Below are 72,089 nucleotides of genomic sequence, written 5' to 3'. Positions count from 1 at the left end.
GCCCTCTCCTTCCCCACTGTGCCCACCGGTCTGTTCTCTATGTCCGCGTCCCGCCCTCTCCTTCCCCACTGTGCCCACCGGTCTGTTCTCTATGTCCGCGTCCCGCCCTCTCCTTCCCCACTGTGCCCATCGGTCTGTTCTCTATGTCCGCGTCCCCACTGCGGTCCTGCATATAGGATCATCAATACCATCTTTTTAGATTCTATCACATGTTCTTATCCTTACTTTCTGCTCATTGCCTTTCTTCCCCTCTCCAAGAACACAGCCTCTATGAAGGTAAAATTCTCATCTGTTTTGCACACTGATATATCCCAAACGTTGGACATAGAATCTGGCTCATAGTAAGAATTCAATATATATGTGTTTCATATTAAATAAAGATACATTATTAATAATGGGCATACGACAGAGAGGGCTTCTCTGGAGGTTCAAATTCCCTGGTGGCTCAGACAGTAAAGAATCCACTTGCAATGCAGGAGACCCAGGTTTGATCCCTGAGTCAGGAAGATCCTCTGGAAAAGGGAATAGCTACCCACTCCAGGATTCTTGCCTGGAGAATTTCATGGACAGAGGAGCATGGCAGGCTACTGTCCATGGCTACAGTGTCAAAGACTTGGATACGACTGAGCAACTACTTTTCACATAAGACAGGGATGTGGAACTTGACTAAGAATTAAAGGCAACGGTGAGGATAAAGTATATGGTTTTAATTCCACGAGGTTGGAGGGAGGCGGAAAAGGAGAAACAAATATTTAAATGAGTAGGTTAAGAGGTGGGACTATACAGGGAACTCTACTCCACGCTCTGGAGTGAGCTAAATGGGAAGGAAATCCAAGGAAGAGGGGATATGTATATACATGTGGCTGATTCACTTTGCTGTACAGCAGAAACTGACACATTATAAAGCAACTATACTCCAATTTAGAAAGAGGTGGGAATATAGCTATAATTACCAAAAAATTAGACAGGTATATAAATATCTTGAAAGACTAGAACAGCCTCAGCACAGGGAAAACGTGATCAAGAAATAGAAATAAGTAGGGTAAGAAAAAGTTTCCTTGGAGAAGGAAATGGCAACCCACTCCAGTATTCTTGCCTGGAGAATCCCAGGGATGGGGGAGCCTGGTGGGCTACCGTCTATGGGGTCGCACAGAGTCGGACATGACTGAAGCGACTTAGCAGCAAGAAAAAATGAAACCAACGATCAAAAGGAATCATTATAGGAAAATGCTTCATAATCCTGCTTATCAAGAAAAAAAAAACACAGTTCATAGAATTTTACAGCTGGAAAACTCCTTGGAGTCCGTTTAACCCAACACCTCATAGGACATGTATGGAAACCTGCCCACATAAGAGCTCCACTGTTTGCCTGAGGTCAATGGCTATATGGCAGATCCATAATTAGATTCCAGGTCTCCAGATGCCTAGGCTAGGGCTGAATTAGTGCATTATACATGTTCCGTGAGCTCAAGCTGAAAGGAATGTGTGTCTCTTCAGCAAGGCTCACCAGGATATTGTCTGGAATATAATATGAGTAAGTTCCCTGCTGGGTGTAGAAAAAGAATGAGAACACCCGTCTGGAATTCCCGGATAACGGCTGTTGATGGTGACCACGGAAAGGAGCTGCCAGCTAGTCTTGTTTAGTTGATCAACTCAGGAAGTTTTTCTCAAATATTTTCTCTGGCTGGCTTTAGTTGAGGGGAACCACGGGGGAAATTCCTCCTCTGTGGGGACTCATTAACTTTAAAGAGGTGTCATAGAGGACAAGTAACCTGACTGAATCCGGCGAGACTGGACCCTGCATTAAAGAGGAGCTGTAGGTCTTCCCACTCAGGACTTGGGATGATTCCATAGGATAATCCTCCCAAAGGATGTTCCTCTTATCCTGCTCCGTCCTTGCCACAAATCTCTGAGAGCTGTCTCTTCTTATGAGTATCAGCATGCAAAGGATGCTGTTCTCCATTCTCACCTAGACATTACGGAGGTGTCACCCAACGTCCACCTGTTCTCCCCAAGAGACGCTGCACAGCATGAGGGTCATGGATCCTCATTCCAAGTCATGCTTTGAGAAGAGGAAAAATAGGGTCGATGACTTTCCTGGAAGAGCTCCTCTATCCTCCACGCCAAGAACTTTTAACATCTCAGCAAGAAAAGTTAACCTGATGGATTGAAGCAAATTTCAAAGCGGTAAGGCAGCATCTCAAGAGACAATTTCTTTTATTTGATTTTGACTTTATTTCTAAAAATAGTAATAAAACACAAGCATCTATAGTGCTTTGCCATTGGAGAAGAATATCCATATACATAAAATTGTGCAAAACAAACAAGTTCCCAGAGTAGGTACTACTACGCACTTTTACAGATGCAAAAAGGGTTGAATTACCTCACATCCTATACCTAAAAAGTGTGAAGCTAAGATAAAACTTGCGTCTTTTGTCTCTTCTTTTAATATGCTGTCCATAGGACTTTTTTCAATGGTATGGCATGGACCTCAGTTTTTTTCAAGTAGAATTAAATCATAAATCCTTATTGGTGCTATGTGAAAAATATATATATATATATATATATTATATTCTGTGGTGAAACAGATTTGGAAAATGTTTGAGGTAAAATGAAACTGTTTGCTTTACACAGGGCCTCCCATAACTTCACTGTGCTAATATTCACTGTAACTCTTGAGAAAAATGCTTCCCAAGTTGACCGTGAACTTTTTCATTTCTGAGGTGTCAAGAAGAAGTCTATTCTAAGGAACACAATTTAGGAATTACTTCCTCAGAGGATGTTTAAATTCTTTTACACATCATGTTCTGTTATATGGCTGAAGCTAGCAATTGGCACCCCACTCCAGAACTCTTGCCTGGAAAATCCCATGGATGGAGGAGCCTGGTAGGCTGCAGTCCATGGGGTCACTAAGAGTTGGACACGACTGAGCGACTTCACCTTCACTTTTCACTTTCATGCATTGGAGAAGGAAATGGCAACCCACTCCAGTGTTCTTGCCTGGAGAATCCCAGGGACGGGGGAGCCTGGTGGGCTGCCGTCTCTGGGGTCGCACAGAGTCGGACACGACTGAAGCAGCAGTGATTATGTCTTATAATTTTCTTACACATCTGCACATAGCTGAGCCCAGGACTTGAGTTCTTTACGTACTCCACACATGCTGGTCTGCTTGATTTGTATACTGATAAGTTACAGTGGCCTCAGAGCTGAGGTGACGAGAAGGCTTTGGGGGAAGCTCAGAGAAGTACCTGTCATTACAGTTGGGGAAAGAAGAGAGTGAAGGAAAGCTTTACAGGAGAAATGGTGCCTGAACTGAGCTCTGAAGGAGAAGGTGAAGCTAGGGAGTGGAAGAGGAGTGTCCGAGGTGGAAGGAGCAGATAATGCCAAACCCCCAGAGCAAGTGGAGCCGTGGGAAGGAACTGAAGACGGTTCAGCAGAGCTGGGGCAGAAAGCACAAGGTCTTTCCAGGTGACACAGTGGGATACAATCCGCCTGCCAAGCCGGAGACCTGGGTTCAGTCCCCAGGCCAGGATCTCCCCCAGAGAAGGAAACGGCAACCCACTCCAGTATTCCTGCCTGGGATCCCATGGACGGAGGAGCCTGGCAGGCCACAGTCCCTGGGGTCACAGTCAGACAAGACTGAGCGAGAAGAACAACAACAAAGTCAGGCAGAGCACTTGATTCACTCACTGGTAGTTCCCCTTACTGCTAATTCTGTTAACTCACTGTGAGCGCTAATTCTTACGACCACTCTATAGGGTAACTATATATATCCTGTGTAGCTAAAAGTCTGAGATTCGTGGAGATTCAGTAACTTTGTCCCAGATTCTGAAACTATGAAACGGCAGATCCAGAACCCACACTCTTGTTGAGAGATCAAATGTCTCTTAATTATCTTGGTCTTGGTAATCATTTATATATATATCAAATCATCATATATACAATTACATTTGTCAGTTTTTCCTCAATAAAACTGGTGGTGGGAGAGATTGAAAAAAGGTATAATTAACTTGAGAACGGCTTAGTGGTCATCATTAGGGGAAACTGTGTGCAACAGAAGTTTTAAAGAGTTTTCAGATTGCTCTACGAAAGATGTTGCTCCGTTTAGCTGTGTTCACAGGAGCAGACCGAGTGTGGGCACGTTCCCAGCAGCTCTGCCAGGCCCGTCCCATTTGGGTATTTGCACTCTCTTAGCTTTTATATCATTTTGTTGTACATAAAACATGAAATATACTCAAGGCCTGAATGTACACTTTACACTCTGGTAACTAATCACATAGAAAATAGATTCAGGCCCCATGTATGCTCATCACTAGCGTTATGCCTCTGAACAAGGCTTAATCTCAGCAGACCTTGAGTTTTGCACAAAGGATATATGTGGGACCAGGTACCTCTTAAGTTCCCTTATAGTTACCAGACACAGAGATCCAACTTTACATACACTTTATAAATAAGCACACATTTGACCTATGGGCTTTGCTATGGTTTCCTGGCTCACTGATATTTCCACAAGTGTTTAGGTTTTATATGCACAGTGTTTACGGATTAGCAGGAAGCATATATTACACCGTGAAATACTGCTTCATCAGTCATTAAGGAATAACTGCTAACTAGATGAGCTTCACAACATTATCAAACTTATTCAATAAGCACATCAGTAGCTTAATTGCTGTGCTTCCCACTAGCCATTAATCAGGTGAATCCATCCCATCCAAACCTTCCTCTTTGCATGCAGCAGACACATATAAACAGAATCACCTTTGGACTAGGAAAGCCCCAGTCTATGTGGGGCTAAAGTAACTGCAGCCTAAGTGGGCTATAAAGGTGTCACTGGATATTGGCTTTGAAAGAAGTTTAAAGGACATGAGATTTAACTATAATTTAACTATAAACTATTTTACAACACAAAATAATTCAATCTAGTTCAAACCAAATTTATTGTAATGAGAAACTCTGATGAACAAGACAGACATTCTTGTCTTTGTGGAGCTTAAAGATAGCCCTGATTGAAATGTTTACCAAAATGGCATTGCCAGGAGTGGAGTGTTTCCCAAGGAAGGAATGTGGGCACCCAGAAAAAGAGTAAATTCTGCGAGTAGCAATGATAACAGGTCTGGGAGATACTCTGAGAATAGTTTTTGAAAGAGTAGTAGAAGACAGAATAATAAATGCAGCTTTATGGATTTGCATGGACTGTAATGTAATCAAGAGATGAAGTTTTGAACACCTCTTGAAATACAATAGGATGATAAAGACTTGGAACACAAAAATGTGTTGATATTTGCCCAGTACTCTTTTGGACATGAAAAAATAAAGAGCTGGCACAGGGATAATGTTATTAAGAACTTTTTTAGATACAATCAGCCTCTCATACATTGTGTGCATGCGTGCTAAATCGCTGCAGTCGTGTCCAACTCTTTGTGATGCTATGGACTCTAATCTGCCGGGCTCCTCTGTCCGTGGGATTCTCCAGGCAAGATACTGGAGTGGACTGCAGTGCCCTCCTCCAGGGGATCATCCTGACCCCAGGACTGAACCCATGTCTCTTACACCTCCTGCATTGGCAAGCAGGTTCTTTGACATTAGCACCGGCTCTCGTACATTAGCCAGATGAAAATGTTGACATGGCCAGATCTTTCATTTGGTCAGTGGCCAAAAGAGATGAATTTGAATGACAAAATCCATTACTCATAGTTGAAAACTTGAATTGAAAACATGAGGAAAATGTTCACAAAGATCGTGCCACACATCTCAAATGGTACACTTAACAGCAATGATAATATTTATTCTTACATTTCTTAAATAATTGAAGAAAAATGTATGTTTCTACTAAACAACAATATCAGCTTCACCAACTCTTATTTTGCTCAAACTCTATGGTACAAAATGGGGTCACCTAGCTTATTACTCTATTTTATTTCGCTGAACCTCAAATGCTTCGCTATTAAGAAAATAAGCAAATGTATCCTCCAAGTGTGAACGTATGTCACAACTGATGAGATAAGAGAAAATGTGCATTCTTTTAAAATAACCCTCAGCAGCACTCCAAAAATGGTTTGAAAGAAACATCATTAGAGTAAGTGCAAAACCCTTGAAAGTGGCCATTGAAAGGGAAAATGCTTAATTCATAAGTACAAAGTTTGATTTTTTTTTATGTTTTATAGACTCACTTTGAATATATGTGGTAGTTTTTTCCTTGAAATTGCCCTGACATAACTTGTCCTAGCAGACATCAAGCTCCAACACTATATGTCTTGCTTTATCCATAAAGTGTTTTGCAAATCTTGACAGTTCCCATCCAAGTAAAAGCTGCTTATTTGATTTTCATGTCTTAATAGGGGCTTCCCCGGTGCTTCAGCTGGTAAAGAATCCACCTGTAATGTTGGAGACCTAGGTTCAATCCCTTGGGTTGGGAAGATCCGCTGGAGAAGGGATAGGTGACCCACTCCAGTATTCTTGGGCTTCCCTGGTGGCTCAGCTGGTAAAGAATCTGCCTCCAGTGCGGGAGACCTGGATTTGATCCCTGGGTTGGGAAGACCCCCTGCAGAAGGGAAGGGCTACCCACTCCAGTATTCTGGCCTGGAGAATACACAGTCCATGGGGTCACAAAGAGTCGGACACGACTGAGCAACTCTCACTTTCAGGTGGTGCTAGGGAAAAGAACCCACCTGCCAATGCAAGAGGCACAAGAGACACGGGTTTGATCCCTGGTTTGGGAAGATCCCTTGGAGTAGGAAATGGCAACCCGCATCACTATTCTTACCGTGGAAAATTCCCTGGACAGAGGAGCCTGTTGAGCCACAGTCCATGGGTTCGCAAAGAGTTGAGTACTACTGAGCAACTGAACACACACACACACACACACACACACACATGTCTTAATAAGATAGATTCATTTTTAAATGTTTTCCTGAGTTAAGATCTATCTTATTTGCTTTTGGCGATAACTCTGGGAGTTGGTGATGGACAGGGAGGCCTGGCATGCTGCGACTCATGGGGTCGCAAAGAGTCGGACACGACTGAGCGACTGATCTGATCTGATCTGATCTGAATCACACTATTTTACTGAAATATCTCTTCCATTTTATTCTTCTTCCTTTTCTCTTACTCTTCTTTTTATTTTCAATGCTTAGTAGAGCAACTCAAGACCTGGGAGAATACAGCTCTAGAGGAACCTCACTGCCCACTGGGGAAAAGATAAGAACTGAAGGGTAACTAGCCAAGGGACACTCACCATCATGAGAAAAGAGAAGGGACGTCAGTGATGTTCGCTCGACACTTAGCATGCCCCAGGCACATTATACATTTGAAACACTCAATCTTCATAAATTTCCCACATTCACATCTCCAATCACACATTAGAGAATCAAGGCTCATCAAGTAATGTAACTAGTGTAAAAATTAAATTAGTAAATCAGGGCAGTTTTCACACTCAGATCTAATTTTTTAATGTTTATTTGTTTGGCTGTGCTGGGTCTTAGTTGCAGCATGTGGGACCTAGTTCCTTGACCAGGGATTGAACTCAAGTCCCTTGCATTGGGAGCTTGGAGTCCTAGCTACTGGACCCCCAGACAAGTCTCTGTACTCAGATCTGACTACAAAAATTCATGCGATCAACACTCTACCATTCTTCTCAACATTATGTTAAAATACCAAAAGATAAAGGAAAATTTTTAAATTTATTAAATGATTACAAAATTGGGTACACTTACTGTCAAATGTGTAAATATAGAAAAGCATAAGCCATAAACTAAAATCCCACCAACCTGGTAATGCTCATTGTTAATATTTTAAGATACATTCTTTTTTATGAATAGAAATCATTATCTGTTAAATGGAATCATGATTTAACAGTTTTTTATGATCTGTTTTTTCATGGGTTTCCTGATCTCATAAAGCATTTTTCCACAACATCATTTTCAAATGATTGCATTTTCCCATCACATGGCTAGACCCCAATAAATTTAAGCATTTTCTCATTAATGATATTTGGTTGGTACAATTTTCACTGTTATATCAGAAACTGTAATGAATATTCCTGTCAACAATTGTGTGCACATACACGATTAATTTATAAGAATAAATTCCATAATACATTATTGCTGAATCAAAGTGAATGCATTTCAAGTCTTTTATGACATACTACCAGATTGCACTCCACACATCTTTATAGCACTGTTATACTTCCAGTAACTAGAGCTTCCCAAATAGCTCAGATGGTAAAGAATCTGCCTGCAGTGCAGGAGCCCCAGGTTCAGTCCCTGGGTTGGAAAGAGCCCCTGGAGAAGGGAAAGGCTACCCACTCCAGTATTCTGGCCTGGAGAATTCCATGAACTGTATAGTCCATGGGGTCGCAAAGAGTCAGACATAACTAAGGGACTTTCAGCAATATTTGGGATTATATCCCTCTTTGCAACTTTCACAACACTAGATATTATTTTTCCAAAACAGTTTCTAAGCAGAAAATTTTATTTAAGTTTATATTTATTTGAATAATAATGAAATTGAATGTTTATATGTCTTTGAAGTTTTCTTTTTTGAATTGCTTGTTCTTCTGATTATAAACTATTTTGCTGGGGGGTAAATTTTCATTTTCTATTCAGTTTGCTTATTGTATTTTTGACACACAGAACTTTTAAATGTTTATTCTGTCCAAGTGTCAATATTTTTATGTACTCTGCTTATTTGGTTATAAGTCATTTGGTTGTACTCTGAGATCTGAAAAATATTTATCTACACTATCTTCTAGCTTTCTTCCACTTTTTAAAAATTTGAATCTTAATTTAATAAAATCACATCATTACAAAAATGAATCCAAATTGTCGAAGTAAGTTTGGGTGAAACCCAAATGAATTTTAAGCGTATAGTTCAGTGTGGTTGTAGGAATGCTCAAACATGTCAGAGAATAAGCCGCAGGTCTCTTGTGCTCAGTATATCATGGACTTCATACAGCACCTTGCACAGGGGGAAGGAGGAGCGCTGGTTAATCTGACACATCAGCTAAGCTCAGTTAGGAGATTCCCTATCACATTCATTTGGAACCAGCCACCGCGACGAACGTCCTACTCATCTCAGTCTTTCAGTTTGTTCTGTTGCGTCTTAAATCAAACAATCAAATATTCTGCGTCCTTTTTCTGTCTTCTTTCACAGGCTACATCCTAAGACACAGTGCTAGATAAAAGTGATGCTAGCCTTTTAATGTCACTATACGTAAACTTGGTTGAATTTTTTTCTCATGTAAGTGTGAGATACTCTTTAATAAAACATAAACCCCACTCCAGTGTCCTTGCCTGGAGAATCCCAGGGACGGAGAAGCCTGGTGGGCTGCCATCTATGGGGTCGCACAGAGCTGGACACAACTGAAGCGACTTAGCAGCAGCAGCAGCAACAAACCTCTCTTAAACTTATTTCCAGAGGCAAAATACTTTTCTCAGCTTACATTAAGCTATTTTTATCTCATATGTGTGCTCACACTTTCCTTTGTTTCCTTTGGCTCTCTGCACTATATTTTTACTTTTTAAAATCAGATTGTTTGGAGTGGATATGCTGTGTGTTTATTCTACTGATGATTATTACTCAGAATTTTATGTTTGAATAGGTAGTCCTCTAATTAGTCATATCTACATGAAATAGCTCTTGAATTCTTGCTTCCATTGTTTGAAAAAATTAGTATACTTACATTTCTCCCATCCTTCACTACCAATTTCCCAATTGTGCACTTTGTGGTTTTAAATATGCAGAGCTATTCTAACTTTTTGCATTTTATACTATGCATTCTTTCAATAATTATCTTTAGAATTTTTTGTTTTGTTTTGTTTTAACAGTATTTGCATTAACCACTTAGTGTTAAATACATATCTTATTCTTTGATTTTTCAAACCAAGTTTTTACATTGCAATTCCCTCAGTCTTGAATTTGGTTAATCACCCAGTTCAGTCAGTTCAGTCGCTCATTCATGTCGGACTCTTTGCAACCCCATGGACTTGCTTGGACTACTTTCTTCAATTTAACTCTGAATTTGGAGTTCATGATCTGAGCCACAGTCAGCTTCCTGTCTTGTTTTTGCTGACTGTATAGAGTTTCTCCATCTTTAGCTGCAAAGAATGTAATCAATCTGATTTTGGTGTTGACCATCTGGTGATGTTCATGTGTAGTCTTCCCTTGTGTTGTTGGAAGAGGGGGTTTGCTATGACCAGTGCATTCTCTTGGAAAAACTCTGTTAGCCTTTGACCTGCTTCATTTTGTACTCCAATGCCAAATCTGCCTGTTACTCCAGGGATCTCTTGACTTCCTACTTTTGCATTCCAGTCCCCTATAATGAAAAGGATATCTTTTTGGGGTGTTAGTTCTAGAAGGTCTTGTAGGTCTTCATAGAACCATTCAACTTCAGATTCTTCAGCGTTACTGGTTGGGGCATAGACTTGGATTACTGTAATATTGAATGGTTTGCCTTGTAAATGAACAGAGATCATTCTGTCGTTTTTGAGATTGCATCCAAGTACTACGTTTCAGGCTCTTTCGCTGACTATGATGGGTACTTCATTTCTTTTAAGGGATTCTTGCCCAGAGAAGTAGATACAATGGTCATCTGAGTTAAATTCACCCATTCCAGTCCATTTTAGTTCACTGATTCCTAAAATGTTGACATTCACCCTTGCCATCTCCTGTTTCAGTTCAGTTCAGTCGTTCAGTCATGTCCGACTCTTTGCAACCCCATAAATTGCAGCACACCAGGCCTCCCTGTCCATCACCAACTCCTGGAGTTACCCAAACTCATGTCCACTGAGTCGGTGATGCCATCCAACCATCTCATCCTCTGTCATCCCCTTCTCCTCCTATCTTTCATCCCCTCCTCCTCCAATCTTTCCCAGCATCAGGGTCCCTTGCAATGAGTCAGCTCTTTGCATCAAGTGGCCAAAGTAATGGAGTTTCAGCTTCAGCATCAGTCCTTCAATGAACACCCAGGACTGATCTCCTTTAGGATGGACTGGTTGGATCTCCTTGCAGTCCATGGGACTCTCAAGAGTCTTCTCCAACAACACAGTTCAAAAGCATCAATTCTTTGTCGCTCAGCCTTCACAGTCCAACTCTCACATCCATACATGACTACTGGAAAAACCATAGCCTTAACTAGATGGACCTTTGTTGACAAAGTAATGTCTCTACTTTTTGATGTACTGTCTAGGTTGGTCATAACTTTCCTTCCAAGGAGCAACCGTCTTTTAATTTCATGACTGCAGTCACCATCTGCAGTGATTTTGGAGCCCAAGAAAATAAAGGCTATCACTGTTTCCACTGTTTCCCCACCTATTTTTCCATGAAGTGATGGGACCAGATGCCATGATCTTAGTTTTCTGAATGTTGAGATTTAAGCTCTCCTTTTCACTCTCCTCTTTTTCACTCTCCTCTTTCACTTTCAAGAGGCTCTTTAGTTCTTTTTCACTTTCTTCCATAAGGGTGGTGTCATCTGCATATCTCAGGTTATTGATATTTCTTCTGGCAATCTTGATTCCAGCTTCTTCCAGCCCAGCGTTTCTCATGATGTACTCTGCAAATAAGTTAAATAAGCAGGGTGACAACATACAGCCTTGACGTACTCCTTTTCCTATTTGGAACCAGTCTGTTGTTTCATGTCCAGTTCTAACTGTTGCTTCCTGATCTGCATACAAGTTTCTCAGGAGGCAGGTCAGGTGGTCTGGTATTCCCATCTCTTGAAGAATTTTCCACAGTTTATTGTGATCCACATAGTCAAAGGCTTTGGTGTAGTCAATAAAGCAGAAATAGATGTTTTTCTGGAACTCTCTTGCTTTTTCGATGATCCAATGGATGTTAGCAATTTGATCTCTGGTTCCTCTGCCCTGACCACTTCCAATTTGCCTTGATTCATGGACCTAACATTCCAGGTTCCTATGCAATATTGCTCTTTACAGCATCAAATTTTACTTCCATCACCACTCACATCCACAACTGGGTGTTGTTTTTGCTTTGGCTCCATCCCTTCATTCTTTCTGGAGGTATTTCTCCACTGATCTCCAGTAGCATATTGGGCACCTACCAGCCTGGGGAGTTTATCTTTCAGTGTCTTATCTTTTTGTCTTTTCATACAGTTCATTGGGTTCTCAAGGCAAGAATACTGAAACGGTTTGCCATTCCCTTCTCCAGCAGACCACATTTTGTCAGAACTCTCCACCATGCCCCGCCTGTTTGGGGTGGCCCCACATGACATGGCTCATAGTTTCATTAAGTTAGACAAGGCTGTGGTCCATGTGATCAGTTTGGTTAGTTTTCTGTGATTGTGGTTTCCATTCTGTCTTCCCTCTGATGGAGAAGGATAAGAAGCTGATGAAAGCTTCCTGATGGGAGAGACTGACTGAGGGAGAAACTGGTCTTGTTCTGATGGGTGGGGCCATGCTCAGTAAATCTTTAATCCAATTTTCTGTTGATGGGCAGGGTTGTGTTCCCTCCCTATTATTTGACCTGCAGCCAAACTATGGTGGAGGTAATGAAGATAATGGTGACCTCCTTCAAAAGGACCCATGCATGCACTGCTACACTCAATGCCCCCAATCCTGCAGCAAGCCACCACTGACCCATGCCTCCACCAGTTATTCCTGGACACTCACAGGCAAGTCTGGGTCAGTCTCTTGTGGGGTTACTTCTCCTTTGTCCTGGATCCTGGTGCACACAAGGTTCTGTTTGTGCCCTTCAAGAGTCCATTTTTGGCAGTCTGTAAGTTCTGGCAGCTCTATGGTAGGGTTAATGGTGACCTCCTCCAAGAGGGCTTATGCTATCCCCAGGTCTGCTGCACTCGGAGCCCCTGCCCCTGGGGCAGTCCACTGCTGACCCGGACCTCCGCAGGAGACACTCAAACACAGTTTGGGCTCAGTCTCTGTGGTGTCTCTGGGTCCTGGCGAGCACAAGGTTTGTCTCTGGCCAGTATGCGGTTTGGTTCTAAACGCGATTTCACCCCTCCTACCATCCTGCTGGAGCTTCTCCTTTGAATGTGGATTATCTTTTTTTGGCAGGATCCAACATTCTCCTGTCTATGGTTGTTCAGCAGTGAGTTTTAATTTTGGAGTTCTGGCAGGAGATAATGAGCGCACGTCCTTCTACTCCACCATCTTGGAGTAATATTAATCACCCAACAACCCAGATTTTTTGTTGAGAAATTATTTTAATTGTATTTAAATTGAATGGCATGCAAATGTCAACTTAAAAAATATTCACAACATAAAAGTATGTTTTATTTGGTGGGAATTTTTAGGACTTCAAGACAGCACCTCAGGTGACCCTGAGAACTACTCCAAGGAGGCGAGGGGAGGAGCCAGGTTACATACAAGTTTTATAGCAAAGGGCAGGTAGTCTGAATGTCAAAAGTTAAAGGTTATTATTAATTAAAGAAAACCAGGTAACCCAAGCTAAGGAATTTAGCTCCTGTCTATGTAGGGGAAAATGCAAGAGTCTGGTTTCACTGAAATCATTCCTTTGACATGCACCTCATCTATCTGGGGCCAGTTTCCTGTGTTTTCACATCCTGAGCTTCCTTTCCTCGGGGCTTACCTTAGGGAGTGACCGTAGGTCTGCTGGCTGCTAGAAGGCAGACAGTCTCCTTCCTGCATCCCTCAGGGCTCACCAGCTCACACTGGAGGGCTGGAAACGCTGATGACTGTGACATCCTTATTTACTGATATCACAGGAAATTTTCCACTTCTCACAAGCTTACCTGATTTTATTGCTCTTCACTTTACTGTGTTCCCTGGTGGCTCAGAGGTTAAAGCATCTGCCTGGAATGCATGAGACCAGGGTTCGATCCCTGGATCGGGAAGATCCCCTGGAGAAGGAAATGGCAACCCACTCCAGTACTCTTGCCTGGAAAATTCCATGGAGGGAGGGAGAAGCCTGGTAGGCTACAGTCCGTGGGGTCGCAAAGAGTCGGACACAACTGAGCGACTTCACTTACTGTGCTTCACAGATATTTCCTCGTCTAATCAGTTGAAGGTTTGCCCTGCATCAAGCCGGTCTGTTGATGGCATTTTCCAATAGATTTGCTCACTTGTTTCACATTTTGGTAATTTCTTGTAATATTTCAAACATTTTCATGATTGTTCTATTTTTTATGGTGATCTGTTTCCTGTGATCTTTGTATTACTCTTGCAAAAAGATTATGACTGGCAGAAGCTCAAATGATCATTAGCACTTTCTAGCAATAAACCACTTTTAATTAAGGTGTCTATATTTTTATAGTCAATGGGGTCACCAAGAGTCGGACACGATTGAGTGACTAAGACTTTCACTTTCACTTTCATATTTTTAAACATAATGCTGTTATTGCACATTTAATAGACTATAGTACTGTGTAAACATAACTTTTAAACACACTGGAAACAAACAAAAAAAAATTGTGACTTGCTTTATCATGATAATTGCTTTATTTCTATGGTCTTGAACTGAACTCACAGTATCTCCAAGGTATGCCCATGTTTCCTAAGCCCTGGTAAATTTGAGAAAGTCTTTCTGTTGTTTTTGAACATAAAGCTCTAAAGCCTGAGTATAGCATTCTTTCACAAAAAAAAACTTTGCTTTTCTTTAAACTCTGTAGACATTGCTCTATTGTCTCTTGGGGTTTTGTATCAAAAATAAAAGTGCAGCCCAGTCTAATGTAAAAGCGCTTAGTTGACAGGTACTTTTCCCTATCCTCATAAAACTTATGCATCTGATGGTTTTAATGCCTATTTGAATTCTGCTATTGCATCTTTAGTTTTCTTATTTTCTTTTCTTACCTCAGGCAGCTCTGCTTCATTATTACCTGATTCCCTTTACATGTTCCTTTCATCTGAATTTGTCCAAGTCTTAAAAGTTTAGGTTCATGGTTGAAAAATTTTTTTAAATATTCAAATGAGAGGAAATACACAGAGTATATATCAGAAAGGGTTGTAATAAAAGATGTTTGCCTAGTTTCATATGGAGTCAAAACTGGATGAAAAGGGAAAAACTCATGAATAAATTATAGTGTAGCCATAAAAAAATGGGATACTATAACACAGTGGAAAGAACAAAGACCCGCTATACAAAACAGCAAGACGAACTTTGCAGACATAATGTTGAAGCCAGGTACGATAAAACACACACTTTACTATTACATATAGAAATTGAAACACAGTTTAACTAATCTTCAGTGATAAGGCCAAAAGAGTGGTTATCTTTGTGAAGCATAAAGACTGAGAGAAGACATAAAGAATGTTTGCAGGTTACTAGAATTTTTCTATTTCTTAATCTTGATAGAGTTTATGCTGGTACATTAACTGTGTAAAAAACAGATCAAACAGTACATTTAGAATGTGTGACATTCTTTCTGTGTATGCTATATTTCAAGAAGAATGTTTACCAAAAATGTAAACAATACATCGATTTACCTAATTTTGAAAATATCTACAATTATTAATAGAGTCAGTCCTCCCTATCCACATGTTCTGTACCCATCAGTTCAGTTCAGTTCAGTCACTCAGTCATGTCCGGCTCTTTGTGATCCCATGGACTGCAGCACACCAGGCTTCCCTGTTCATCACCAACTCACTCTCAGAGCCTACTCAATGTCCGTCGAGTCAGTGATGCCATCCAACCCTCTCATCCTCTGTCATTCCCTTCTCCTCCCACTTTCAATTTTTCCCAGCAACAGGGTCTTTTCAAATGAGTCAGTTCTTCTCATCAGGTGGACAAAGTATTGGAGTTTCAGCTTCAGCATCAGTCCTTTCAATAAATATTCAGGACTTATCTCCTTTAGGATGGACTGTTTGGATCTCCTTGCAGTCCAAGGGACTCTCAAGACTCTTCTCCAACACCACAGTTCAAAAGCATCAATTCTTCGGCTCTCAGCTTTCTTCACAGTCCAATTCTCACATCCATACATGACTACTGGAAAAACCATAGACTTGACCAGACAGATATTTGTTGGCAAAGTGATGTCTCTGCTTTTTAATATGCTGTCTAGGTTGGTCATAACTTTTATTCCAGGGAGTAAGAATCTTTTAATTTCATGACCGCAATCACCATCTGCAGTGATTTTGGAGCCCAAAATAATAAAGTCTGTCACAGTTTCCATTGTTTCCCCATCTATTTGCCATGAAGTGATGGGACCAGATGCCACGATCTTAGTTTTCTGAATGTTGAGTTTTAAGCCAACTTTTTCACTCTCCACTTTCACTTTCATCAAGAGGCTCTTTAGTTCCTTTGCTTTCTGCCATAAAGATGGTGTCATCTGCATATCTGAGGTTATTGATATTTCTCCCATCAATCTTGCTTCCAGTTTGTGCTTCATCCAGCCCAGCGTTTCTCATGATGTACTCTGCATATAAGTTAAATAAGCAGGGTGACAGTATACAGCCTCAACATACTTCTTTCCTGATTTGGAATCCGTCTGTTGTTTCATGTCCAGTTCTAACTGTTGCTTCTTTACCTGCAAACAAATTTTTCAGGATGCAGGTCAGGTGGTCTGGTATTCCCATCTCTTTAAGAATTGTCCACAGTTTGTTGCTATCCACACAGTTGAAGGCTTTGGCATACTCAATGAAGCAGAAGTAGATGTTTTTGTGGAACTCTGTTGCTTTTACAGTGATCCAATGGATGTTGGATCTGCACCCATGGGTTTGATCAGTCAGCAATAGAGAACTTTTTTAATTTCCAGAAAATTCCCCAAAGCAAAACTTGAATTTGCAGGGCACCAGCAACTATTTCGGAGAAGGCGATGGAACCCCACTCCAGTACTCTTGCCTGGCAAATCCCATGGATGGAGGAGCCTGGTAGGCTGCAGTCCATGGGGTCACTAAGGGTCGGACACAACTGAGCGACTTCACTTTCACTTTTCACTTGGATGCATTGGAGAAGGAAACGGCAACCCACTCCAGTGTTCTTGCCTGGAGAATCCCAGGGACAGGGGAGCCTGGTGGGCTGCCGTCTATGGGGTCACACAGAGTCAGACATGACTGAAGTGACTTAGCAGTAGCAGCAACTATTTACAAAGCATTTGCATTGTATTAGGTATTATAAGTAATCTAGAGAGGATAAAAAGTATATGGGAGGATGTGTGTAGGTTATAGGCAAATACTATCCTGTTTTATGAAAGGAACTTAAGCCTTCCTGGACTTTGGTATCAATCTCCCACAGATAACAAAGTACAACTGTACGCAACTCTTTAACTAAATACAAGGAAAGAATTAGCCCTTGTCAATTGGATTTTAAATAGCAGAGTTTAAAAACAAAAAAGACATCTCTGTCAGCAGAAACTTCTGTAGATTAGAATCTATCCCATTCCTGAAGATTTCCCAGGGGGAATATACCATGCCCTCTATTGTGAATTCATTTCCAAACACTGAGATTGGAAACTGGGTACTAAATAGGCAATTCCAAATCAAAAGCAAAATTTTAAGTCCTTGATTCTACTCACACAATTGAGTAATTCAGGAAAGGCAGTCTCAGCATCTTCTGGTCTTCTTCCGCAGGAGACATGTGTGCGAGGAGCCCTGTCCTCAACCAGTCTGGCCCCACGGAGTTTGTGTTTCGGGTCTTCACCACCGTCCCAGAACTCCAGGTCCTCCTCTTCGCCCTCTTCCTCGTCCTCTACTTGACGATCCTTTGCGGCAACACGGCCATCATCTGGGTGGTGTGCACACACAGCTCACTCCACACCCCCATGTACTTCTTCCTGTGCAATCTGTCCTTCTTGGAAATCTGCTACACCACCGTGGTGGTACCCTTGATGCTTTCCAACATTTTGGGGGCCCAGAAGCCCATCCCACTGGCTGGCTGTGGGGCCCAAATGTTCTTCTTCGTCACCTTGGGCAGCACTGACTGCTTCCTCTTGGCGGTCATGGCCTATGACCGCTATGTGGCCATCCGCCACCCGCTGCATTACACACTCATCGTGACCCAGAAGCTCTGCGTCCAGATGGTGGGCTGTGCCGGAGGCCTGGCCTCCCTCCTCTCCCTGCAGCTCACCGTCCTAATCTTCACCCTGCCCTTCTGTGGGCACCGCCCAGAAATCAACCACTTCCTGTGCGACGTGCCCCCGGTCCTGCGGCTGGCCTGCGCGGATATCTGCGTGCACCAGGCCGTGCTCTATGCCGTGGGCAGCCTCGTGCTGACCGTGCCCTTCCTCCTCATTTCCGTCTCGTACGTGCTCATCGGCTCGGCCATCGTGCGCATCCGCTCTGCGGAGGGCCGCCGCCGGGCCTTCTCCACCTGCTCCTCCCACCTCGCCGTGGTCCTGCTGCAGTACGGCTGCTGCAGCCTGGTCTACCTGCGCCCCCGATCCAGCACCTCGGAGGACGAGGACCGGCAAATCGCCCTGATCTACACCTTTGTCACCCCCTTACTCAACCCCCTGATTTACACTCTGCGCAACAAGGATGTCAAAGGCGCTCTGAAGAATGCCTTCGTCAGTAAAGCAGCCTCAGACAACACTTGAAGGCTTAGGGGGCTGGGGTGGGTGTCTGTCACTTGCCATCATGACAAAGATAGCACTTTCATGCTTTCCCACCCTTTGCCGTTGATTTGACTTTTTGCCTTGTTTGGCCCAGGTCCACAACCTGTACTCATCATAACAGTCCAAGAGGAGAGACTTCCTCTTCCTGCCTGATAATGAGATGTGCTGGGACCTGGGCCCCTTGCTTGCACTGCTGCAATGCTTGCTCCTGGCTCTTCAGAAGTGGCAGTGGCGGGGCGGGGGGGGGAGTGGGTCTGATAATGAGACTGCACATGCAGCATCACCCTCCAATTAAAAATTAATTAAAAAAAATAAATTGGTATAACCTTTTGTAACTGATAATTCAGCCCCTGCCCCCAGTGCTGAGTAAGAGTAATGAAGACAACCTGGATATGTTCCAGTGTCTCCTAGTTTATGGTCTATGGAAACTTGAATAGAATTTGTATCCTACTGTGTGTGAACATCATATGAATCTTTATTAGGTTGAATTGGTTCACAGTGCTTTTCATATCTACTATATTCTTCTACTGAAATGGCAACACACTCCAGTACACTTCCCTGGAGAATTCCTTGGACAGAGAGGCCTGGCAGGCTACAGTCCATGGGGTCGCAAAGAGTCGGACACAACTGAGCAACTACACATCAACAATACCCTTCTACTTTTCTGTGTACCCATTCTATTAATTTTTGATTGTTTGATATTGAAACTCCAACTAAAAATCTTAATTTATCTTCTTAAAAAGATAATTGTAATATATAGTGGAACTAAATGTAACTTTGTTCTGTATTTTCCAAGTCTCCTGTAAATATGCTATCAATACTTTCATAATTTAAAAAATAACAAAGAAAGAAAGAGTAATGAGATCAAGGTTGTGAGGACAAAGAAAGAGAAATTTATTAATTTGCTGGCAAACGAGGAGGGTAGCAGACTAGCATGTTGAAAACTGCCCTTCTGCTCTCTGAAAGAGGGTAGGTCAATTTAAGGAGAATTATGAGGGTCTGGGTGGCGGGACTATGTGACCAAGGCTTCGCTGAGCAGGTGCCACTGTTCTTGACTTTCCCACGATTCGTGGCCATTGTGGTTGTCTGCCTTTGGTCAAGATGTTCCGACAGTTTTTCTGCCGACCACAGGTCCTAAGCACCTGTGACTCAAGATAAGAACAACTAGCAAAACAGGAAAGAACTTATCAGCATAGTTAGCAGAAAAAACAGCATGTGTACATTATTTGATTTAATGCAAGAGTTAAAAGAGACGGTTATTGAATTTTTAACTCTGTAGTCAGCTACACCTTCTGAATGCTGTGACTAAGTACACCAAAGGCCTAGAAAACTTTCTCTTCTTTGATTCAATAATTCTTATTCTAAAAGTGTAACCTCAAATAACTGAGTCAAACAAAAATGAAAATACAAGGCTGTTTCTTAATTTATTTTAAAAAGCTATTAACATATAATTTCAAATATTGGATACAAAAATAGAGTTTACTTTGAATTACATTTAATATTTCATAATAAAGGCACTTATAAGTGATAAAAAGCAAGGTACAAATCTTTATTTACAATAGGAACCCAATTTTGTAAAAATACATATGCATAATAATGAATAGAAATATACCAAAAAGTGAACAGTTGTTATATGTGATTTATAGAATTATGGATAATGTTTTTCTTCTATACCCATTTAGGCATTTTTCATGATTTTAAATATAAGAATCTGTTACTCTTATAATTGGGAAAATAGTCACTTATAAGAGGAATCTGAAGCTCATATAAATTTATTTGACAAGTAAACTTTCCATCATCACAGTGATGATGTTTTTGTGTTTTTCCTAAATTTTTAATGTTTTCCCTAGATTAACGCTTTTTGCTTTGGTTACTTCCTCTCTTCAAAACTAGATTTAGTGCTTTAAAATGTTTTATATAATTTCACATGATAGGGAGAACTAAACATGTGTTACTTATTCCAGGAACAGCTATAGATTTAACAATATTAAAAATGCCTTTGCTTTCAACTAAACATTGAAGAAGAGAAAGAAAGTTCTCTGGTGGGCAGGTTGCTTAAGAACAAACCCAGGTCAAGTCACATCAGAACATAATGAATCAATTAAATGTATATAGTGAACTTGGCATTGTTGAGAATGCGAACAAAAGTTTGCAACTGCATTTTCTTGCCTCCTTTCATTTGTACTCATTGTCACAAATCATAGAGAAAACTAACTTGGAATTCCAAAGGAAGGGGCTTCCCTGGTGGCTCAGTGGTAAAGAATCCACATGTTAATGCAGGGGACACAAGAGACACAGGTTCGGTCTCTGAATCAGGAAGATCCTCTGGAGGAAGAAATGGCAACCCACTCCAGTATCCTTGCCTGGAAAATCCCATGGACAGAGGAGCCTGGTGGGCTACTGTCCATGGGGTTGTAAAAGAGTCAGACATGACTGAGCACCATGCAAAAGGAAGAGTGTTGAAATGTTACCCTGTTGGGAAGAAGGCTCTGAAGTGCTGATCAGTCCTTTCCATTGAATTACGGAGTTCCCCCAGTTACCTTCCTGAATATATTTTAGCTGAATGTAATGAGCTCCTCCTTCTTATTAATAAATTATTCCCTTAAAATAAGAGTCTTTGTGTGAAGAAATTAGAACACTGAGTGGAATATCAGTGCATCATGAGTCATATCATGGGACTGACCTGTCAATCAATGATGTTTCTTTGAGAAAATGATGGTTACCCCTCCCCCACATACCCCGCCCCCACCCCCCAGCCCCTGGTAACAAGGTAGACTCATGGTAGCATAAGTGGAAGTCAGAACTTGCAAAATTATTTTAGGTTTCCTCCACTTTTCCTCTCCTGCATCTTCACTGCTACTTTCAAATTTTCTACTTCTTTCAAAGCCCTGCTCATCCTTTTCATGTGCAGCCATTTGGGTTTGTGAGTCTGTTCTTGGTATCAAATGACTTACAGAGACGTATGCCCAGGAGGTACCCTGCCCTTCTGCTGGCATTCTCTAACTATGCCTGTCTCATTAGAACTTTATTAAAACGCAGTTTATCACGCAATATAATCAAGTAACCATGTGATTCCACTGTGAATCGATAAGCACATTGTGGCCAGAACACATGACAGAAATATCACTAGCGTGTTGATACAATGAATTCCTCCAACCCTTTTCGTACAGTTTTGCTGGTGGATGAGAAAAAGGGTGAGTTACAGCAGCAGGAGTGGCGCTTCTGTGTGGAAATTCCTTCCTGGTGTTTCTCCCCACACGCCCCCTCCCCCAGAAGAAAGTATTTATTTTTAAATCCAAAGTCTGAAAAAAGGTAATTGCGAAATCAGGAAAATTGAGAAAGTTATTATAATTCTGCTGCAGGAATTAAAGCATAATAATCACTCAACATCACTAATTATCAGGGAAATGCAAATGAAAACCTTCAATGAGATAGCACCTTACAGCTGTCAGAATGGCTATCATCAAAAAGTCTACAAAAATTCTACAGAGAAGAGACTAGTGGTTAGCAGCAGGGAGAGGGAAGAGAGGAAAGGCAAGACAGGGAAAGAGGAGTAAGAGGTACAAAATATGTACCTTTTATGTATAAAATAAATCAGATACGAGGATATATTGTACAGCATAGGGAAAATAGCCAAAATACCAAAAGTTTAAATGGAATACAATCTACAACAATAATTGAATCACTATGTTGTATGCCTAAAACAAATATAATGCTGCAGATAAATTACAGATTAATTTTAAAAGAAATAAAATATAATTTAATTTTAAAAAAATAAACAAAGCATAACCATCAATACAGAGAGGTTACTGATTCAGAGGGATCCACTCACGTCAGGAAGAAAGTGGGGACCAACCAGGAAATTGAGTTCTGAGGCCAGAACTAGAAGCACTGGGAGAAACCGTCGTGATCTGATCAGTCAGTCTTGATGGTAGCTGTTCCCATGTGTGTGTTCATGGTCTGTTTGCTGTTAACAGTGAGTTATTCTTGCAAGTAAAGGAAGTAGTGTTTATATGCATAAGATACTTTACACAAATCCTATGAGACATGTTCCAGGAAATAATATAGAAAAAATAAGTCCTTAAACTGGCACTTTTAACATGATTCTGTCTAATACTTTTAATCGTATTGGGAGACCTGAATGCTCATTTATCCAAGTACTGTGCAGTCATGTCCCTGGAGCATTTTCCAGTGTTTGGCTGTTCTCTGTAGTCTACAACGGTGGTGCTTTGGTGGCTAAGTTGTGTCTCTTACTACCCCATGTACTGTAGCCTGCCAGGCTTCTCTGTCCATGGGACTTTCCAGGAAGAAAACTGGAGTGGGTTGCAATTTCCTTCTCCAAGGAATCTTCTTGACCTGGGGATCCAACCCAGGTCTCCTGCACAGCAGGCAGTCTCGTGCATTACAGGTGGATTCTTTACTGACTCAGCCACCACGTCATCCCCTATAGTCTACAGTACTTAGTATATACTAAAACTCCTAAAATTTGTAATTATTAAGCAAATTTTAGATACGTGAACTAATGAGTAAAGAGTACTAAGAATGTTGAAAATATTTTAAGAATGACTTATGACCTTATACTTTTCGTACAAATTCCCAGAAATTTCAATTTCCCATTCCCACATGTTGAAGACCAAGAAAACCACATAGAGAGTGTTTGCCCAAGCACGTGGGTGTTGTCCAATTACAACTAAAGCATGGAGAGGGAGAGATGGCTGGGTGGGGAAATCACTGAATGCAAGAGATTACCGTACAACAGTACATCTCGGGCAGTTTGTTTCAGGGATACTGGGTGGGTTAAAAATAAGCCGCAGTACACCGTCAAAAATCAACACAAGAGGTATTTTCATAACGATCATCTCTCTCTCAGCAGTGACTTTGAAAACCACATAAAATCACAGATTCTGCAAAAGAAAGTTCAAACTGCCTCACAATTGCACTCATTTCACATGCTAGCAAGGTTATGCTCAATATCCTTCAAGTTAGGCTTCAGCAGTATGTGAACTGAGACATCCCAGATGTTCAAGCTGGGTTTAGAAAAGGCAGGGGAACCAGAGATCAAATTGCCAACATCCATTGGATCATACAGAAACCAAGGGAATTCCAGAAAAAACATCTACTTCTGCTTCATTGACTGTGCTAAAGCCTTTGACTGTGGATCACAACAAACTGTGGAAAATACTTAAGGAGATGGGACTACCAGACCAACTTACCTGTCTTCTGAGAAACCTGTATGTGGATCAAGAAGCAACAGTTAGAATCTTACATGGAACAATGAATTGGTTCAAAACTGGGAAAGAAGACAAGGCTGTATATTGTCACCCTGCTTATTTAACTTATATGCAGAGTTCTGTGTGCTTAGTCACTCAGTCATGTCCAACTCTTTGTGACCCCATGGACTGTAGCCCTCCAGGCTCCTCTGTCCATGAGGATTCTCCAGGCAAGAATACTGGAGTGGGTTGTCATTTCCTTCTCCAGGGCATCTTCCCAACCCAGGGATCAAACCCGGGTCTCCTGCATTGCAGGCAGATTCTTTACCATCTGAGCCACCAAGGAAGCCCTGTATGCAGAGTACATCATGCAAAATTCTGGGCTGGATGAAGCACAAGCTGGAACCGAGATTTCCAGGAGAAATATCAACAAACTCAGATATACAAATAAACCTCTCTAATGGCAGAACCACCTGACCTGCCTCTTGAGAAACCTGTATGCAGGTCAGGAAGCAACAGTTAGAACTGGGCATGGAACAACAGACTGGTTCCAAATAGGAAAAGGAGTACGTCAAGGCTGTATATTGTCACCCTGTTTATTTAACTTCTATGCAGAGTATATCATGAGAAACACTGGGCTGGAAGAAGCACAAGCTAGAATCAAGATTGCCAGGAGAAATATCAACAACATCAGATATGCAGATGACACCAGCTTTATGGCAGAAAGTGAAGAGGAACTAAAAAGCCTCTTGATGAAAGTGAAAGTGGAGAGTAAAAAAGTTGGCTTAAAGCTCAACATTCAGAAAACGAAGATCATGGCATCTGGTCCCATCACTTCATGGGAAATAGATGGAAAAACAGTGGAAACAGTGTCAGACTTTATTTTGGGGGGCTCCAAAATCACTGCAGATGATGATTGCAGCCATGAAATTAAAAGACGCTTACTCTTTGGAAGGAAAGTTATGACCAACCTAAATAGCAAGGAGATCAGTCTTGGGTGTTCATTGGAAGGAATGATGCTAAAGGTGAAACTCCAGTACTTTGGCCACCTCATGCAAAGAGTTGACTCATTGGAAAAGACTCTGATGCTGGGAGGGATTAGGGGCAGGAGGAGAAGGGGACGACAGAAGATGAGATGGCTGAATGGCATCACTGACTCGATGGACGTGAGTCTGAGTGAACTCTGGGAGTTGGTGATGGACAGGGAGGCCTGGTGTGCTGCGATTCATGGGGTCGCAAAGAGTCGGACATGACTGAGTGACTGAACTGAACTGAACTGAATGGCAGAAAGTGAAGAGGAACTAAAGAGCCTCTTGATGAGGGTGAAAGAAGAGTGTGGAAAAGCTGGCTTGAAACTCAACATTCAAAAAACTAAAATCATAGCATCCAGTCCCATCACTTCATGGCAAATAAAAGGGGAAAAAGTGGAAGCAATGACAGATTTTATTTTCTTGGGCTCCAAAGTCCAGATTCCAGATGGTGACTGCAGCCATGAAATTAAAACATACTTGCTCCTTGGAAGGAAAACTATGACAAACCTAGACAGTATATTAAAAAGCAGAGACAGCACTTTGCCAAAAATGTCCGTATAGTCAAAGCTATGGTTTCTCCAGTAGTCGTGTACAGATGTGAGAGTTGGACCATAAAGGACGCTGAGCAATGAAGAACTGATGCTTTTGAACTGTGGTGTTGGAGAAGACTCTCGAGAGTACTTGGACTGCAAGGAGATCAAACCAGTCAATCATAAAGGAAATTAACCTTGAATATCCATTGGAATGACTGATTCTGAAGCTCCAATAATTTGGTCACCTAATGTGAAGGGCCAGCTCGTTGGAAAAGACCCTGATTCTGGGAAAGATTGAAGGCAAAAGGAGAAGAGGGCGGCAGAGGATGAGATGGTTGGATAACATCACTCAATGGACATGAATCTGAGCGAACTCCAGGGGACAGTGAAGGACAAGGAAGCCTGGCGTGCTGCAATCCATGGGGTCGCGGAGTCAGACACGACTTAGTGAGCAGACAACAACAGTGGAAACCAGTACGTATTTTATATGCGATGGTGATCATCGCTTGGGCTTCTCTCTGTCCACTGGATCCAATTTGTGAATTGCCTTGGTGTCCTTTTTTTGATTTCAATCCAGTCCTCTTGAGAAGGAAAAGGACGGCACTCGCGGCATTGGGAAAAGGAAGCTATTCAGCAGAGATGGAGCACAGTCTTCAGAGGATAGACCCCACGCTTGGGTGATGCTTATGAAGCAACTTGAGAAACCCCATTTTATGCCAGCACACACGTCCTTCATTTAGGATTTAGTGATGGCGGAGGGAAAGGAAGAATATTAATCAGAGTCTCAGCATCAGCTACAGACTGGAGGACTGTGCTGACACTCTCGCCCTAGTTTTCCCGGAGGTGACTCTGTCCACCACCCTGAAGCGGGGGCGGTCTCAACCAGGGTGATACTGCCCCCAAGTGGTCAAAAGTTAGTACTTCAGGGGTGAAAAAGGAAAACACGCCTTTTAACTGTTTGTGCCTCTCCAAAGCTCAAAGCTGACGCATTGGGAAAGACCTGATGCTGGGGAAGATTGAAGGCAGGAGGAGAAGGGGACGACAGAGGATGAGACGGTTGGATGGCATCACCCACCTGATGGACATGAGTTTGAGTGAACTCCGGGAGTTGCTGATGGAGAGGGAGGCCTGGCGTGCTGCAGTCCACGGGGTCACAGAGGGTCGGACACAACTGGGTGAGTGAACAACAAAAAGCTCAGCCCAGTCTGACAAAAATCTTATTTCATAGTATTTATTACATGGGAGCAGAGAGAATTGAGAATAAAAGATCTATCAATTCAGTTCAGTTCAGTGGCTCAGTCGTGTCTGACTCTTTGCAACCCCATGAACCGCAGCACACCACGCCTCCCTGTCCATCACCAACTCCCAGAGTTCACCCAAACTCATGTCTATTGAGTCGGTGATGCCATCCAACCATCTCATCCAACCATGTCATTCCCTTAAAGCCTCCTTAAAGGGATCGCTGGGAAGTGATGAACAAAAGGATGAGGACCTCTAGACAGACTGGACTTGCACTTCCCTTCTCAGTATTTTCATTGTTTTGCAAAAAAAAAAAAAAAATGAAACTAGAGATAAGGAGGGGCACGAATAGATATGAGTAGCACAAGAGGTGGATCGTGTTGGACACAAGCTTTATATTACTCTCTTCTTTCTAAAGACATAGTTCTCCTTCCAAATGCTGCTGCCTCTTTCCAAGCTCTCCCCCACACTGAAGCTGGGCCACGCGTGACCACGCAAATTCCCCTCAGCCTCTGGACTCAGATCAACAGTCGTACTGAGGAATGTGGTTCCCGACCTTCTGTGTGGCCACCGAGGGGCCAGATGATGCAGCATGCAAGTTCAAGAGAGTCAGGTCCCCACGGGGTGAGCCTTGGTGGATGGGAAGCAAGAGAAGAAAAGAAATGGGGTACACAGGTGTCCCTTTCTTCTCTCCCTGGACTGATCCCAGCTATGATTTCTCCTTGCAGAGGAGTCTAACATAATAAAATTTATCTGATGAGTAGTTTTCCCCAGCTCTTGCATCTCGTGAACACTCACCCTTGCAGTAATTCACTCCACTGCATTATACTGCATCTAGCCCAGCCTCTGTTCCTTGTCTTGTCCTCTTCCTTACATCGTGGGATTTCATCTTCCCAATAAAATTTCAAGACTTGGATTCTTCCTTCAGGCTCTAGAAATGAGAAGACCCATGCTGAGATAGTAGTTATCATAGTCCCTTCGGGCTACTATAACAAAATACAACCAGGTGGCGTATAAACAACAGAAATTTATTGCTTACAGTCCTGGAGGCTAGAAGTCCAAGACCAAGGCTGTAGCAATTCAGTGTCTGAGAGCCTGCCTCCTGGTTCACGGACTGCCATCTTCTCATTGCATCGTCACGAAGTGGAAGGGGCAAGGGAGCTTTTCAGACCTCATTAATAAGGATGCTAATCCCATTCCTGAGGGCTCTGTCCCCATGACCTAATCAGCTTCCAAGACCCTACCTCCTAACGCCATCACCTGGGGTCATGTTTCAACATGTGAATTTTAAGAGGACACAAACTTTCAGATCATAACAGTAGTAGGAGAAGGAACTCAAAAGTATCCCTCATGGACAAGTTGTAGAAAAAAGGATTCTGGTTCCACACACATTTCTTTTCTGGTCATGACCAGACAGAGGATGATAGGTAGATAAAACAGCTTGCCTTTGCTTTCTTCTCCATCACCCAGTTATTTTGAACGTTACTCATGAACTCAATCAGCCTATAGGTTAAGTCATTTCCTGTTAAGGGGGAGTGAGTGTTCTTGTTTAGGGTGAGAAATCACTGAATTATATTATGAAGCAGATGCAATCATGAGATGTAGGAGTCCATGAATTTTGCTTATGTCTCTGGTTACATACCATCCCTTTCTCCTGTCTACCTCAGGGTCCGTATTTGCAGCCTCCCCAGTGTATCTGTGAACCAGCCAGTATCATCTCAATCTGTTTCTTCCACTCGTAAAAACCCAGAGTTTATTTAGTTTGCAACTGTGAGCCCCGAGTGCTGAATCCCTCGGTCCCCAGATTCCCTTCCAACCCTGACCTTCACTCAAGTGGGACGGAGACTGTAGTCTACCCACTTCCATGAGAGACGGCGTCTCTTTGGAGTCATAATCCCTAGTGCAGGAATTACCCTCAGTTCTCAGGGTGTTTACTGTTTCCCCTCGATTAGGCACTAGAGAGGAAACAGAGAAGGCGATCTCAAAATGCTTGCCAGTTCACTGGGGACATAAGACACGCAGCAAACAATTCAGTTGCTACAAAGAGCATTAAGCACCTAAGTTTCAAATAGGAAATCACAGGTGGGAAGAGGCCCGGAAGACAAACAAGAAAACAGAGCAGCCCGTCTGTTCCCCGCGCACCTCGTGGTGCCTGGGGTGTGAAAACACCCATCTGTCCTGAGGAAAGCCTTCAGGGACACTGTCCCCAGGGGCCTAGGAGGAACTGACTGTCCCATGTGAGCCCGCCCGTGCCTTTATCAGCTCTGTGCTTGGGGAAAGAGCCTGCTTCTGGGAAGTACACGGGACCTGCTCTCTGTCTCCCCCTGCAGCCTTGTCGTCAACAAGCTACGCTGCGGGGTCTTCAGTCCAGTGACTTCCTGAGGTCCTAGCGTCTTTCAGAGGTGAGCCCGTTTAGACTGTAGCACCGCGGCTCTCAGCTAGTTAGGCAGGGGCCCCAGGGACTCGGGCAAGTTTTGCAGGACTTCTGGTGGCAGGACAGGGAGGGCAGGAAGGTGAGATTGTCACTCAAAATACACACTTGCTCATGCTAGTCGATCCCAAACCAGTCCAGGGCTTAACCCTCGCAGGACCCTCGAAGGCTGCTCCGTGTCTGGCCCTGGGGTTAGAGGGACATGCCGCTGGTCCTTTATCTCACTTTAGTTTGGCCCTGGCGCCTCTCTCCTACATCCAAGCCTCGGTCTCTCTCTCTCCCTCCACCCCCATCCGTCTTTCATCTGTAAGTCAAGCTTCTCAGGGTCGGAGCGACCTCGGGGACCCTGCTCCAGTCTCTGATCCCTTTCGGTCTTCCAGGACCCTGGGGTGGAGGTTTCTTTCTTTCTTTCCTGGCCTCTTCATGGAAAGAAAAGCTACCTGGGGACTTGGCTCTCTCTCATTGTTTAAGGACGAGAATTCTGGGAATAAGTAGAGGAGAGCAAAAAATGAGGAGAAATCAGGAAAGACCAGACCAGCACCGCTTGGCTCTCCAGACAATAGTGTTCCCAATAAGCCACAAAGAAAACCAGACTGGGTCTAATCTCCCTTCCCTGACCCCCGGGTAATATCTTGGGAGGTCTCTATGCCTTTCTGGTTGCTTCTAGTTTTTAAAAATAAGTTTTACCTTGGTACTAAAGGCCTACTTCACCAGGGATTCAAAAGCCCGGCCCAGTTATGAACAGAAACTTTAGTTTCACGTCCTTCGCAGCCTGCATCCTCCCTTCTGAGCTGAGTTTGCTCTGCAGTGTGGGGGTGTGTCGCAGGGAGCCACAAGGAGAAGGCTGGCGGTGGAAATGGGGATGTCTTCTGTCTGCTGCCATGGAATACTAAGGGGCTGTGAGTTGTGGGTGGCAGGTCTGCTCCATCGTGAGAACACTTGGGATTCTTCAGAGGCCTTTTAGGGACTGGTCCATGAAGCATTTCCTTGACAAGGGTGATGAGTTTCCTCCCTGATCTCTCTATGACTGCTGTTTCATCAGAGAGCCCCTCCCTGATCCCTTATTCTATAACCTCCTCTACCACAAAAGGCTTCTTCCTGGTTGGAGTCCCAACAAGGAGGCTTGAGCTCAATGACCTCCTGAAGCCACCACTTGGCCTGTGGGCAACTCGCTCTCTGTCCCGTGTGAGGATGCAGGACGGTCCTGCCGTATCAGTCGTGAGCTGATGCGCTGAGCTCCCAGCTTTAGACAGAGAGGCAAACCCGAGTCTTTAGGTTTTTACGTGTCCCCTAAACTTCTCCATCCACCTAACATCTAAGCACGAATGAAGTAAAATTCTGTTCTCCCCTTCTTGTACACATTCTCCAAGAACAGTTCTTTTGGGGGAGTGTCCCCCTAACTTGAATGAGAAGGAGCACCCACATGACAATATATTCCCATAAGGGTTCCTAACACTTAGCTGTTTCTACTTTCCCAAACTCTGCACTTTAATGACTCTTCAAAAGGATGCAGATGAGTGGTGGGAAAGGTCTTAGGACCAGTTAGTTCAATTTTTAAGTAACTCCTTCAGGGCTGATCTAGCATCTTCAGAAAACCACGTACATCACTTATTGCCCTCAATTCAGGGCATCTAACAACATTTGGAGCCAACTGTAAAAATCACATTCAGAACCATGTTAGAGCTTAAAACATATTCATCGAGAAGTATCTATCATGTTCCTGTCTTTTCTTTCTAAGGCATTTCCTGAGTCTCTGCACAGCTGAAATAGTTCCCTTATTAAGTAACCTTTTTCCACCCTTCATTCCCCTTCAGGCTTCCCCGTGACCCCAGTTGAATAGTACCACATTGGGTTTCCTTGTGGGGGTGAAGACTTTGCGGTCCTTTCTCCAGATCAGCAGAAATATGCATCTAGGAAACCAAACGAGCGTCTCCAAATTCCTCCTCCTGGGACTCTCCACCCAACCTGAGCAGCAGGAGCTCCTCTTTGCGCTTTTCCTGGCTATGTACCTGGCCACCGTGGTGGGGAACAGGCTCATCATTCTGGCCATCGGCTTGGACTCTTACCTTCACACCCCCATGTACCTCTTCCTCGCCAACCTAGCCTTTGCTGATATTTCCTCCATTTCCACCTCAGTCCCCAAAATGCTGATGAATATTCAGACCAAGAGTCCATCCATCTCCTATGAGAGCTGCGTCACACAGATGTATTTTTCTATTGTCTTTGTTGTCATTGACAACTTCCTCTTGGGGGTCATGGCCTGTGACCGCTTTGTGGCTATCTGCCACCCTCTGAACTACACGGCCATCATGGGACCCAGGCTCTGCCTTTGGCTGACCGCCATCCCCTGGGTCCTCAGTAATGCTGTCGCCCTGACACACACCCTTCTGCTCCTTCGACTGGTCTTCTGTGATGGCAATGCTCTCCCGCACTTCTTCTGTGACCTGGCCCCGCTGCTCAGGCTGTCCTGCTCAGACACGACGGCCAATGAGCTCGTGCTCTTTGTCGTGGGCTCGTGGGTCGTCACCCTGCCCTTCGCCCTCACCCTCATCTCCTATGTCTGCGTCGTCAGGGCTGTCCTGAGACTCTCACCCACAGAGGGGCGGTGGAAAGCCTTCTCCACCTGTGGCTCTCACCTGACAGTCGTGTTCCTCTTCTACGGGACCATCGCAGGGGTCTACTTCTTCCCTTCATCCTCTGACCCTGACAACAGAGACAAGATTGGGGCGGTGCTGTTCACTGTGGTGACCCCCATGATGAACCCCTTCATCTACAGCCTGAGGAACAAGGACATGAAAGGGGCCCTGAGGGGACTCCTCCATGGGAGAAGGGCTCTCCCTGTGATGCCCTGAGCATCTGAATTCCTTTGTCCCCATTGCAGAATGGCTGATTCTGCTCAGAGTTCATGGCATAGATGCGATGGTTTAACTTTTGGTGGACTTTCAGAAATCTGTCTCCTATTCCAAACTCTGAGAGCTTGGGACTTTTCCACACAGCACTGATTTTTCTAAACAAGACCCCTAACCCCCATGGTAACTCACAAGAGCTCTACGTATCTTGATTATAGTCTGCGTTACTACTAACTTTGGTACAAACTATTTATAAATTTTAAAACAAAATTGTGATTTTTTAATAACAAGCACATGGAGTACCTACAATCTGGTTGTTGCATCTTTGAGGACAGTTGTCATTAATCCCTTTATTCAGTGTAGTTTTCTCAGTGCCAGCTTTCCTCATAGCTTGTTTCACCAAATTTGCTATTCATACAGATGTTTAATAGTTGTAAAAATGAAGAGTCCCATGTTCAAATAATTTGGGGCATCTTTGAGCTAAATGGAGCAAAATTTCTGAACTAGATGTTTTCTCAGAGCCTTTAGTATAGTATAAATCTCCAGGGGGCTAGGTACGTAGCATTTCTCCAAACTAAACTCAGTCATACAGAACACGGTTCATCACAGAGCAATACATGGGGCCAGCACTGTGCAAAACACGTTTTGGGGAGTGCATGCCAATGCAAAACCAGAGAGCGTGTGCACAGAAGACTTGAGTTCTAGTCTTGACTCTGTCCACAAGCAGCTGTGAGACTTTAGGCAGGTCAGCTCGCCTTCTCGAACTCAGTTTCTCATCTCCAAACTGAGGCCACTGATCGCAGTTGCTTCCAACTGAGGGTGCCTGGAGGGATCTTCCAAAATTCACGTTGTCAGACGCGGCAATGCCTTCTCTGCTTGATCACCTGCAGCGGTCTTGGGTTCAGGTTGCCAATCAAACTCACAGGATGCACAAAGAGTTAAGCTTTATGCAAACATCAAGAAGGACACAGGACAGCCAAACCACACTCAGTGACAGCCAGGCAGAGATCTCGTGGTGCCCAGACCTGCCTTCTAAAGATCTCAGTCACTCCACACTTGGAATGACGATCATGAGAGAGAAGGCAGTGGGTATGCACCATCGTGAGAAAGAGCTGGAAGTCAAGGAAACTTTATTTAGTTGTTTATCACATAAATACCCTCGGGGTGTGCAACTAGGCCCCATTTTCTAGCACACAGCTGCATCTCATCAAATAAGGTTACTCATCGATCACAGATTCCCCCCTGACCAATTTAAATAGATGTAAGTGCCCTTGTCACCTCAAAGCCATTTCAGCAGGGCTTTCGTGTGTCTTGGATCCAATACACACCTTTACAATTCTTGAGTTAGTTGCAAGAGGGATTTGATGGCGTGTCAAAGTTCAGACTTCTCCAAGGCTGAGAAGAGGCTGCAAACCATCTTCGATGGCTTTACCTCCGAACCCAGAGGGATCTATTAACCCAGACTCCAGTGAAGGAACCTCAGTTCCCTTGTATTCCAAAAATGCCTAAGTTGCACTCCAGGTCCAGGATTTTGTGAATTTAGATGCCTACTGCCTAACGGATATGTCCTTCATTCATCCATCTTAAAAACACCCTGTAGCCAAGGAGGAGAGTCAGCAAAACATTAACAGCGGCCGTGGCAGGTTATGTTTTCCAAGAATGGACGCAACAACATTTCCGTCCCACATGCTCTTGAAGGACTTGCCACTTCCTCATCAAGAGGTGGAGTCTGAGGCCCCTCCCCTGAACCTGGAGGACTGTGGGGGTGGCTTTGACCAACAGAGGATCCCAGAGTGGTGCTGCATGATCCCCGAGGCTCTTAGAAAACCCTGTACACTTTCCTGCAGCACTGTCTCAAGAATGCACTCTGGGGCCTGAATTAGCATGGAAGAAGTCCCTCTACTCTGAGATCGCCCTGCTGGAGAGACCACAGAGAGTCAGAGAGAGATGCACACGGTGTCCCGGGTGTTCCAGCCAACAAGCCTCTGAGTCTCCTGCCAGGCACCCGCCACGTGACGGAGTGAGACTCCAGCTGATCCCAGCCTCAGCTCTGGTGGCAGGTACCTGAGGGAAAACTACCTGGCTGCGTCGTCAACTCTGAGAACTCTGAGGGATAACAAGAAAATGACTATTATTATTTTAAGTCCCTTACTTTTGAGGGTTGTTATACAGCAGCATGTAACCAAAATGATGGTTTCGTTTCATGGGATAGAGTGGTTAATATCATACCCTACATCGTTTTGGGGTTTCCCCGGTGGCATTGGTGGTAAAGAACTCGCCTGCCCTTTCAGGAGACATAAGAGACGTGGGTTCAATCTCAGGATCAGGAAGATCCCCTGGAGTAGGAAATGGAGACCTACTCCACTATTTTTGCCTGGAAAATCCCGTGGACAGAGAACCTGGCAAGACAGTGTGGGGCCACAAAGAGTTGGACGTGACTGGGTACACACACACCACAGCCCCGCCACACACACACACACACACACTATTTCATTTTAACATTTTACTGTAGCCATCATTTTAGGAACAAAAAGTGCTTTTTTTATATTAAGGAAGATAAGCTGTCTTGCCTATTAAGTCATCATGGATACCATGGTACCAGAATCTTCTCAGCTGCATAAACATCAACTAGGCAGAGCTATAACTTTGTCTCTTTATTCTGGTTTCACTGAGCCCATGTTTGATGGAATAAGTACCATGATGGTCAGACCTCCATCATTTGGTTTGAATTGGGCCTCATCCCCATGGGCCTGCCCTGGACCTCTATTACTTCTGTCTTATAGGCCCAGAGGAGGCTATATCCCTTGTAAGATATCACTCATCTGCAGTGAGTAATGGGGAAGCTGAGTTGGCTAGAAATAAACTTGAATGCAGGTTGGAAGCTTGCCTGAGAGATTAAATGAAGATTGAGTTTGGGACACAAAAGACAGTTGATTAAGGAAATAAGGAATCACAAACTTTTATGAAAACCTTGACAGGTTTTCAGAAGAAAGGCATAAATCTGTACCTAAATTCTTGTATTTCCCTGAATCATTCCTCTATTTGTCATTTTCAACAAACATCTATTATAAACCTTCTCTTCACCAGGCTCTGAGTCTGGCCCTGGGACTAAAAGAATGAATAATTCACAGCCTATACCCTTAATACACTCACAAACTAAAGAGAGAAACTGACAAAAAATTTAAATGATTTTTAAGATTTGATAAACAAAGACAATATTTAAGCAATAATTCATGTCATTAGATTTGGAAAGTATACAGATTTTGTTCAAAGCACAGATAAACTGACTTTTATGCCACAATTTTTCTTTTGTGTTAGTCTTACTTGAGAAAAGCTGACTTGTGGTTCTATGAATAAATTAATAAAAACCTCTGCCTTCTAAATGTAGGTAACATAAATGCCTCAGAAATGTGTAGGAAAAAATCCATATATTGAGTAAGAATAACTTGTAAAACCTACTGTATAAAGTGTCAGTAAATGTTCATACATTTATTCACTTAACAAATAATTTTAGTATTTAGTGAGAGTCAAAATAAGACAGCACCATTGCTTTCCCAGTTCTCAGTTTATAATGCATGAGACAGAAATGAACATATAAATAAATGTTGGCTATGCTATGAGGGAGCAAGCAAGCCTCTGATAAGAAGTGAAGTGGGGTCAGGTGACAGACAGTGTCACAAGTTGGAATAGCTGTTTTAGGGAGGGAAGTTCAGGGGTGGAGGAAGGCTTGTCTTAGGTGTTTGAGCTGAGACCTGAATAAACTTAAGGAGTAAGCTGTGAGTCAATCTGGGGAATAATATTCCAAGAAAAAGGAAGAGCAGATCCTTTAATAAATAAATAAAGATCCTGATATAAGGACATGTCTGACATCCTGAAGGAATAGTAAGTGCACTGGACTAGAGGGAAAGGGAGGGTACACAGATATAGTCCTGGGGGTAGTTAGGTACCTAACCTGGTTGAATCATGGAGATCATAGCAAAGAATCTGCATTTTATTTAAATACCTCAAGCACTTAAAGCCATGAGATGGGATGAAATTACCCAAGGAGTGGCCTCAGAGGGAGAGGAAGACCTATGGCTAAGTCCTGGATGACTCTGATATTCAGAAATAAGGAGCCAGCAAAGGAGGCTGAGGACGGCAGCCCCGGAGGCAGGAGACAGAACAGAGTCGGGAAGATGGAGGAAGGAAGTGAGAGCTCTTCCAAAGAAAGGGGGGATCAACTGTTTCAAATACCACAGGGGCCCCCATCACTCCCGAAACCACACATGCTCATCTGCCCTCTTCAGTCCATGCTGCTCTCGTCCTTAGCCATCTCCCCACCACATCTACATCCTCAGGGTTGAATTCAGATTGGGAATGCCCCCTTCAGAACACATTTCTCAGAAGATGGAAACATCTCAGATTTCTCATTTGCCTCTGTCTTCCTTCCATGGCTTATGTCTCTCTCTGTAGTCTCTTTTTAATAGAGGAATTTAGACGACTCAGAACTCCAAATCCCTTTTAAAACTGGCCTATGACTTTAGACAATACCCTTGGTGACCTTTTTAATGAGCCAAGAATATTCAGGAACATCTTCTACTTTCTTTGATAATCAAAGGATTTCTCACTGTGATCAAGTACAGTTTCTCTTAGAAACACAAGAATTGTTTAACATTTCAAAAGCAATCAACGTAGCTCACCATATTAATAAACAAAAAATAAAACTGTGTGATGATGCTAATGGATGCGGAAATTGATTGTGGGCAAAATCCATTATTCATCCTTGATTTTGGGGGTGGGGGGGAATCTCTCAACAAACTAGGAATCAAAGGGGACTCCCTTAACCTGGTAAAAGTCATTTGTGAAAATCTGCATAATAAAAGGTCAGAGACTAAAAGTGAAAGTGAAGTCGCTCAGTCGTGTCCGTCTCTTTGCGACCCCGTGGACTGTAGCCTGCCAGGCTCCTCCGTCCATGGGATTTTCCAGGCAAGAGTACTGGAGTGGGGTGCCATTGCCTTCTCCAGTATGGATGTGAGAGTTGGGCTATAAAGAAAGCTGAGCACTGAAGAATTGATGCTTTTGAACTGTGGTGTTGCAGAAGACTCTTGAGAGTCCCTTGGACAACAAGGAGATCCAACCAGTCCACCCTAAATGAAATCAGTCCTGAGTGTTCATTGGAAGGACTGATGTTGAAGCTGAAACTCCAATACTTTGGCCACCTGATGGGAAGAGCTGCCTCATTGGAAAAGATACTGATGCTGGAAAAGATTGAAGGCGGGAGGAGAAGGGGACGATAGAGGATGAGATGGTTGGATGGCATCACTGACTCAATGCACATAAGTTTGGGTAAACTCTGGGAGTTGGTGATGGACAGGGAGGCCTGGCGTGCTGCAGTCCATGGGGTCGCAGAGTCAGACATGACTCTGAGCGACTGAACTGAACTGAATTGAGGTGATGGATGTAAACTAATTGTAGTAATCATTTCAATACATATATATAATCAAATCATTATTGTGTACACTTTAAACATATACCATATGTCAGTTAGATCTCAATAAAACTAGAGAAATTAAAGAAATAAACATAACAAAAATATATAAAATAAAATAATATGCCACAGGCTCAGAAAACAATGCAAAGGAGAACTTATGGTACCAAATTTGGAATAAAAAAACAGAGAAACATTGTATCAAAGGCTCCAGCCAACACAGCCAGGCAAGAGAAAGAAAGTCACTTAAATTAGAAAGGGAAAAACTATTATTTATATGATTTTCTAAGTAGAAAATTCATTGGAATCTGCAAAAAAAAAAATTACTAGATTTAATAAGTAAGTTTAGCAGTGTTGCCAGAGCAATATAAAAAAATCAATAGTATTTCCACAAGCATGGAACAGTTGAAACTGAAATTTAAAAATCAATACCATTACAACTGCATCAAAAATAATAGAATACTTAAGGATAAATCTGACAAATGAATTGAAAACCCTATACACTGTAAAGTACAAAACACAGAAATTAAAGAAGGCTAAAATAAAAGGAGATGCCTCAGTCTCATGGGTCAGAAGAATCAGTATTGGTATTATGTCAATTGTCCCCAAATTGATCAATCAGATTTAATGAAATCTCAATCAAATTGCAATAGACATGTTTGCATAAATTGAAAAATTGGATTTTAAAAATTATATGGAAATTCAGAAGGCCTAAAATACTTAAAATGATTATGAAAATGGATGAAGTTAAAGGACGAGCACTGCCTCATTTCTGACCCTAGTATTCAGGACAGTGTGGTGTTGGAGTAAAAGCATACACATACATCACTGGGACAGAAGAGTCCAAAAACAGGCCCACAGTCACGGACAACTGATTCTTGACAAAGGCGCAGAGGGAATTCAGTGGAGAAAAGACAGTCTTTTCAACAAATGATGCTGGAACATCTGAGCGTCCATATGTAGAAGTGTCCATTTCAAAGTAAACCTTGTTTCATATACAAAACTCAACTCAAAATGGGTCCTACACAGAAGTGTAAAACCTAAACTGTAAATTCTAGAAGACAAAGGAGGAAATCTTGTGACCATGGAGACAGGCATATATTTCTTAAATATGATACTAAAAGCACAATCTATAAATGACAAAATTGATAAGTGGGACTTCATCAAAATGAAAAGCATTTACTGTCTGAAGGACACTGTTAAGAATAACACAAGCAACAATGTAGAAAATGGGAGAAGACATTTGCAAATCATATATCTGATAAAGGACTTGTATCTAGAAATATAAAGAGCTCTCACATATTAATTATAAGAAAACAGAAAGCCCACTTAAAATAGCAAAAGATTTGAACAGACTCTTCACCAAAGACTTACTAAAGGCAAGTGACCACATTTAAAAATTCAACATCAATGTAATTGAGATGCAGAGAAATGCAAACTAAAATCACAGTGAAGTACCATATAAACCCACTAGAAGGCTAACATTAAAAAGGATGGCCACAGCAAGTGCTGATGAGGATATGGAAGATGTGGAAATGGGAAGTGATGAAGCCACTGGAGGAAACAGTTTGGCAGTTTCTTGAAATGCTGGTCATGTGCCTCCCATGTGATCCGAAGATGCTTGCCCTAGATCGTTACCTGAGAGAAACGAAAGTGTGCATCCATAAAAGGACTTTTCAGGAATGTTCACAGCAGCTTTTTTTTAAAAAAGCTAAAAACCAGGAACAAGCAAAATGCTGATGAATAGGTGAAGGAATAAACTAACCATGGCGTATTCATGCAGTGGAAGAGCGATCATAAGGGATGAACTACTGACACTCACAACACTAATGAACCTGAAAATAAGCGTGCCAGTGGGAAAAGTCAGACATTCCACTTATATAAAACTTACGTAAACTCTAAGACATTCTAGCTAATGGAGACTGAAAAAAGCAGATGAGTGGTTGCCTGGGTTTATGAAGGGGTGGGTGGTGGGAAGGGGCACATTCAAGAGAGTAGAATGGACAAAAGAAACTTTGAGGAGTGATTATGTGTCCATTATCTTCATTCTGGTGACACTTCCCCAGGTGTATTCACACGTCAAAACTTACCAAATTGTACACTTACTATGCAATTTATTGCTTGTCAATTCTGCCTCAGTGAAGCTGTCTTTAAAAAGATTTTGTAAATCAGAAGGGATTTCAGGTACATCCTTTGAGTCATATCTGATGAAATGATAGATGAATAGGTAGATAGATATAGAAAATAGATATAGAGAGACAGATATAAAAGATAGATGATAAATAGATAATGAATAGAAGATGATGATGGAGATAGATAGATGATAAATACAAGAAAATAATAGATTACATTTTTTAATGCTATTAAGTGGTAGGAAACAGCAATGATCCGTGTTTGGAAAGGAATCTTGAATTCTTAGACGATCACTAAGGATTGGAAAAGAAGACATGGAGACAAGTTTGGCGACTGTTTGCAGCCCTCGTGAAAGTGAAAGTGTTAGTCGTTCAGGCGTGTCTGACTCTTTGTGACCCCACCCGCTGTACCCCCCAGGCTCCTCTGTCCATGCAATTCTCCAGGCAAGAACACTGAAGTGTGTCATCATTCCCCTCTCTGGGGGATCTTCCCTACCCAGGGGTCGAACCCAGGTCTCCTGAATTGCAGGCAGATTCTTCAGTGACTGAGCCATCAGGAAGATAGTTCAGAGACCCCACGCTAATGAACTACTTACTGGAGGAAGCTTTGACTCCAAAGGTGCTCTAGAAGGCCTTCCGAAGTCAACAGTTCATCTGAGCCAATCCTGCTCTTTCTGAGGGAGATGCAAATTCCCCAATTCACATCACCACCCTACAAGAGGGCAAACATGAGTTCCATGAACTTCATATCTATGTCAGTCCATTAGACGCATCCACACCAGCCCAGACCTACCAAACACTGAGACCAAGAAAGCAACTGAAATTCAGACACCTCTGAAGCAAATTGCAACTGAGTACTGGGGCCTGGAAGAAAAAGAGGGAAAAATACAGAAGGCTGGGTATCATTTAAGAGGACATACTTTGGACACCTGAGATCACCTTCCCTGGTCTGTCAGTTTCTTGATACTTGGGCAAGTTACACAACCTCTTTGGGTCTTAATTTCTTTCTTTTGGACATGAAGTCAGTAATAATTACTTTCCATTAAATTTGTTGGGAGGGCTAAAATAAATGATTCATGTAAAGCTTTTAGCCTAGAGTCTACTGTTAGCTTAAGTGTGCATTTAAGTGTATGCCAGTTTGAGGGCTAGTTTAAAAATTACTAGTGAACTCTTTACCTCAGAAGGTGTCTGGATCCAAAGCTAATCCTGGCCCAGGAAATATAGTTTCAGACGGTTCTGAAATGAAGATGTCCACTGATCAGCTGTGGGTCCCTCCACCCATCAGTACATGTGGACTGTGGGGTCTGGGACAATCACCATGAAAACGCTGTTTATGAATTAATGTTTATGCTTATGAATGCCAGCCAGCACCTTCCCATCCTCTACATGCACCAAGTTGTGAGGACAAATGAGCTGCACATAAAACCTGCTACTGCTGCTGCTAAGTCGCTTCAGTCGTGTCCGACTCTGTGCAACCCCATAGACTGCAGCCCACCAGGCTCCCCCATCCCTGGAATTCTCCAGGCAAGAACACTGGAGTGGAGTGCCATTTCCTTCTCCAATGCATGAAAGTGGAAAGTGAAAGTGAAGTCCCTCAGTCGTGTCCGACTCTTCGGGCCCCCATGGACTGCAGCCCACCAGGCTCCTCCATCCACGGGATTGTCCAGGCAAGAGTACTGGAGTGGGGTGTCATCACATAAAACCTTGCCTACAGTAAATGCTCAGTAAGCCTTATTTCACAGCTGAGAAAGCAGGCTGATAGGCCTTAACGGACCTGAAGCCATAAGGACTAAGAAGTGACAGACTAGACACTTTGGTACCAAATTCTGAGCTCTTTCTACAATACAAAATGCCTCTTAGCACCTATGACAGAAGTTTATGGGTCAGGAACATCACATGGCAGCTAATATTTGAAAAATGACCAAGATGCCCTCCATGGAGTTGCTTCACCCCAAGTGAAGTGATTTGCACAAAAACACCAGCAAAGGCTGCTGTGTGAATCCAAATCTCCTGGCCACAGCTGTAATTTTCTCCCAGTGTCTTTTCTTAAACATATCCACTCAACTCTTTTCTAAAATTTTTGTTACATGTCCTTAAAATGAAAGGTCCTAGAGTTCAGAAGTCACCATCTGTTTAATCTGTGCACTTCATTTTCTCATACACAACTGCATGCATACACACACACACACACACACACACACACCACACTGACATACACTTCCACATTACACAGTACCAACACATCAGGGCTATAAAATAAACGTTGCTGACTGCCTTGTACCTCTACTGACTGGCCTTTTATCTTTTCTTCACCAGGTAAAAGGAAAAAGAAAATTGCAATAACAATAAATTCCAGACTGAGTAATTATATAGGGTGGGAAGTAGATCGTAGTAGGAGACTGTGAAGAGCTCAGGTTTTGGGTGGGGTGCGAGGGAACCTCACTCTAGCCTTTGCTTGCTGACTTTGGCACAATTACTCAACTCTAAGTTCCCAGGTGCCTCCCACACCAGTAAGCAGGAATAATAACAAAATATGCTTCACAGTGTTGTGGAAAGAATTAAATCAAATAATTCCTGGAGCAAACATCACAATTCCTGGAAGGTGATAAAGGCTAGTAAATCTTGATTGTTGCTATCTATCCATCATTATCATCACTAATATTCATATTATTATCATTCAAAACCCACAGAAACAATAAGAGGGGAAACAGTGAAAACATAAATGATGGGGTTTGGAAATCCCTTTGGATCAAAACATAGCTGTGTCGGTAGATAGGGTTTAATTCGTTTCATTCATCAGCTGTGCCGGGCAATGCATTACAGTCAACGGATGCTAGGGAATAAGATTGGCATGGTTCTTACCCATTCGTGCATTGACTCCTCAAAATTATGGTCCTTTACTTTAGGTAAACCCACTTGGCAGATAAAAACACTCAGAACAGAAGAAGTTGGAACTTAAAGGTCGACACTGGAACCTGGGATTAATTCATACGTTCAACAAATATTTATTGAGAGCCTTTTTCGTGGTAGGTGCTTTGCTAAGCCCCGGGGGCATACAGAAATGAATCTCACAGATAGAAGTGCTTCCTCTCACGTGGCTTCCTTTCTAGTCGTGAGGACCAGACAATATCAAATATGCATAACACAGAGCATCAGATCCTGACAAGTATTCTGTGCGTGTGTACTTGGCCACTTCAGTCGTGTCCTATTCTTCTCAACTCTTTTGGAGCTATGGACTGTAGCCCACCAGGCCCCTCTGTCCATGGGGCTCTCCAGGCACACATACTGGAGTGGGACAACACCCTGCCCTCCTTCAGGGGATCTTCCTGACCGCGGGACTGAGCCAGCATCTCCTGCACCTCTTACAACATCACAGGCAGACATTTTTTACCACTGACCCACCCGGAAAGCCCTGACGAGTATTACATGACACAGTAAATCAGAAAATGGAGATGGAATGTTAGGTGCAATTTTAATAAGGTTATCTGGGAAAATCTTCCCAAGTAGGTGACACTTGAGGAAAGAAAAGGTGGAGCAACTAAGGAGTGACATATCTGATGAAGGTCCATCTAGGACCTTCCAGAAACCTTCGGTCGGCTCAGGGATTTCAGGACCGCCTCCTTGACCTCCTTGTTCCGCAGGCTGTAAATGAGAGGGTTCAGCATCGGGCTCACCACCGTGTAGAGCACCGACACCACCCTGTCCGCCTCCGAGGACTGGCCCGAGTTGTCCCGCAGGTACATGAAGATGAGGGTCCCAAAGAAGAGAGCCACAGCAGCGAGGTGGGAGGCGCAGGTGGAGAAGGTCTTGGCGCGGCCCCCGGAAGAGCGCATCTGCACAATGGCCAGGACGATGAACGCGTAGGAAACCAAGATGATCAGGATACAAGCGGGCATAACCAAAACGGCAAACACAATGATCACCACCTCCTGGGTGTAGCTGTTCCCACAGGAGAGCTTTAACAGAGGGGGGAGGTCACAGAAAATAAAGTCGATCTGGTTGTTCCCGCAAAAGGAGAGCGTGAAGGCAGTGACCGTTCGAATCAAGGCGCTGGAGAAGCCTGCCGCGTACGCCCCCGCGACCAAAACCCAGCGGGCCTTCTCAGTCACGATGGTGACGTAGAGCAGGGGGCGGCACACGGCCACGCAGCGGTCGTAGGCCATGATCGCCAGGAGGTAGCAGTCCATGGACGCGAAGAAGGTGAAGAGGAAGAACTGGGCGGTGCAGCGCGCCCTGGAGAGGACGACGCCGCGTTCCAGCAGGACCCCCAGCACCTGGGGGACGACGGTGGACGAGTAGCAGATGTCCACGAGGGCGAGGTGGCCGAGGAAGAAGTACATGGGGGTGTGCAGCCGGCGATCCTGGCGGATCAGGAGGATCATTCCACAGTTCCCCAGCAGAGTGAGCAGGTAGAAACCCAGAAAGACCGCGAAGAGCGGAAGCCCCCAGTGGGGGTGGTCAGCGAACACCGTCAAGAGGAATTCCGTCACTACCGTGGAATTCCTGCCAGGCATCCAACTCAGCGGTTTGCCTGTGAAGGCGGAGACCCCAGCGCCCCATAAGGGGATCCCTGAAGAGACGTTCAAGCCATTTTCAAGGAAGAGATTTAAGCTGAGTGTCTGATAGGTAAAGCTCTGGACATCAGCAAACTTGGCAGCTTAATGTGGAAATGAACAAATACAGAGCTCGCAACCATATAGGATAAAAAGTCATGAATGCTTCCACTGTAATATGCACCACAACTCTCTGTCCTTTCATCGGTCCATGGACATCTAGGTTGTTCGCATGCCTAGCTCTTGTAAAGTGCTGCCATGAATACTGGCAGCATATTTCTGTTTTGTTTTCTCAGGGAATATGCCCAGGAGTGGGATTGCTGGGTCACATGGTAGATCTGTTCCTAGATTTTTAAGGAGGAGAAATCAACACAACATTGTAAAAAACAATTTTTTAACTTAAATTTTAAAAAGTAATGGCTGCTTCCCTTATACTAAGAATGAAGACCAAGTGATTCTCTAACTTACGTCCGCTCTTTTTTTTAATTAATTTTGATTGGAGTATAGTCGCTTTACAATGTTGTTAGTTTCTGCTGTACAGCAAAATGAATCAGCTGTATGTATACAAATATCCCCTCTACAAGTCAGCTTTTATTTATTTTTAATTGGAGGATAATTGCTTTACAATGTTGTGTTGGTTTCTGCCATACAGCAAGGTGAATCAGCCTTAAGTAAGCATTTGTTCCCTCCCTCTAGAACCTCCCTTCCACCCCTCACCCCATCCACCCCTCTAGGTTGTCACAGAGCACCTGATTAAGCTCTCTGTGTTACACAGCGACTTCCCACTAGCTATCTACTTTACTATATATGATAATGTACATGTTTCAGTGCTACTCTCTCAATTCATCCCTTCCTCTCCTTCCCCACCCCTACAAGTCAGCTTTTGTATGTGCAACTCTGTCCCCAATTACCTGTTTGATCTTCCACAAGGCACTTAACCTCTCTGAACCTCAATTTCCTCTCCTGCCAAAAGGGGATCATTATATCCGCCCTGCTTATGAGATAATACTAATGCAAAGATTAAAATAGATGCAGAAGTGCTGTACATATATATGGTGGCTATTTAAATTTTTAAATGAACATTTTAAGGAAGGGCAATTTATATTCTATGAACAAAAAAAAGCATAAATAACAACAAAAAATCCATTAGCAATCAGCAGTGAGCTGTGCTTATAGGAATATTTCTATTTTCAGCCTGACAACATGCATCTTTAACAAATAGCTGTTATCCTAGTTAGAGTTCGCTGGCTTATCCAGGGTTTTCTGTTTGTTTTCTTTGATTTTTGCAAGTACTTGCATTAACCTTTGACTCCAAAGAGCAGACATAAGCTCCTTTTAGCACCTCGCAAAGCTCCATAAGCACCGTTGGTTGTTCTCACAGTCCCTAATAAAAGCAGCAGTGATAACAAGTGAGTGAAAGTCGCTCAGGCGTCTCTGACTCCTTGCAACCCCATGGACTATGCAGTCCACAGAATTCTCCAGGCCGGAATACTGGAGTGGGTAGCCTTTCGCTTCTACAGGGGATCTTCCCAACCCAGAGGTCAAACCCAGGTCTCCCATGTTGCAGGCGGATTCTTTACCAGCTGAGCCACCAGGGAAGCCCTTGATAATAATAAACAGCATCCAAATTTGAAAGAAGAACTATTTCTGCAGCCTGGTGTTGCCCAAGCACTGCCAGAGGAATCTGGATTAATGGATTTGAGGGCTCTTAATAGAGTTCTAGAATAGGGCTGTAAAGGAGGATTTCAGTCATGTTTGCTTACCTGATGTACCAGCAGCCAAGTCAAAACTAAGCTGACCCATTAGACATAATAACAAGGACTGGAAATTAGATTTTGAAGCACGAGCAGAGGCATGAACCATCCTTACCTGATTTCCACTTCACTAGCGTCTTCTTTCTTTGTTTAGTGTTTCCTCTGTCAATGACCGGCTGATCTAGAGGAGACCTGGGTTCTAGCTCACTCACATTAGATGTATGACCCAGGGCAAGTCACTTTTCTTCTCTAGACTTCAATTATTTTGTCTTTGTCCTCTTTAAATAGACAAAAATGCAGCGTGAGTCCATAGTCCCAGCAACTTGGTTCATGGGGGGTTGCTTCCAGAACCACTGTCTTATTCTAACTTCATGGAATTCCTCTCACCCTTGACAAAACAATGCATCCCTGATGTTAGAGTCACCAGGATTTTTTCAGACTTGGCCCAGGATATCGGGGCCTGGGGATTGGCCTCTCTCCCTGAGCTTCTGATCCCGTGCTAGACCTTTCTGGCGGTGCTTTTTGTACTTGCCGCCCTAGCATCATGCCATAATTGGTCCCCGGGGGAAGTCTCCAGGGAAAGACAATTTATCTTCCCACCAAAATGACTAATAATTTGAAGTTTTCTCTTTAATTTCAAACTCCCAAAGCCCCATCCTACATCTTGCCACCAGGGTCTGATGGAGCTGATGCCTTGTCTCATTTCTACCTTGCACCAAAAAAAATATATTTCTTTGAAGGTTTTCTGTATCTCAGTTGAGAACTTCAACTGGGGCATTCTGCACAGTGACACCCTAACCAAATACGTGCTTGTGCTCAGTCGCTCAGTCATGTCCGGCTCTTTGCGACCCCATGGATGGTAGCCCTCCAGGTTCCTGTCATCCATGGGATTCTCCAGGCCAGAAGACTGGAGTGGGTTGCCTTTCCCTTCTCCAGGGGGTCTTCCCGACCCAGGGATTGAACCCAGGTCTCCTGCATTGCAGGCGGATTCTTACCCACCTGAGGACCTGATCCCCAAAGGAGGCTGTTTTGTAAGCACATGCTTCCCCCCCACCCCCATGGCCAAGACGTGCTGTAATTGGTGACTCTGATAGTTCACCATTTGACAGAAAGAATCTTCAGAGTGGAAGGGTCAAGATGATAATTGCAAAGGCAGATGTGAGCGGGTCCTGAGCAGACTTCCCCCAGGCAAACTGAGCACACTCTTAATGGTGCCCTGCCTCTGCTTCAGGGCACTGCTTCTCAAACTCAGCGGGCATAAGAATTACGCAGGGAATTGATTTAACACATGAATACTATTGTTCCACATCCATAAATTCTGATGCAGTGTCTACGCCAGAGGGCACAGGCACCTACATTGCTAACAGACACTGCAGGGGGTTCTGATAAATTAATCTTCAAAAATTAGATCTACAGATGGTGCCTTGGGAAGCATTCTCAGGAGCTCTAGTCCTGCTAGATCCGCTGTGTTCTGTGTGTGTACGTGGGCATGATCAGTCATGTTGGACTCTTTTCAACCCTAAAGACTATAACCCACCAGGCTCCTCTGTCCATTTTCCAGGCAAGAATACTGGAGTGGGTTGACATTTCCTCCTCCAAGGATCTTCCCACCCCAGGGATCAAACCCATGTCTCCTGAATCTCCTGCATTGACGGGCAGATTTTTTACCACTTGAGCCAACTGGGAAGCCCGTGCTGTGTACCATAAAGTAAAATAGCAAAGGCATATTCTTGAAGAGCATGGTTTTTCTGAAGCCCCATCAGTACTTCCCTTCCTTATAGGAGATCTAAGATCATCAGGGTGGGTTTTATGTTTTTTTGTTTTTTGTTTTTGTTTTTTTTGTTTTTTTTTTTTTTTGTCATATAAATTTAAAAACATAGCTACAGAGAGGGCTATGCAGCTACTTGGTGGCAAAACAATGATGTGAGCCAAGTCAGTGCTCTACTGACTAAGCCTGTTTGGAAGATGGCATAAGACAAGAGGATCTAGGGTAATGATTCTCAACTTCTCTGCCTAACACAATCACCTGGGAACTCTTTAAAACCTGAGGCCCCAATTGTATCCCTACACAATTAATCCAGAATATTTGAGTGTATGAGCCAGATATCCATATGTTTTAAATCCCCAGTTAATTACATTGGGCAGCAAAGTTTGAGAACCACTGCCAAAGGGTTCTCCTACTTTATAAAGGCTTATGTTTATCCAGGTGTCTTAGTAGACATGCCAGGAAAGAAAATAGGCTTACCATTCTCATAAGTTTGGAAATCACTGCATACCTCATTCTCCTAGCGGAAAATCTTATGGCATATCAGCATGTTAATGGATCTATAAGGTCCAATTACTAAGAAACCTTGTCAACATTCTTTAACCCACCATTTCCCAAAAGTATTTGACCACAGACCTTTTTCACTGAAAGCAGATTAACACCCTGCAGAACTAGAGTTCCTAGGGAAAGGATATCCTTAGGCAGGGCAGCTCTAGAAAAGCTCAGCAGTTTACCAAATGCCATCAGCAGAGCAGTAATCATTCCAAAAAAGGCATCTCTTGATGACTCAGCTCAGGATCTGGCTGCTTTAAGTCTCAGTCAGACTGGCTGCCCCTCAAGCAATCAATCCTGCTGGGAAAGGAATTTGGAGGGGAACAGAAGGAGAGCCGCATCCTTCTAGATGGATGTCTCAAGAGCGATGGAAGAGGAAACCATTGCCCTTTAAGAAAGACTTTTCCTTCAGTTATTAGGTGTCCAGTGGCTGAGCCTCCGCGGTTTTGGTGAAAGCAGGGCATATCGTCAGCTTGTTACCATGTCCAAGCCCACTGTGCTCACTGCACAAGAGGCCAGTGAATCGCAGGGATAAGGTGTTGAGGCAAGAAATCCAACCTTATTCAGAAAACTGGCTGATTGTGAAGATGGCAGACTAATGTCTCAAAATAACCATCTTTTGGGGGTCCAGATGCCAGGTTCTTTTATGGATCAGAGATAGGGGGAGGTGAGAAAACAAAGTGAAAAAGGTCATTTAATCTTGCATGTATCTCCTAAAATGGCAAGCCTCAGGAAGGGGAATGTGTTAATTTCTTCCTTCCTACCATCTCCAGGTGGACAGGGTTCTGAACAAAGGCACTTTAGCTTAATGGTCAGGCAGAGGGACGGGATTCTCTGAGCCAGGCCATTATATGTGATTACGATAACAAAAGTGGCCAAAGAAACAGATCTAGCCCAGAAGAGTGAATTTTGACTCCTCCGTGTTTCAAGCTCTTCCCCTGGGATCCGTCTCTACTATTTTCCCCCATTCATACTTGGGTGGGTCTCACACTAGAGCGAGGCTGAGGATAGCCTACATGAATGTGCGCTTAGTCGTGTCTGCCTCTTTGTGACCCCGTGGTCTGTAGCCCCCCAGGCTCCTCTGTCCATGAGATTTTCCAGGCATGAATACTGGAGTGGGTTGCCATGTCCTCCTCTAGGGGATCTTCCTGACCCAGGGATTGAACCCCTGTCTCACCTCTCCTGCATTGGTAGGCAGAATCTTTTACCACTAAGCCAACCAGGAAGACTGAAGATAGCCTAGCGCCCATAAGTTTGCTGTGGAAAAACTCATCTTGCTGTAACAGCTTATCATGGTATCTCTGCCCTCACTTTACATATTCTAAAACTCCAGAATTTTTATTCTTCCCTATAAGATGCCAATGTAAAGCATAGAAAGTTTGTCTCAGGCTATTGCATCTTCCTTAGCCTTGGCACCCATTTCCATATCTCTCAGTTACCTGGTTCTCAGGCACTCACTTCCCATCCTAATTCATGCTCAGAGACATCTCTGAGATGGTCCTCTTCTGAAGAAAGTGGCTGACAATGCATAATGTGGGTTCTCTAAAGTGTAAAAATCATTTACACTTTAACAGAATTAAAGCCTGGATATATAGAATGCCATATGACAAAGGGACTCAAAATGCTCTCATTCCAACCTCTCCCCAATTTTGCAGAAGGAGAAATCGAAGTATAGACTGGGAACTCTCTTATGGAAGAACACACAGCTGACTAGCAGCAGTCACCATCCAGCTTTCCTTCTATCATATCCTACAATCTCCAGAAAAGTTTGTCAACTTAAAAAAATATTCACAACCTAAAAGATGAGTTATGTTTTATTCAGTGGGAATTTTAAGACTTCAGGCCCAGGAGACAGCAACTCATATAAGCCTGAAAGAACTGCTCCTAGGAGGCAAGGTGGGGAACCAGGTTACATAGAAGTTTTGCAACAAAGGGTAGGTAGCCAGAACATCAAAAGATTATCATAAATTAAAGAAAACCAGATAGCCCAAGCTAAGGACTTTAGCGCTTCTCTATGTATGGAAAGATGCAAGAGTCTGGGCTCAAAGAAATCATTCCTTTGATGTGCACCTCAGCTATCTGGGGCCAGTATCCTGTATTTCCACATGCTGAGCTTCCTCGGGGCTCACCATAGGGAGTGACAGCAGTCTGACAGCTGCTAGTGGAAGGTATTCTTTTCCTTCCTCAGGGCTTCCTTTCCTCAGGGCTCACGGCCTCACACTGGAAGGCTGCAATCACTGGGAGACTGTGACATCATTTGTTTACTGAGGTGGCAAGAAATAGTCCATTTCTCACAGCTAAGCAGGCTAATTTCAAGCAAAGGAATCAGAAGCTAAGACAGGGGATTTAAGAGTGAATCCAACCACATCTTGGCACCTTGAAAATCATGCCATATTGCTCAGCTCTCCTGCAACCAATGTAGGTAGTACCTGCTATCTTGTACTGTCCCCAGAAGAGCGGTGGCTTTTCTTCTCCAATCTCTTCTACTAAACAGTGTGGTCCCCAGGACTTCTCTTTCAAGTCTGGGGCAAAGGATGGTGGGATCGTCTCCTCAAGTCACTAGAGAGACCATAATACCAAGTCCCTTCTTTGATGGTTCTCGAAGGACCTGGCTTGTAATATGAAGTCTCCTTGGAGGAAATCATTTGTCAGGAGACAACTGAGAAGGGTGATGGGAGGAGTCCTATTGCCAAGTCCAGACTCTCTCAGTTCACCTCATGATATGCCAGTAAGTCTACAGATGAGGTGTTGAGGCAAGAAATACGACTTTATTCAGAAAGCCGGCAGACTAAGAAGATGTCAGACTAATATCTCAGAACAGCCAACTTATCAGGGTCTGGAAGCCAAGAACAGGATAAAAAGGAGTTTGAATTCCAAGAATGGGGATCAAAGGAAAAATGTAGACTAATAAGTAAGTGAGGCCTGTTCCTTCCTAGTGCATTGGAATTGACTAAGGTACCTATAGTCAGACAAGTGAAGAGCAAGACCCAACAGACTCTGCAAAGTTTTGTATACAGGTGGAGCTTTTGCAGAGCTCAGGGGCCAGTGCAGACAAGGATTTCCTTGTGTGTCATGGGACACAGCAATGCTCTGCCTCCCCGAGGTCAAAAGCTTTAAGAACATAGAGCGTCAACATCTATGATACAGATTCTGAAGATACCATTACGGGCAGTGGAAATGGAAGAAATCACCAAGTGGATTCTCAGGCAAGTGATGTGAGGAATGGGAGCTGTAACAGGGGGAGAAGAAGAAAGAACAAGTCATAGTTCCAGTGGTGACAGTAATTGACCAACATGTTAGTGGGAGCACAGACTGATGTGAGCATCTGGGAGACGACGACAGGAGTCTGAAGAGTACTAAGAGCAGGGTCAGCTCTATTAACTGGACTATCAGGTCACTACCTGAATTTAATTATTAAGAATAAACATAATCTGGGACTTCCTTGGTGGTCCAGTGGTTGAGATTCCATGCTTCCTCTACAGGGTGTGTGGGTTTGATCCCTGATTGGGGAACTAAGATCCAGCATGCTGTACAATGCAGCCAAAAACAAAAAAAGCCAAGATACAAAAACAAAACAAAGAACATAATGTGCATTTCTTGAATAATTAGTGAAATTGTGCATCTTTTCGCATACTCATTTGTATATCTTCTTTGAAAAAATGCCTATTCAGTTCTGCCCTTTTTCATTGGGTTGTTTGTTTTTCTGATATGGAGTTATTTGAGCTGTTTGTATATTTTGGATATTAATCCCTTATCCATCATGTTATTGCAGTTATTTTCCCCATTCCTTAGGTTATCTTTTCATTTCTGTCAATGGTATACTTTGCTGTGCCAACGTTGTTAAGTTTAGTTGGTCCCCTTTGTTTATTTTTGCTTTTATTTCTTTTGCTTTAGGAGACTGAGCCAAGAAAATACTGCTATGCTTTATGTCAGTGTTCTGCCTATGTTCTCTTCTTGGAGTTTTATGGTTCCATTCTTATATTTAGTCTTTAAACCATTTTGAGTTTATTTCAACAATGGGCTATCACCTCACATCTGTTAGAATGGCTATCCTAAAAAAGTCTACAAATAACAAACATTGGGTAGGACGTACACTACTGATTGGAATGTAAATTGGTGTAGCCATTACGGAGAACACTATTATATAGTCTCCTTAAAACTAAAAATGGAACTACCATATGATCCAGGAATTCCATTCCTGGGTATATATCCAGAAAAACTGAAAATTCTAATTCAGAAAGACACAGGCACCCCAGTGTTCATAGCAGCACCATTTATAACAGCCAAGACAGGGAAGCGACACAAGTGCCCATCAACAGATGACTGAGTTAAGAATACGTTCTACGGAAAGGTCCTGGACAGTGGTTAGGACTCGGTGCTTCCACTGCAGGGCGCCTGGGTTCAATCCCTGCTTGGGGAACTAGGATCCCACAAGCTGCACAGCACATCCAAAAAAAAAAGGATGTGCTCTCTATGGATATGTATGAATTTTACTCAGCCATGAAAAAAGAAATAATGCATTTGCAGCAACATAAATGGAACTATTATGCTTAGTAAGTCAGACAGAGAAAGACGAATACTATGTGATATCACTTATATGTGGAATCTACAAAGTAATACAAATGAATGTATAGGTAAAACAGAACAAACTATGGCTACCAAAGGGGAGGGCGGAGCGGGAGGGACAAATCAGGAGTATGGGATGATCAGATTCAAACTACTAGGTGTAAAACAGATAAGCAGTGAGGCTGTACTGTAGAGTACAGGGAATTATAGCCATATCTTGTAATAAACTGTATTGGAGTAAAATCTACAAAAATACTGAATCACTATGCTGTACAACTGATGCTAACACAATATTTTAAACCAACTATAGTTCAATTTTAAAACATTTTTAAATAAACATAATCTAAATATTGAATCCTAATTGATGACATCATTCTTGCCTATATAGGATAGAAGAGCATTAATACTGATGTCTCTCACTCACTTTGAAATGCATCAAAAGAATAAGGTGGATTAATGGATGGACTGATGGATGGATAAATGAACAGATTACACAGGATTTAATTTCAGATATTTTTTTGTCACTGTCATGGGAGTTAGAGCTCTTACTCCAATCTCTTCCTAAGCTGCCGCTTCCTTTCCTTCTTTTCTTTCCCTGGAACTACAAGTTCTTTTTTATGCCTTACACCATGACACACTCATCTAAACATCGAGCATGCTATAAATAATGAGTTCCCAGAATGTTGGCACTGCAAAGAAAACGATGCTCAGGAATTTCCAATTTGGATGGTTAGGACACCCTGGCTCTGTTGAGAATTTTCCTTAGAGCCTCCAGCACTTCCTTGTTCCTCAGGATGTAGGTAAGAGGGTTCAACATGGGGATCACCGCTGTGATCCGGCCAGAGTGATCTCCCAGATACATGAAGATGAGGGTCCCAAAGAAGAGCGACACCACAGTGAGGTGGGAGGTGCACGTGGAGAAGGTCTTGGCGCGGCCTCCTGCAGAGGGAATCCTCACGGCCATGATGGTAAGCAGGCAGGAACCAGGATCGCCGCCATGCAGGCAGGGATGACGAACACGGCAAACACAGTCATTACCCCTTCCTGGGTACAGCTGTCCCCACAGGTCATCTCTAAGAGAGGTGGGCGCTCACAGAAAACGAAGGCGATCTCGTTGGGCCCACAAAAGCAGAGCGGGAAGGCCGACGCGGTCCTCACCCAGGCGCTGAGGGCGCCCGCCGCGTGCGCTCCCCTCACGAAACGCACGCGGGCCTTCCGCGTCACGGCGGCGACGTCGAGCGGGGGCGGCGCACGGCCACGCGGCGCTCGCAGGGCGTGACGGCCGGGCGGCAGCGGTCCGCGGAGCCCAGGAAGCTGAAGAGGAAGAGCTGGGCGGCGCGGCGCGCTGGGGAGCGGCCATCGTCTGCGGCGCAGTGACCGACGAGCAGCAGACGTCCGGGAGCGAGAGGTGACTCCGAAGGGGTTCATGGGGGTCTGGAGCCGGGGAGCCATGCGGGTCGGGATGATCAGGCCCACAGTCCCCGACAGGGTGACCAGACAGACAAACAGGCACAGGAGGAAGAGGGGCAGGGCCCGTGCAGGCAGTCGGTGAGCGCGGCGAGGAGGAGTTCCGTCACAAAAGTGAGGTTCTTCTCTGCCATGAAGCCAGGGGTACCTGAGAGGGTGAGGATGAGTAGCAAGTTATGCAGCCGTACATGGGATTTCAATCTCTTTCTGGTTTACCATGTCGAGCATGTCTTGTGGACAAAATCCAGGTGCTACGCGGGCGCTTCAGAGAGAACTGGTCTGAACTCTGACATCCGAGGCAGTTCTGTGACATGGAGTCATCTTGTATGTCAGGAAAACCAGTACTGGGTGAACATTTTCAGAAAAGCAGTGCTTTATTCCCTACTAGCTGTGTAAACCCCTGCACACAGATAACCACTCAACCAGGATTTCCGTCTCTCTCCAACAGGGGTTAATACCTGGGCTCCTGCCTCCCACCGAAATATCTATCTTCCTTCGTTTTCCTCTATGACCATAGCTCCTCCCTGATTTGACACCCTCTTCATTTCTTGCCTGGATCAAAACAAGAGCCTTGTAACTAACAGCTTCCCCTGTCCTCAGGCCGGCTTCTTGCCAATTCTTCCTCAGTGTAGCCAGAGTGATACTTCTGAGACTTTAATAGAATCCCTCTTCATTCCCCTGTTAAAAAATCCAGACATAGCACTTCTCTGGTGGTTCACTGGTTAAGAATCCACTTGCCAATGCAGGAGACATGAGTTCGATCCCTGGTCTGGGAAGATTCCACCTGCCACAGAGCAGCAGAGCCCATGCACCACAGCTACTGAGCCTGAACTCTAACAAGAGGAGCCACCGCAGTGAGAGGCCCTATCACTACACCTAGAGAGTACTGCCCAGCTCACCCGTGCGCAGCAACAAAGACTCAATGCAGCCAATGATTAATTTAAAAGCTCCAGGCATGGCACCCCATCAAGGACAGGATGTTCTTAGACTCCTGGGTGTGTCAGGGGAAGCCCTCCATGAGGTCTCCCCTACTTAATCCCTTGTGCCCCTTTCTCTCTTCTCACTCTTTGAACCCACAGCCACAGCCCACCCTCACCCTTTTCTCCAGCCACCTGAATTATTTGCGTCTCCTCTAATCCCCCACCTTCACTCACTGCTACTGCTACTGCTAAGTCACTTCAGTCATGTCCAACTCTGTGCGACCCCAGAGACGGCAGCCCACCAGGCTCCCCCGTCCCTGGGATTCTCCAGGCAAGAACACCAGAGTGGGTTGCCATTTCCTTCTCCAGGGCATGAAAGTGAAAAGTAAAAGTGAAATCGCTCAGTCGTGTCCGCCTCACCTCTGTGCTTTCCGCAGGCCATTACTACTGCTGAAACATCTTAACTTTCCCTTCCTCAGTGTCCTGCCAAGCCTCACTCCACCTTCAGACCCCAGCTCAGAGCCTACTTCCCACAGGAAGTCTCCTTGAGACTGTCTTCCCTGGTCAGCATATGTGCCCTGGAGCTCAGCACACAGTAAACCTCAACATGCTTTTGTGCAACAGACAAAGTTATCAAGAGATATAAAGCACACTGCAGAGAGAAAGGCATTGTGCAGACCTTCAAGTGATTGTATTTATTTTTATGAAAACATTTAAAAATAAAAGCTAAACTCTTAAGAACCCAATAAAATTGATGAATATTCGTAGAGATCATAAGCCATCCTTGGACTTAGCCTACCAATCTCAACAAGCTAAGTGTGGTTACTTAACAGAAAGCTGTTGTCTTAACTAGATTCTCTTAGCTTACCAAAAATATATTTTTTTCACTATTTTTTAATTGGAATATGATTGCTTTACAATGTATTAGTTTCTGCTGTACAATAACATGAATCAGCTATATGTATACATAAATCCTCTCCCTTGTGAGCCTCCTACCCCCTCCATCTCCTCTGGGTCATCTGAGAGGAGAAGGTGGCATGAATGGGGAGAGTGGCATTGGCATGTATACACTTCAGTTCAGTTCAGTCGCTCAGTCGTGTCCGACTCTTTGCGACCCCATGAATCACAGCACACCAGGCCTCCCTGTCCATCACCAACTCCCGGAGTTCACCCAGACTCACGTCCATCGAGTCAGTGATGCCATCCAGCCGTCTCATCCTCTGTCGTCCCCTTCTCCTCCTGCTCCCAATCCCTCCCAGCATCAGAGTCTTTTCCAATGAGTCAACTCTTCGCGTGAGGTGGCCAAAGTACTGGAGTTTCAGCTTTAGCATCATTCCTTCCAAAGAAATCCCAGGGCTGATCTCCTTCAGAATGGACTGGTTGGATCTCCTTGCAGTCCAAGGGACTCTCAAGAGTCTTCTCCAACACCACAGTTCAAAAGCATCAATTCTTCGGCACTCAGCTTTCTTCACAGTCCAACTCTCACATCCATATATGACCACTGGAAAAACCATAGCCTTGACTAGACGGACCTTTGTTGGCAAAGTAATGTCTCTGCTTGAATATAGTGAATGTGTACACTACCATGTGTAAAACAGATCGCTGGCGGGGAGCTGCTGTAGAGCACAAAAATAGATTTTAAAAGGACAGATATTTTCTTTAATAACAGAGTGCATATATATAGACGCTATTCTAAGTGATTTATATATTAAGTCACTTAATCCCCACATTCACTTTATGAGGCAGGAACTTTTATTATCCCCACTCCACAGATGAGGCAACTGAGACAGAGTTTAAGTAACTCCATCTTGCCTCCAAGATTGCACAGCTAAAATGGAACTGCCATTAGGAACAAAACTGCACACAGAAGCCCTATTTATCTTAAGGCAGGATTTTACATGCATCACGAGTCGATTCCAACAGCCCAAAAGGACCGGGGAAATGTCTGCCTTTACGCAGACAAGCATGAAAACCAGCTCTGCAGTCTCTCCATATCTGAGGCTGATGGAGACTCTTGTGCTAATGGACAGAAATTCCTTTGGCAGAGGTGCAGTGCAGGGGAGTAGAGAAGGTATTTGATCATCTTTAAAGCATTAAACTTTGGCAGCTAGGCCAGCGTTGCACTGACGTATTGGAGAGAAGGATGAATCCAAGGAATTGGATCTGGTGGTCTGAACTGAGCATGAGCCAAGGGGACCAGAACAGTTTCCTCACCTGAATTCCACTTCATCTTTACCCTGCAGTCCTTGTCTCTCTTTTTCACTAATTTTTCCTTTGTTTCTAAAAAGTCATTTCTCTTCCACTGCTTGAGAATCTTAAGGGTCTGGGGAGAGACCACTGTGCTGGGGAGCAGGGGGTCTGGGTAGATCTTATCCTCCCAAACCTGCTTAGTGATGACCCTGAGCAAATTACCTTATCTCTCCAGGCCTCAGTGTCCTTCCCCCTCCTCCTACACTCTACACACACACACACACACATATTAGTGAATGAACTTGGGGACAGTAATGTCATAGCTGCCTGAAGATTGGTCCCTGCATGTATCACCCTCAAGTTCCTTGCCAGTTCTGGTCTGTCGAGCACTTACTTCTCTCTCTTCCCTTAATCTTTCTGTTTCTGTGATTTCCTAAACCTGGTTCATTATATATGCCTCATTCCAGTTTTTGTTCAGTTCCAGGCTAGGAGAGCAAAGACTCGAGAAAAGCCTCTTTGTTTGGGCTCCCAACTCCAGTGCAATTAAATCTCTTTTGATTAAGACACCGATAGTCTCTGGAAGTCTGAAGTCCCCAGTCAACAGCTGGTGTGGTCTTTAAGGAAAGGCAGTTCAGTTATTTCTCACATGGATTCATAGCAAGGCTCCTGGTCCCAGTCCCAGCTCCCAAAGCCCTTCAACACACTGACTCAGTTGAGTCTGAAAAGCCTGAATCCCAGTTCTACATGGTCCCTGGAGAAGTGAGGTGTCTCTGGCTTTACCTTCTCTAGTCAAAACAATGTCAGAAACTGTGCCCTCATCGGTGTGGCCACATCCTAGAAGGAATAGGGTGTTTTGTAAACACGAGGCTTTGATCACATTATTCGGAAGGACACCATGGGGACTCAACACAGCGACCTCACCAAGATACATCGTGTCTTCTAACTTGGCCCTGTCTGGAAGTCAGGGCTTTCACTGTCTTCCCCCCACCCTTGCTCCCTTTGTTTCCTTTAAAAACAAATGAAATCACAGGGAAAACAAAAGCCTGGCATATTGCCCAGAGGAGAAATTGGCACATCCTTTTTGTTGGCATGGATTTTGCCAACTCTCTGCGTCTTTAACACTGCAGTATTTCTTTAGCTCCAAATTCAGAGGTTTCTTGATTTAGTCACTGAATTTCAAGATGTCTTAGTTCAGAAAAGGAACTAAGGAAGATGGGAATAATTACAGAATAATTGTCCTCTTGGACAATTATGAGAACCAAGAGAAAATGATACCACCTCTATCGTGATTCATCACTGTGCTAAGCATTCTAAATGAAGAGCAGGAGATACTTAATGAAACAAATCCTTCTAAAACAGAAAACACAACGGCTGTCTACAAGGACTAGGCAACCTAGTAGGTTACATAACTATCCATCCTACGGGTAACAAGCACTAAGCTCCTAGAGAGGTGTAACGAAGGTGCCGAGGGGAGTCGGTAAGGCAAGGGTGCCTACAGTTGGGGTAGATCAGGGATGGCTTCCCGGTGGAGGTGAACATCGGCAGGCGGTTAGGATGCAAGTGTTGGCAGGAGAATGACGGGCAAGACTCTTCAGGAAGGGGGACAACTTCACAGGGTCCAGAAAGCCCAGGGACCTCACCCAGGACCAGCGAGGCACCGTGGCAGTGGCACAGGATGGTATTAGGCGAGTCCGGGACTAGGGTGAGGAGTGAGGCACTCAGTTCGGATGCCAAAGTTAAGGGGCACCCAAAGCTTTAGTAAACAGGATAAACAGTCATAAGATAGAGCTAAACAATAAATCCCATTGCAAAAACCTATAATGAATAAAATATCAAGATTTTAAATAAAGAGAGCCGGTATTACTAACTCTCCTCTTTCTCAGTCTCAAATAGAGTTCAACATAGTGCTGGTGCTAGGATGTCTGCTTGAAAAGGGAGGGCGAGGCCAACGGATTCAGGGCACAGGCTTAACAAGGGCCATTCACTCCGCTAAGGATGTTCCATTATCTTTCCTCTCTACCCTCCCCTTAGGAAAAGAAAACATAGGAAAGTCAATCATATCTAATGCTTGCAGAGTAGCTTTAACTGTTTCAACGCGTTCCCTTCATCGTCACAAGATCCCTGTGGGACTGAGAGAGAGAACAAACTGCCCATTGGCACTGATGAGGAAACGTGGCAAAGAGAAGCCCACGGTCTTAGAGCTACCCAGGGAGTGGACCAGAAAGTGAGTCTGCCCTGGGCTCACCAGCTGCTAACGGATTCTGCCTAAGCCACAGTCCCTTCTGCCCAAAACAATGTTTTTACGACCACACACAAGACACATCCATGCCAGAGCTCACTGGGTGAAGAGGTGAGTCCTCTGGGTCATGCTGTATTAACAAATTACCTTAAAATCACAGTGACTTAACACAATGAATTTATATTTACCCTTGAAAAGACCAGTGTGGGTTGAGTCATTCTCATCGGCCTTGCAGCTAAGCCATTTAGAACAGGCAGACGTCAGTACCGCTAGTGCAGGGAAGTCAGGGAAAGATCACCGAGGGTGTCACTGAGGACCGGGTCTGGTCTGCCTCCCTCCCACGCACATCCCAGTGACCAGAATCCGGGCACGTGGCTCCAGTGTTACTGCTTACACAATCTAGAAAATGTGGAGAAGCACACTGTATTTGTGCCAACAATTGATTGGCCTAAAATCTCTGCCACGCCCCTCACCCTCCGTGCATCCTTTGTGCGGTGTAAGGTCCAGAGCTCCCCCCGGGAATTCCCAAGGACGAGCAAGGGCTCACAGTTGTATCCGTGAGGCTCTGTTCTCTTGCTTCCGCTCAAGTGTTACACTCTCACCCACTTTCCATTACTTCTCACCCTCCTCCGTATCACATCACGCCAGGGTGCAGCATGGCCTGTTTTCTTCATCCTTCACTCTCTTAAACAAAATCAACATGGTGTGTTTGTTTGAGTGACGGATTTTTAATAAAATTTATTGCAAGAAACTAGGTTCATAGTACTACACAGAAAAAGGAGAAAATTAGAATTGCATAATTGTTGTCATTGTGCTACAAATTCCCCAGTCGTGCCCATCACAAGAAATTTGTCACCGGCTGCTCCCCACCCCCACCTGAAACCTGCCTGCTACCATCTGACCCATACTTTCTCTCCCGAGATCATCTTTTATTTATCTGTCTTCTCCCAGTTCCCCCATCTTCCAAATCCCCATCCAATCCAATCCACTGAGAGAAGACTCAAAATGCTTTGTATATTGTTATCCATGATAATCTAAACCATTAATACCCAAATACCTTCCACTTAGACCATACATTAGGTTCTTAAACTCCATAATCCAGATGCCCTTTCAGATGTGTTCCTCAACAAAGGGAAATGTCTCTCCTAAATAGAAGAAAATTAGGTCAAACTCCAGTTAGCATTTAATTTTTTTTTTTCACTTTTAACACACCAAAAAAGGACTTAATGCTTAAAGATGCCTTGGAAACTGGGTTAAATGACGTAAACTGTCTTTACTAAATACTTTCTCGGACGCTTTGGTGTGATAATATGCTTTATAAGTCTTCAAAATGAAGCGTGTTTTGTGCAGCAATTCTCTAAAGTATTTGACAATAGAATGTGTACTGAGCTGCGCACAGATTCAGTGACATCAGTGACATGCAGGGATAAGCACTTGGTCTCATCCTCATGGGCTTCCCAGGTGCTGCAGTGGTAAAGATCCATCTGCCAACGCAAGAGGCACGGCTTCCATCCCCGGGGTGGGAAGATCCCCTGGAGGAGGAAATGACATTTCACTCCAGTATTCTTGTCTGGAGAATCCCATGGACAGAGGAGCCTGGTAGGCTACAATCCATGGGGTGGCAAAGAGTCAGACATGACTGAACCACTAACACTTTTTTTTTTAAAGAATGTAGAACCCATGAATAATAACTGATGCCACAGAAACAGCCAACATCCCTGAGGGGCCACGAAGTACCAGGCACCAGGCCAAGCACTTTACATGGAACTTCTCACTTAAAAATAAAATTACAAATGGCTCAGACAAAATGCAACGTTCCTAATCACATAAGGAAATACCCTCACAGATGATAAAGCCATCTTTGGTTAGTAGTTCTCATAAATCCATTGTGCAATTGTCATCTCATCATCCCCCTATTCCATTTTACTCTTCTCTAGCTCAATATTAATGTTACTGCTGATGTCAAGCTTCCCTGTTGTTGCCATTACTCAATTTAATTTCAAGTCTTTATTGGTATTTCTCCCCCATTAAAATAGGGAATTTCTTTGTTGGTATTCTGCCTCTGTCTTGCATTGCTTTCCCTGGAGGCAGGCTTCGTGGGGAACTCCTTACCGGAAGATACCCTACCTCTGGGGGGCTGATTCCATGTCTCATGTGGGGCAGCCGCTGGCAAGTGATAACCGGAGCCCAGATGGTTAGTACAACAGAGGCGGGTTTTGATGAGCATTTTGCAGAGCTGTGGAGATAATTAGTACAACTTGGCTTTATGAAGAGCTTTCCTCGGGGCCTCCTTCACTTCCTTGTTCCTCAGGCTGTAGAATCAGAAAATGCAGCCTGGGGCTCGTGGTTGCGTAGAACATGGTCACAGCCCTTTCCCCTTCCAGATATCATTGTATACACAGATTAAAGCTCAAGTCACAAAAACCAACCCTATTTAGTTACACAGGAGGCAAAGGTAGAGCAGGTCTTGGCCCGGCGACCTGATGTGCAGACGTGTTGGCGGGCTTGCTGATGAACAGGTCAGTAAACAGCGTCACAGTTAGTCTGGTCAGAATCATACAGAGAGCGATTCATATAGGTAACAGATTATACAGAGAGAAATTATATACGCAGCAGCAGCTGCTAGGGGAAGCCATCTCTCAGGACTCTGCCAATAACAATGGGAAGTCACCAAAAATAAAATCACTTTATAAGGGCCATGGAGGGAGAGAGAGAAGGTGAAGTGCTTAGACAGAATTGTACCTGTCAAGCCCTCTCAAATGTGCTGTCACCAACTTCTGCCAGACCTCTTGGGAGTCCTGATGGGGGCATAAAGCAGGGGCCAACATTGGCCACAAAATAACCACAAACACGTGTGACAATATAACTAGTATTTCCAAAGATGAGGCCCTAATTTCAGTCGAGAAATACTTTGGGATTTTAAGCACTGAATTGTCACCACCACCGGCCATTCCCACTGTAAAAACGAACAGAAACCTCAGTTAGAGCTGGGAGACCAGCAGGGGGCGCTCTTATGCCCTGTGCTGAGAGCAGAGGCCAGCCGGAAGAAGGAAGCCTCCTCTCTCCTGGAATTTAATACTGCCATTCAAACTCATCAACCTCCTTTCTCTGACTCATATCAGCTAGTTCATACGCTTGTCGGGAAGGCCAGGCTCAACACTGGATGAAACCTGCTAATAGGGAAAGTCCTGAAAAGTTTCTAGAATTACAGCCGGGAGACCAGTACTAACTTTTTATACCCAGGGATCAAACCTGGGTCTCCCGCACTGCAGGCAGATTCTTTATCATCTGAGCCACCAGAGAAGCTCTATTATATGAACAGGTGTAGGCAATTGCTAGGGGACTTCACCAAGCAGTTTCTGGGATTTTCCAAATGCTGTTAATTGGAACAAAATTCAGGCTTGCATGCACAAAAGCTCTGATGAATTTATTCATGGTTATTACAGTTGACTTAAAAATTCTGATCTCCCTTCAGATGTTAATTCCACCCGAGCAGCTTTTAACTCGGTGTTTATAAATGGGCTGAACCAAGACCTTTCTCTTCCAGTAAAAAGGACCAGGATGGACCAAGAAACTGGTCCACTCCAGACTTACTTAGTCTGGCAGAGGAGCCCGCTTGCACTCCAGATGAGTCATCTCAAGAGAACACTGTTAACATTCTTAATCTTCGACTCCAGTGTATGAAGGCTCCTAAATGAAACCAAAACTAGTTTCTGCTATTGCCAAATCAGGACGGGGGTGGGGGGATGTCACAAATTTAAGTGTTTAGGCACCTTCAGCCCCCTAAGCAGCCAGCCTTTCCAATGTTCTCCCAGTTCTCAATGACAAAATTCCAAAATTCTTCACGTTTGCCTTGGATAACACTTCTCCAGGTTGGGGACGAACCTCTTCCAATCCTAAATGACGCCAGGACCACACTCTTGGTGCTCCAGCCTGCTATTGTAAAGCAGTCCCTGCCTCAGACAGTGGGGATCTCTAATGAACCTCAGGAGGTTCCTGTCTCTGAATTTTTCCCTTTTTTGTTTAAGCCCTTGGAGAGATACCTACCATTCTCCCCTTAGTTCCTCTACCTCTATCCACTTATTAGCCCAAGACGTTTTAGAGAAGTATCATGCCAGGATTTCTTTCTCCCGAAGTGAGGAAATAAATCTAGAATTTGACAGTTATCATCAAAGTAACCAACCAGATGAATTAAATGATACTTTGACATCTCATTTTTTCTGTTTCTGACAATATTAGCACTTCCTTTGCTCTAAACACTGAGCATTTATTCCTGTTAAGTCAGTGACCACTTTTCTTATGGGCAAAATTTCCAACTGCTGTTGGCAAAATTCACAGGACATCTCCCATCAGAATTCAAATAGACCCCTCAATATTTCCAGACTCAATCAGTTAAAGAGGATGAGATAGTTAGCATCACCAACTCAATGGACATGAATTTGAGCAAAGTCCAGGAGATAGCGGAGGACAGAGGAGCCTGGTGTGCTGCAGCCCAAGGGGTCACAAAGAGTTGGACGTGTCTCAGCAGCTGAACAACAGCGACAAGAGGCCTTTCAAGGCGTAAATCCCGTAACAGAAGATTCCAGGTGCCAAGGCCTCTCTCAGCCCTTGTACTAGTTTGTAACATTCCCATTTTAGGTGAGAAAGCCTGAGGACTGAGTCTGGAGTCTTGTCCAGGACCTTCAAGCAACAAACAACACTATTATCCCTGGACACCCTGCTTTTCTTATCTACATACATTATTAACATTCATTCCCACTGAAAATAATTTTTTACTATAATTGATTTCTGCAATGCCTTCTTTAGTATTCCAGGTCATGAAGCTAGAAAATATCTTTTTCCATTCAGTTAAGGAGAGAAACAGTTCACCTGGACAGTCATGCCTCAGGGTTGTACTGAGAGTCCTTCTTATTTGTTCTAATCCTGAAGGCTGATCTGGATAATATAAAGTTCCCTAGAGGTTCTACTTTGTTGCAGTATGTGGATGAATTGCTTTTCTGCTCTCCTTGTCAGGCCTCTGTGGAGCCCTATACCAAAGTCACAGGTGTGGAGCTCTATACCAAGGTCACAGGAAAAAAAAATCTGGAACTGGACTGAGCCCCATAGCCACTGTTGCCATGAGCCTCTGGATCTAAATCTGACCATTCCCTGACCCCATATTAGGTAAATGCTGCTGCTCAGTCGCTTCAGTCGTGTCCGACTCTGTGCGACCCCATAGACTGCAGCCCACCAGGCTCCCCGTCCCTGGGATTCTCCAGGCAAGAACACTGGAGTGGGTTGCCATTTCCTTCTCCAATGCATGAAAGTGAAAAGTGAAAGTGAAGTCTCTCAGTCGTGTCCGACTCCCAGCGACCCCATGGACTGCAGCCCACCAGGCTCCTCTGTCCGTGGGATTTTCCAGGCACGAGTACGGAGTGGGGTGCCATTGCCCTCTCCAATATTAGGTAACCACCCACCCTATTCTCCACCCTATAGCACCTAACCATCACCTATGCCACCCTTCCAGTAGGAATTGTCTCCATCTGCAGGCTGTAAAAATCAGCTGCTAGCCTGGGCCTCCCCATCCGCTTAGCCAGTAAAGAACCCACCTGCAGTGCCAGAGACACAGGAGACATGGATTTGATTCCTGGGTCAGGAAGATTCCTTGGAGAAGGAAACGGGAACCCACTCCAGTACTCCCGCCTAGAAAATCCCACAGACAGAGGAACCTGATGGACTACTGTCCACGGGGTCACAAAAGGGTCGGATACCACTGAGCTCATCAATGCAGCCTGTGAAAGGGGTGGCTCTCCCTTGAGCCTGCCCACAGTTCTGACAGCTTTCCCCACTCTAATAAACTTCATGCTTTTCTCATTCTGCCTCATGTTTGGAAATTCTTTCCCAAGCTGCACACAGACCCTGATAGCCTCCTCACAGGAAGACAGCATGCCCCTTATTTTAAAGGGACAGAAGGTCACCGAAGAAAAATTGCGTTTTCCAGATATTTTATCTTTTAAAATTTTAATTGCAACCACATTTTATTCATCCAGTCACAGCTGTTGGACACTTGGGTTATTCCCAGTCTGTTCCTGTTGTGTCCAACAGCTGTGACTGGATAAATAGATGTGGTGGCAATTGAAATTTTAAAAGACAAAATATCTGGAAAAGGTAATTTTGTGGTGACAGAATGCAGATTCATGGTTGTCTGAGGTTAACAATGGGAGTAGAGACTGGCTGCAAATGGACATGAAGAAACATTTTGGAAGGATGGAAATGTTCTCAAACTGGTGTGTGCTGATGGTTATACAATTCTGCCAATTTACTAGAAATTATCAAAGTGTACATTTACAGTGAATGAATGTACAGTATGTAAGTTATCCCTCAATATTTTTTAATCAAAAATTTTTAAAAAACATTAAGTAAACTGGGCGGGGGCGGGGAGAAACGAAAAATTGCAGTTTGCCCAATCCAACTTCCATGTTTTTAGGGCATCTGATACCAGAACAAGAACTACACCTAGAGCCGAATAGACTTCATGGACCACAAGTTTCCCAAAACCCAAAACTAAGCACTAACGAGGCTTTCTCAGCTGATCCGTTATTGCCAAAACTGGATTCCAACTTCTCTTTCAAGGCCAAACCTCTCCTCCAGGTGTTTTATTCAATAAAAACAACCTTGACTCAATGTTGTGGGAAGAACTGAATGATATCACCTTCAAGGCCTTAAAGCAAAGTGTGATGAACCCACCTGCCCTTGAGCATCCCAATGATCAGATTCCCTTTCCCCCCTTTTTTTTAATATGAAAAGGGAGGAAGGGCCCTTGGGGTGCTCATCCAGAAAAACAGAGACACCATTGACCCATAGTACAGAACTGTCAGCAGCTGGGCCCAGGGGCGCAAGGGTGTGAGCCTTGCCTGAGGGCCACTGAGGCCACGGCCCTTCCAGGTAAGGCCACTGAGAAAACTATTGTGGGCTCTCCTGTATCGTTTTTGCTCCTCATGCAGAAGGATCTCTCCTGAATTTTCATCACGTCTACATTTTCCAGCCAACCGTCTCACTGCCTATGAAGTCCTTCCGTTAACTGCACCTCACATAATTCTTTGACATTTTAATGCCCTTAACCTGGCTGCTCTTCTCCTCTCCAGCACGGACTAGCTATGATTGCTCAGTGCTGACAGACCACCTCCTGACGCCTGATGGTGAACTACAGGATATTCCACTGGGTCATCAGGACTCTGACTTCTCCTGGTTCACTAATGGTTCTTACTGAAAAGGTGACAGTAGCAAGTACTGTGCTGGAGATGCTATTAGAACTCTTTTCGATGTTGTTGAGCAGCGTCTTTATCTGTGGCTACTTCTGTCCAACACACTAAAGTATGTGCTCTTACGCAGACCTGTGCATTAGCCAAGGACAAACCGCCAGTATTTATATTGACAGGAAATATATTTTTAGAGTAGCTCATGGTTCTGGAATGTTTTAGAAGCAATATGGCTTCCTTACTTCCAGAGGAAATGAAATTAAAATCGGCCCCTATGTTCAAGAATTATTGAATGTAATACTTTGATCTGCATTAAGTAAAAGTATTACTTAATACTTCTAGTAAGATCTGGGGCATTCTAAACCCAACTTTCCGGAAACGAGGGGAAATCACCTTGTGGCTATTTCTGCGCCTTCTGCTATTTCCCTTAAAGAGACCTACAGTAGCCAAACCTCCATCACGGAGCAAACGGATAGTCTCCTAAATGATAATTTAGAAAAACTGGCTCAATAATTGGCCTCAAAAAGGTAAAAGCAAAATTGGAAATTGAACAATTGTTGGTTTGATGAAAAGAGAAAGCTGTTGCTTAGATCAAATGGCATCAAAGTCCTACAGGACACTCTATAAAGTCCCCAGTCCTCAACACTGCACATACATTAAACAAATGGTCAACGGACAAACGATAGTCTTCATGAGTCGATACTGGTGGGAAGTGTTAATAAGCCCCAAGTGCCTACCTTACTTGCCCCACCTGTCCAAAGTACAGCCCAGGAGCCTGATCACACTGCTCCTGGAGTTTCACCTGCCTAACAGACCATTTAGGGTCTGGCAAGTGGACTTCACACGACTTCCTCTGAATAATAGATATAAATATGTTTTAGACATGGCCTGTATGTTTTCACACTGGACAGAAGCCTTCTATTGCAGACAAGCTACTATACTTCCTTGACAGCTAAAGTTCTTTTGGAAAAGACCATCTCTACCTGGTGAACTCCCCTTGAACTTGATAGTGATCAAGGAACCCACTGCAGTGCCAGGTGCCCAAGCCAGTCCGTGCTGTTTGGCCAGTTTTACAACATTTCATGTCACCACTCTCAATTCTCTGGTTTAGCTGAACACCCCAACGGCGTGATTAAGACTCAGTCGGCAAAGTTCGTAGAGGTCCTCAAAATTCCTGGCCAAAAGCATTGGGTTAGTCCTTGTAAATCTTATATCTCTTTAGAAATATATATATATCTACATATATCTTTAGAAATATAATATAACCTCTTTAGTAACCCATAAACTCCCACCTTTGAGATAGTCACAGGATGCCCAATGTACTGGGCTCCTAATTCTTTTGACCCAAAACTAATAAAAGGAGAGACACTCTAACATTGCAAAGCCCTAGTTGCTTCTATTAAAAATTGCCATGTTTTGGTAGAGCAATTTTTTACAGGGTGACCTTGGGAGAAAAGGACCTTTAAGCATCATACCTTGCAACCTAGAGATTTTGTCTACCGGAAAAGACGACTGCAGGAGAATTCTCTTCAACCTGATTGGAAAGATCAGTAGCATTAGATGGTGCTAACCAATTCTTGTGTGACCAAATGCCAAGGAATAGATTCATAGATTCATGTGACATCCCTCCAGAAAGTACCAGACACTGACTGGACCCACATATCATCTGGTGATCTAAAAGTAAAGATTTTCTGGAATTGAAGCAGACATCTGATGAGACAGCTTTCCCATGATATCCAGACCAGGCCTGCAGGAAGTTCCTTCCCAAACTTTTGAGGATGAAATAACATTTCAGATGATCTCTCATGTCTATAATCTTGATAACATATAAACTTAAAAGATAAAAAGTACCCTAGAGTTCTCCTTCCTACCCCTCACAGAGGATGAGATGGTTGGATGGCATCACCCACTCGCTGGACATGAGTTTGAGCAAACTCCAGGATGTGGTGATGGACAGGGAAGCCTGGCGTGCTGCAGTCCATGGGGTCGCAAAGAGTTGGACACGACTGAGTGACTGAACTGAACTGAACTGAACCCCTCCCTATTGACTTGAATAGATTTCCCATCTGTGCATTTTCCCCCCAACATGAGACACTACACCCAGAAAAGATCTTTCCTGGAATTGGGAGGGAAAAGCCTATGAAACTAGAAAATCTGATTCTTGATGAGTAATTTTTTCAGAGAAAGACCTTGATCAAAAGGGGGAATGGCAAAAAATAATAATAATAATAATGAACAGAAACTTAAATAAAGTTGAGAGACAAGAAGGGGGAGCTCTCACATCCTGCAACAATAGCAGAGCCCAACAGGAAGAATTAAAGCTCCTCTTTTCCCTGGCAGGGTGTTCCTGGCAGCTCAGCTGGTAAAGAATCCACCTGCAGTGCCAGAGACCCCAGTTCCATTCCTAGGTCAGGAAGATCTGCTGGAGAAGAGATAGGCTACCCACTCCAATATTCTTGGGCTTCCCTGGTGGTTCAGCTGGTAAAGAAGCACTTGCAGTGTGGAAGACTTGGGTTCGATCCCTGAATTGGGAAGATCCCCTGGAGAAGGGAATGGCTACCCTCTCCAGTATTCTGGCCTGGAAAATTACATGGACTGTATAGTCCATGGGGTTGCAAAGAGTTGGACATGACTGAGTGACTTTCACTTTCTTCCCTGGCAAGGATTCAGCCAATGAAAAGTCATGGACTCTGCTTACTGTAACCTTCCCAACTCCCTCTTCCCCTCTATAAAAATATCCTCCTTGTCATGTGGGAATTTGCACACACTCACCGTGGTTGGAGACCCTGAATTGCAATTCTCTGCTAGTCCCAAATAAATCCACCTTTGCTGGAGAAATAGCTGGCAGTCTATGTTTCAGATCAGCACCACAATTCAATACCTTGTGTTCCTTATAGCCCTGTTTTATCCCCATGATTCAGAAAGCAGTGATTATTTGTCAAAATTTTTCCCTTCAGGAGTGGGCCTGATACATCCTGAACTAAAGAAACCAATTAAATGTCTAAATAGATTTGTCTAATGCCCTAAAGAAAAATAGTGTTGACTTTAAGCTTTTAATTGCAAGAAAGGCTGTGTTAAAAACAAAGAGTTTTCCTTGGAATTCCCCAACATGGATCTTTTACTATAAACAGCAATTCTGGAAGATAGGAAGCAAAGAGTTTATATGGAGAGGCTAAAATTCACACTATGAATAAAAAGTCATTTTCTTACCTAAAAGGAAAAAGAGATTGCAATGTAAGCCCTGACAGTTGCCTTTCCTTTTTGTAATTCAAGTGTCTGACTTTAAGCTTTGGTTGCTGAGGCACCCACTTCAAAGATGCCTCTGCTTCAACGCATCTAGGAAGGCCATCTCGAGCCTCTGCTTTGCTCCCTACCCCATGAGGTTCCTTTGTTTTAGAGACACTGGTTTATGTGGCCATTTGGGTACTTTTTTCTTTCTTTCTTTCTCTCTTCCCTTGCTTTAAATTCCCACTCTTATGTTTCTAATTCACTAGTAAAGAGCAATCCAGGGAAACCCTAGATCCCCACCCTCAACCTCAATCAAAGCAGATTCCCAGGCCTGTGGCCAAGCGCTCTCCGTGTGTCTCTACCAGAGGCTTCCTTGTATGCCCCCTGGCGTGCCTTATACACTCGGGGGCTTGTAAGTAATAAACTCTTTCTGTCTTCAAAGTTCCCTAATGGTTATTGCTAGAGGGTATCTTACCATAATAATAAGAACCACATGAGTTAGTCTAGTTACATTAGTTTGCAAAGAGGAGATGTCAGAAGGTCACTGGGCCCCTAGGCATTGCTAGGGATAGCATTACTATCAATAGGCTGAGACCAGCAAAAAACAAAGACACGATCAGTAGGCAAGGGAGGATAAACTGCATCTACCAGATTAGATTATAGATGCTGTCTGGATCTTAAGAAGGACCCAGTGCCCCAGTACCCCAGTACCCCCCAACCCCAGATGAGTCCCAGAGAAGGTCAGTATAGGTGCTAAAAAGACCCTGCCTCATTTTGTAGAAGAATCTGAAAGAGAAGATACCTGTGCTCACTTCCTAGGGTCACCTCAAGACTTCCAGGGATTTTCTGCATCCAACATGGCAGCAGAGGATGGTGACGACAGAGGGCCAAGAGTGACCTCACAGAATGCTGACACCCCAGTAGAAAACACTGATAGGCTGCTGGTCAATTATGAAACAAATATTAGAGAGCTGAAGGCGCCTCAGAGCTGCACAAAGAGAGCCCAGAGTGTACACTTCTTAACAGAGAAGCCGAGGCCTGGCTACGGGCAGCAGCGGTTACAAGCACGTGACAACAGGAACCAGGACGCACCAGCTGCCTCCACACAGAGCGAGTGAGAACAGAGGAGCTCACTGTACTGAGTGTCCTAGACTTCATAATCCATCGCACTAAATGTCCTACCTGCTATGTCAGGACGATACAGAAACGTCCTGGGAGCTTGGACCCCCGCCAGGGGGAAGAAGGGAATAAAAAGGAGAGAGAATTTTGAACTGACGTGAGTTGTTTAAATCCTGAATGGGCCATGTTTACAACTGAAAGTGACTTAGTTGCCTTAGATTGGAAAGAATTCTTTTTTTTTTTTTTTTTTTTGCCTTCAGTGGAAAAAATATTGAGTTCAGTTGTAATGAAATATTAAGAAGTTATTTTTGTTTCACACTGGTGTTGAGACTGTAAATTATAAAATTATTAGAAATGCCAGGAGCAGGGACGAGAATCATGAACCAAAGTTAAGAGACACAAGAAATAAATACCCGTTTTAATAAAAGCTCAAGACGAATAAACAAGAGAATGATAAAATCTTCTAAACAACAGAAGGACATTTCTTTGGGCTTGAAAAAGTATCTTAAGGTTTCAGATCCAAACATCTCGCCAAGATCTTGCCAACAACACTGAAAACTAGACAAGCTTCTAAACACAGGGGTAGAATGAATACATCACATATTAACGGAAGATAATAAAAGAAAAATACAAGCGATCTATATGTGACCAAGAAGTAGACTGCCATCAGATTTTGCATTTACTCTAAAGAATACCAAAAGTCAAAGGAAAGAAAAATGTCTACCAAGATCAAATTATTTTGAATCTAGAATTCAGTTTCCAACCAAACTATCATTCAGATATGAACTAATTATATAAGACACATTCTCTGACAACAATGTAAGGACCATAGAAATTAACAAAAGTCTAGTCAAAAAGGATATCAGCCATTCTGGCATATTGAAATAGCCTGTGTGTTTATACTCGAGATAAAGTGAAGCTCATCCTCAAATTTCAAACTATTTAGAAATCACTGACACTGAGGGTATATCAGGATCTGTGAATGGTAGCAACAGTGGTAAAGGAGAAAAAGTATATTTGTAAATGCGCGTATTAGACCATGTGGACACCTAAAATAAATGAACACTTTGCAAGCAAATACCAACACGTACACACACACAGGCACGCAACCAAGAGAATCTAGAAAGA

At 43.7% G+C, this 72,089-nt stretch overlaps 3 protein-coding genes and 1 pseudogene across 3 annotated transcripts; 2 read left to right on the top strand and 2 right to left on the bottom strand.

Annotated features, from left to right (window-relative positions):
• Window positions 1-17,475: 17,475 nt before the first annotated feature.
• Window positions 17,476-18,460, top strand: LOC133261125 (olfactory receptor 10Q1-like). The gene has a single exon (XM_061439680.1). It carries the CDS (start codon window positions 17,501-17,503, stop codon window positions 18,458-18,460), a length of 960 nt encoding a protein of 319 aa, XP_061295664.1. The 5' UTR covers window positions 17,476-17,500.
• A 12,333-nt stretch (window positions 18,461-30,793) lies between these two features.
• On the top strand, window positions 30,794-31,774 carry LOC133261124 (olfactory receptor 1S1-like). Its single transcript, XM_061439678.1, has one exon. It carries the CDS (start codon window positions 30,827-30,829, stop codon window positions 31,772-31,774), a length of 948 nt encoding a protein of 315 aa, XP_061295662.1. The 5' UTR covers window positions 30,794-30,826.
• An 11,013-nt stretch (window positions 31,775-42,787) lies between these two features.
• Window positions 42,788-44,990, bottom strand: LOC133261508 (olfactory receptor 9Q2-like). The gene has a single exon (XM_061439981.1). It carries the CDS (start codon window positions 43,882-43,884, stop codon window positions 42,940-42,942), a length of 945 nt encoding a protein of 314 aa, XP_061295965.1. The 5' UTR covers window positions 43,885-44,990; the 3' UTR covers window positions 42,788-42,939.
• Window positions 44,991-52,840: 7,850 nt separating this feature from the next.
• Window positions 52,841-54,012, bottom strand: LOC133261123 (olfactory receptor 9Q1-like; annotated as a pseudogene).
• Between the last annotated feature and the right edge of the window lie 18,077 nt (window positions 54,013-72,089).

This window comes from Bos javanicus, chromosome 15 (assembly GCF_032452875.1).
Source record: "Bos javanicus breed banteng chromosome 15, ARS-OSU_banteng_1.0, whole genome shotgun sequence".
Taxonomy (NCBI): domain Eukaryota; kingdom Metazoa; phylum Chordata; class Mammalia; order Artiodactyla; family Bovidae; genus Bos; species Bos javanicus.
The sequence above is the reverse complement of the archived record's forward strand: the minus strand, read 5'-3'. Positions and strand labels throughout refer to the sequence as shown.

What these genes read in the sequence shown, in the direction of transcription:
- LOC133261125 (XM_061439680.1), top strand. Translation starts at nt 17,501, where the DNA reads ATGTGTGCGAGGAGCCCTGTCCTCAACCAGTCTGGCCCCACGGAGTTT.
- LOC133261124 (XM_061439678.1), top strand. Translation starts at nt 30,827, where the DNA reads ATGCATCTAGGAAACCAAACGAGCGTCTCCAAATTCCTCCTCCTGGGA.
- LOC133261508 (XM_061439981.1), bottom strand. Translation starts at nt 43,884, where the DNA reads ATGCCTGGCAGGAATTCCACGGTAGTGACGGAATTCCTCTTGACGGTG.